Below are 71859 nucleotides of genomic sequence, written 5' to 3' on the forward strand. Positions count from 1 at the left end.
TTGCTTCCACAAAATCCTGAGTGCCTTTTCTGTATAGATAATTTGCCCTCAATCTTTATTAGTGCCAACAAAAATTCAGCAAGGTAGCCACAATCAGAAACTGGCTTGCTGAGCCACATGTTGGTTACAATTATCATGAATTATGACTTCATATATTATACTATATAATTTGTACTTTGTGAATTCGCTTAAACTCAGCAATATCATTTTACCAACCATGTTTAAAACCCGCTTGATACGGCAATTGTATAATTTCCAACCATGTTTAAGACTTCCATGGCATCCTCTTTAACTTTTATTGAGGAGACTTGAACTTGTTCAGCCGTAGCTAGCACTTAAGTTGGAAACATGCATCACAATAATGCTCACAAGTGGAGACTTGGACTTTTCGAGTCATGTATAACACTTTCCTCAGGATATTCACTACTGTCTGATCTCCAAACTTCTATTCACTACTACATTCTTGGCATTTTCCTTTTAGTTTATTTTTTCACAACAATTTTTTACTATCTGATTTATGTTTACTAACACTTAATTCATCTGCTATACCAAATTCTGATGTCCCAAATCCAAGTGGCATTAAAGCATGCTGATAAGTCATTTTGGAGACTCTCAGGATCGACTATGTTAACTTCAATAGATGGTTTTAAATAGATACAGCTGAAGATGATTTTAACTTAAGGACCCTTAAATTGTATGCAAGTTGTTCAAAGTTGTGATGGTAAATGTCACCTTAATGAGAAATAGTATAGCAAACCTGTTAGTGAAGGTAATTAATATCCTCAGTAGCTCCATACATCGATAGGGGTTGAATGAATGTGTGAGTTTTCTTTGATGCATTTGCAGGTTACTAGTAACACAGCAAAATTAGTTGGATTTTCACAACGACTAATAAAACCTCACATATCATTTACAACCATGCTCTCTTAAAAACCCTGCTCTCCATTAAATAGAAGAAATTAGTTGGAGGTGTGCACAATTAAATACTCATTTTATTCACAATAAAGCTAAAATGGACATGATTCGATATGAAGAAATATGGCTTAATGTGAAGGTAAGTCAGAAAGTTTGAGGATGAATGAAACTCAGCAAGCTCCAAGCAATGAGTATACTCAGATGAAAAAGAAAGAAAAGAGGGAGTAGTGATGAATCTTCTCTTTTTTTGGTCTGATTTAGCATCAGCACATAATTTTTTTTGATTAATCAAAGAATAAGTGGTCAACTATATATGGATGGTGGTCAAGCCATAGAATTTGATATGGCTAAATGCTTATTTGGACTTTGGTTAAGAACTTCGCCCTCCCAATGAGAAAAAGAGAAACAGTCACTAGAAGCTCATGGCATCTGAAGTTCTGAACAGTATAACCAAATTGACAACCAAGAAAAACTATTCACATGTAGAAATCTCAGGCAATCACATGATGTATGAAATTTTTGAATCATCACAAAACAATAATGATTCTTTCACACCTCTAAGAGAGGTGGAAAGATGTGGAATGAGGAGAGAGATAGGAAGAAAAGAAAAAGTAAGAAAAAGTCAATAATTTCCATTTTCCAATCATGTATAAGGCAAGACATCCATGGCAGGCTCTTTAACCTTTGATCAACCATATCATTGTATAATTGTTGGAAACATGTGTCACATTCATTCACAGTAATGTGATGACTTGGACTTTTCAAGTCTATGTAAATGTTGACAGGATAGTGAGACATGCATGACATGCTCTTTCCCCCCAAATAGAAACAGAAGTATAGCCCTTAACAAATTTCCTTATAACGTGTTTGGTTCTGCCGTGTAGAGATTCATAACCTCTTATGCATATTTGTGTTAGAAAAATGGAGAGTTTGGTATACGTAGTACCGTAGCAATCCACTGCCTAGACGCAAAAATGTCGGTGAACTCCGGCGCAAAAACTAAGAGCCGGTTTCAGCCCCCAAAGTTAACACAGCTATGATCTGACCCGTGCACTTAAGTTAGAACGTGATGAAGCCGTCACAAAATATTTTCAACTTCAGGTCTATTCCCTCCAACTCACGCTGCCCCCCTCCTTTTCATATAGGCTATGTGCAATGAGAACAAGCAACTCAATAAAAACCTTTATTGACCAATTAATTACATTCAAATGTATTGAATCTGAAATAAGGCTATTAGAAGCCATGTTATTGAATCTGCATTATTTTCAGAAAGAATGCAATTGGCCACAAGAGAGTGCAGTCTTAATTTCTCTGAAGCTTAACAAGCTCTACATTATTCATGTAGCAAATTTCACAAGATTTGATTTTGAAACCAAAGGTCTTTATCAAGAAGCTATCAGATCATTAAGAAAAGCTTTAGACATTGAGACTTTTGACAAATTTCTTAGGATCCTATAATACAAGGTGTCTTATAACGTGTTTGGTTCTGCAGGGTCAATTTTCATTATCTCTTATGTTGTAACATTAGAAGTTATTGATTTTGGATAATGTGCCACTGCTCATCGGAACGTGCTATTAGGTTTTTTTTTTTTTAACTTGAGCCAAAAACCAAAATGTCGTAGTTCTGTGTGCTTGCATAAATTAAATTTATTCTGGAAATTTACTAGTTGGTTAGTAGAGATGTCTTTTAACATCTTTTGTTTTGTTAAAAAATGATAAGGAGATAATACCTCTTAATACTATGTGATAAAAACACTTACCTAACTGAAAAAAAAAGTGTCTAACTCTAACTGTTAATTTATAGGATTGACAGTACTTAGTGTCTAATTCTATTCTTTTTGCAAAGTTACAACCCAAATCCATTTGACATGAAAACATGTGGATCAAAAATGTTAGCTTCGATATCTGTTTCTAAACCAGATACATTTGAAGGTGTTTTAAGTTTTAACCCAAGTACTTAATTTGGATGCCAATTCTCCATAGTTTATTAGTCAAATGTTATCTTGAGCCTGTTTGCATGTGGACCAAACTACTACCAAAGCCCTTATTGGATGCCAATTTTCTATAGTTAAATTCTGGTTTACTGCCAGTAGAATTTGCTGTGAATTACATTGAAGAGAAAAGTAAAGAAATTGATCACAGAATTTTCTATTGCTTGTCCTTTTAACCCTTATGTGAAATAGACATTCAACTAGTCTTGCAAGCCGATGGGGCTTACCAGTCAAGAATGCATTATATCCCAAGAGCACCCCAAATCCATATATTGACATTAAATTACTTTAGGAGTTTTAGTTACTCTTCCTTTATTCTACATCAGTTTGACTGTCATTCTCATTCCTCCTAAGATGCAGGGATCATAACAAATTTAAAAAAGTTGTATCATATGAATGAACACGACATAAATATAAGTTTGTGCGGGCATGGCAAAAGGAAATGAAATTTATACCTGCAGTGTTGTAGACATACCATAATTCATTCAACAGAGAAGAAATGTTTACAGCAAACTACCAACACACTAAAACACAAGTAAAGAACCATAAGAACTAACTCCTTCCTCTACGGCTTGCACGGGATCTATTGTTTGCTCTTTTCACCGTGATACCAAACAGACCTTCAACAAGTGTCGCAAGCCATTGGGGTTTCTCAGTCAAGAATAAATTATATCCCAAGAGCATCCCAAATACAGCCCCAAATGCATATCCCACTACCACAGCTTTCCAGCCAAATCCTGATTCCTCTTCATGGTTAAATGTTGAATGTGGTGGCTTTTCTTCATTCTTATTGCAGGATTTTTGCAAAGGGAATCCACATAGCATTGGATTTCCTCCATAGGAATCATTTTCAAATGTGTCAAATTGTCCACCTTTAGGTATGATCCCCTCAAGCCGGTTTTGTGAAAGGTTCAAGAAAGAGAGAAAGTTTAAATTTGTCAAAGCCATAGGAATCTCACCCGTCAACTGGTTCCATGAGAGGTCCAACCATTCCAAATTTCTCAAATTACTTAAAGAATGTGGAATGCTAGCAGTGATTCCATTGTGTGAAAGGTTAAGCCCTTTGAGAGACTTTAGTTCTCCAATGAATTTTGGAACTTCCCCTTCAAACATGTTATTTGACAAATCAATAGTTGTGAAAATAGTTAATATCCTCTTGAGCTCCACTTCTTGACCTTTCATTATGATCACAACAGAATCATTATACAAGTAGTTGTTACCCATGTATTGTAAACCAATTTGGCTATCATTCATATTCACATTCATCATTCCTTGGAAGTTTTTGATGCATGATGCTGGCAAAGGGCCACTGAAATGGTTACTTTAGACATAAAAAATTCTCAACTTGAAAAATGGATTCTTGGAGCTGAAACAAGTGATGACACCATGAAGTTTATTTGACCTTAAACTGAGTACCTGTAACTCTTGCAAAGTTTCTAGCCAAACGGGAAATGTATCCTCTATTTCATTGTCTCCAAGGTCCAAAACTTGAAGTTTTGAGCACTGAGCCAAAGACGGTGGTAATGGCCCCTCCAATCGGTTCCCATTCAACTTTTTAGTCTCAAATACATTTCCCTTAGAAAAGTTACCAGGCACGCTTCCATACAGGTTGTTCATTTGCAAATCCAACACCGTAAGAGAAGGAAATGTTCCTAAGCATTGAGGAATCATGCCTATCAAGATGTTGTAAGCCAAGTTGAGCATAATCAAGGAGCTTGCATTGCACATTGTTGAAGAAATACCCCCACTAAAGTTGTTATTTGAGACAAAAAAATATCTAGTGCCATAGGGTGGAATTAGAAGATCTCCTTGCAACTTGTTGAAACTAAGATTAATAAGTTCAATGTTGTTCCACGACTGTGAGAGCTTCTCATGAAACCAATTGGGAACTTTTCCGTGAATTTTGTTATGAGAAAGATCTAACTCTTGCAAGTTTTCAAGTTGTGCTAGGAATTTTGGAAAACTGCCGTCAACATTACAAGAGGATAAATATAAGTATTGAAGGTTGGGTAAGACGTAGTCAACACTACTATCAAAGTTAATTGACAGAAAACTACTATGAGAAAGACTGAGGAAACCTAGTCTTTTAAGGTTTGAAAATTTGTGGAAGTCCAGAGGACCACTCAAGTGAGTTGATGACAAGTCTAATTCAGTGAGATTTTCAAATTCAAATATTGATTCTGGAAACTTGCCTTGTATTTGGTTGTTATAGAGATGCAAAACTTCCAAAGAATAAGTTAACAATTCACTAATTGATCCTGTGAGTTGGTTGTCACCGAGATCCAACAATAACAGTGATGGCAAGGAATAACACCAATGAGGAATGGTTCCATTTAACATGTTACTAGCCAAACTTAGAGAGTTTAACTTTGAAAGTCCAGCGGTTTTACTTGGAATCGGGCCTACTAATTTGTTACCCGATAAAGAGAGATAAGAAAGTTGAGTTAGGTGAAACAATGATGATGGAATTTGGCCTCTAAGGTTGTTAAGGGAAAGTGAGAGAGATTCTAACTTGATAAACTTGTCAAACACATCCGGGATAGGACCACTAAACTTATTACCTAAAAGAGTAAGGGTTGTGAGATGTTTAAGGTTTGAAAATAATGATGGAATCTCACCTTTAAGTTTGTTACCTGCAAGGTTCAAAACTTCTAGTTGAGTGAGATTCCAAAAAGATGGAGGAATCAATCCATTCAATTTGCACATTGAAAAACTTAGAAAGTTAAGTGACTTCAAATGGCCAATTGAATTTGGAATTCCTCCTGACAAAGTGACAATAGAGAGATCCAAGTACCTTAGAGGATTGCTCCAGTTGGACTTTGGAAGCTGACCTCTGAGCTTGTCATTCCATGACAAATCCAGTTCTTGAAGATTAGGTAAAAAGAGGATGTCACTTGGAAAATTCCCTTGCAATTTAGTACCATGTAGATGAAGAGAGACCAAAGAGGATGACAAATTCATCAGCAGTAACAAAGAGCTCTCTCTGATTGAAGACATGTCTACAACTTCCACATGAAGCTCCCTTAAATTAGTTGAGTTAAGAATGAGTTTTTTCCATGTTGTTGGATCAAATCTCATCGTCAAGTAGCTGAGATCAAGTGATACTAGTTTTGACAAGTGAGAAATCCTGGAGGGAACATCCCCGGTTATTGCAGAATTCGATAAATTTAGATGCGTGAGATTGATGAGATCACCCATTTCAGAATATAATGGAGACCCAGAAAAGTCATTGTAGGCAAGGTTGAGTTTTTGAAGGTGCCTCAGCTGGAAGATGGTGCTATTTGGATGGATTTCACCTCGAAGATGACTGCATGTAAGGTCTAGACCAACCACATGGCCGGACATGGTGTCACACGTGACTCCATCCCACTCGCAACAATCTGTGTTGTTTGTCCATGATTCTGTCTTTGGAGAATAAGTGGAACAACTAAACGAGTCCTCAATTGGAGGGTTAACAACAAATGAGTTCTTGAATAGTAGCAAGGCAGAGTTGTCATGGTGATTGCACAATGCAAAAGTGTAGGAAGGAAAATGAAGCAGCAACAACAAGAAGTGGAAGGAGAAACATGGCAAAGGAACACACCTCATTAAAGCTTCCCTCTTGAAATTCTGGTTTTAACCAAAGTTGGAATCAGAATAGAGGATTTTGGCTTTAACTAATAAACGTCCATTTATAGATTTGAGATGTTTAGTTTTGCTGAGATGGTTTATGAAATAATAAATAAAATCACACACTCACATCAAGATTTTAATTAAAAATTAGATTTTAATAAGCTTGCTCACTAGTTATTATGCTCAATATAAAAAAGCTTAAGCTCCACTCGTTCGACAGATAGGTAGAGTTTTTGCTCATACTCAACAGTCAACATATTTAAGTTATATATTCAACTTCTAGCCGTCATTGGTGACTTTGGAAAAAATAGGGCACTAAGAATTAATATCCATTCATTAGCATCCATAGAAAAATGTGGAAAACATTTATATATACTAATCTAAAGGGAGGACTTGGACTTCTTCAACTTTATGTAGCATTCAAGATGGAGACTTCTAATAATAGTAATCAGAAGAGGAGACTTGGACTTCTTCATCTAGATGTATTACATGCTTAAAAGTTTCAAGACAGTGCTATGGCCTAGTATGTAAGAACCACACAAAATTCACACCATGCAATTTAGTGATATGACAGCATTTCCTCATTTGCTTCCGCAAACTTTTGAGTGCCTTTACTGTATTGTAATGTGCTGCAGAGTTGAAAATTTGGCACAACAAATTAAGGATAGAAAAGTGATAGATATGCTATAAAGAAATTCATAAACCTTCACCTCACAGTTGAAAAATGACACGTGAAATACAGGGAGTGTTCTTCACGAGTTCTTTTTAATAAGCAATGGCTACGAACACATCACAATTACACTTTTCGATGAAAAATAATCCAGTGTATGACTTAAAAACTATTTCAGTATGGATTCAGATTGCTTGATTATGTATTTCTTTTTACTGAATAAGAAATTCATTTCATACTGACTAGAGATCAAATTAAGCACCAAAAACTAGGCCATGTTTGATAGTCATAATACAAAAACATAGATGGTGATTATTTATGTAAATTTAAAACAAAATGAAAAACTATATTTCCGTCTCGGGGTTGTGTAAATGACCCATGATAAAGTTTGGGTTAAATAACCCATCATCCAATCACATTGGAGATAAATGAGTTGGAATTTCTATTTTTTATTTATTAATTTATTTCAAACTCATTTATCTCCAATGTGATTGGATGATGGGTTATTTAACCCAAACTTTATCATGGGTCATTTAGACAACCCCTTCTGTCTCACCCTCATATTAGGAAATGAGCATATTTAAACCTTTATAGGATTCGTACTGCAATGGAAGTGCGCAGATGTAGTGAAATTATGTATCTAACTAGATTCAAACACGCGCAACGCGCGGTGGAATATCAAATTGATTTCATTTTATTTAAATAAATTATAAAATTAAAATTAATAATAATGTAAATATTATATGTAATTATTTAAAAAAAATAGTTTTTGTATTGAAAAGATGGAAAAGAATATGTGGGATGATATTGGTTAATAAAAATGTGAGTAAAATATGTTCATACACAATACTTTTTTCGGGGGATAGACATTTTGATGTCATTATTGTTTTTATGTTTGTTCACCTTCCAGCATAATTTAGTGAACTTGTATTTTAGTTGATACGGTTCTCCTTAAGGTTGATATATTACTTTAAAGAAGACATATATGTCATTTTTCTTACTGGATAATTCTCTAGCTTGCTTCTATAAGATTAACATGATTAGAAAATTCTTCCATATGATACTATAATCAACATACAACTATAGTTAGAAATTATTGGAAGCCTAATTTGTGAATAAGTAACTACCTGTCAACTTTCATGTGTGGTATAGAGCAAAAGGATAGTAAAAGACGACATAGGTGGTGCCATGCACCCAGAAGAAACAGGGACCGGAAAGGTTGAGGTAAAACTTAAACATATTTTCTAACTTGAAAGTAATATAAAATTTAGCACGCATCAGTTATGCTTAAGCACCCAAAAGAACCACCTGCTCTAGTTTTGAGATTATTGCCGTTGTTAGATATTGCATCAAGCCATCAACCACAATAGAGAGGTTAAAAATAAGCATTAAAACTGGTCGTGCTCACAATGTGAGGCTCACATGCCTTACCATGATGGTATCTCCACTATGTGGCTGCAATTGTGCTGATCTTGTATCTCATTGAATTTCATCCCTCCCATGCAAAACTTCTTGAAATATTTGTAAAAACAACTTTGCTATGCAATTCATTTCTTTGTTCCTCTACTGCCGTTTTGTGAGATTGACTGAAAATAAATATTGCTTTGGTGATGTTGGGGGTTATATAGCATTTAAGAGGGAGGGAGAGAGGATGCTCATTGTAAATGAGTATGAAGGGTTGAGAAAATAACTGTTCTGTGAAATGAATGAGTGTTGAAGGTTTTAATGCCTAATGGAATAATGGCTTTAAAATTGTAGCGTAAAGGAATAAAGGAATGATAGTGGCACAATATTAACGGTATAATTAAGTTAAGTTGATAGGTGTGTTGAAAAAATGGAAGATGGAGGGAGTGTGTGGGATTGTACGTAACGTTTTTGAATGCTAGAATGGAGAACCAGAGGATGGTGTTGCAGAGATACAAATTGATTTCAGAGAATAGAAAGTGACACCTAAGATAAAAAGCTGATGTGGCGAATTTTAGAAATAGAAGGAAAGATGAGCTGGCAGTGTCATATTGTGCGCTTCACAATTCCTATATTATAATAGATAGATAGATAGATTCTAACTGTTTTTATAGGATTGACAATACTTAGTGCCTAATTCTGTTCTTATTTTTTTCAGGGCACATTATGTGCTCTTAATCGGGGCCCCTTCATATATTGTCAAAATTCCTGACATCCTAAATTCATTTGGCATGAAAACATGCGGATCAACAATGCTAACTTCAATATCTGTTTTCAAATCATTTACATTTGAAGGTGATTGCAACTGAAGACCATTAGTTTGGATAATGTTATCTAATGTTATCTTGTCTTCACTGTATAATGTACGTGAAAATATTATGATTTTATGATGATTAAGGCTAGCTGCACGAGTTTTCCTTGAATCCTTGGCAGGTTACAACTATGACAATTTCTGGAAAACTAAATGAAATTAGAACAAACTAAATTGATGATTAATTTTCCTTATGTACAACAACTTGAAATATATCACTCAAAGTATTAAAAGATATAACCTTCCCCGAAGGGAGAAGTAAAAATTACAGCATACTACCAACACACATTAAAATAGAAGTACAAAACCATATGAACTAACTAATTCCTCTATGGTTTGAATGAGTTTTATTGTTTGACTTTTTCACCCTTATACCAAACAGACCTTCAACAAGTGTTGTAAGCCATTGGGGCTTTGCAGTCAAGAACAAATTGTATCCCAAGAGCATCCCAAATACAGCCCCACATGCATATCCCACTACCACAGATTTCCAACCAAATCCTGATTCTTCATTTTGAAATGATGCATATGGTAGTTGTTCTTCATCCTTATTGCATGATTTTGATAAAGGGATTCCACATAGCATTGGATTTCCTTTATAGGAATAATTTCCAAATGTGTCAAACTGTCTACCTGTAGGTATGATTCCCTCAAGATGGTTTTGTGAAAGGTTCAAGGTAGAGAGAAAATTCAAACTTGTCAAAGCCATAGGAATGTCACCCGTCAACTGGTTCCATGAGAGGTCCAAACATTCCAAATTTCTCAAATTACTCAATGAATGTGGAATGGAACCCTTGATTCCATTGTGTGAAAGGTTAAGCCCTATGAGAGACTTTAATTCTCCAATAACTTTTGGAATGCCACCTTCAAACATGTTGTTTGATAAATCAATAGTTGTGAAAGCAGTTAATATCCTCTTGACTCCATTTCTTGATCTTTCATTACTACCACCACAAAATCATTATAGTACATAGTGTCATCCATATATAGGGAACGAGATTGATCGTCACTCACATTCATCATTCCCTGAAAGTTCATGAAGCATGATGCTGGCAAAGGGCCACTAAAATTGTTGTTGGAGACATCCAAAATTCTTAACTTAGGAAATGGATACTTATTTCTGGAACAAGTGATGACACCATGAAGTCTATTTGACCGAACACTGAGTACCTTTAACTCATGCAGAGTTTCTAGCCAACTGGGAAATGGATCCTCTATGTTATTGTCTCCAATGTCCAACACCTCAAGTTTCATGCAATGAGCCAAAGACCGTGGTAATGGTCCTTCCAATCGGTTTCCATTCAACTTTATAGTCTCAAATGCATTGTTCTCAAAAAAGTTTATGGGCATGCATCCATGAAGGTTGTTCATATGCAAATCCAACACTGAAAGAGAAGGAAATGTTCCCAAGCATGCTGGAATCGTGCCTATCAAGTTGTTGTGAGCCAAGTTGAGTATATTGAGAGAGCTTGCATTGCAAATTGTTGAAGCAATGTCTCCACTGAAGTTGTTATTTGAGACTAAAAAGTATTCAGTTCCATAGGGTGGAATTGGAAGTTCTCCTCGCAACTTGTTGAAACTGAGATCAATAAGTTTCATGTTCAGCCACGAGTGTAAGAGCCTCTCATGAAACCATTTAGGGATTTTTCCATGAATTTTGTTATTAGAAAGATCTAAAACTTGCGGATTCTGAAGTCGTGCTAAGAATTTAGGAAAACTGCTGTCAATATTACAGGAGGACAGGTATAAGTACTCAAGGTTGGGTAAGATTTCTCAACACTACTATCAATATTAATTGAGAGGAAACTAGTGTGAGAAAGATTGAGGAGAGCTAGATTTTGAAGCTTAGAAAATTGGTGGAAGTTCACAAAAACACTCAAGTGAGTTGATGACAAGTCTAATTCAGTAATATTTTCAAATTCAAACATTGAATCTGGACACTTTCCATGTAGTTTGTTGTTAGAGAGATACATAAATTCCAAGGAGTAAGTTAAGAATTCACTAATTGACCCTGTGAGTTGGTTGTTACTAAGATCCAAATATGACAAGAATGGCAAAGAATAACACCAATGCGGAATTGTTCCATTTATCATATTATCTGAAAAATCTAAAGATCGTAATCTTGAAAGTCCAACAGTTTTACTTGGAATCTGGCCTCTTAGGTTGTTCATTGAAAGATCAAGAGATTCTAAATTAATAAGCATACCTAGCTGTTCCGGGATGTGACCAGTAAAATTATTGTGATCAAGAATAAAGGTAGTGAGATGTTTGAGGTTTGAAAGTAATGATGGGATCTCACCATGAAGGTTGTTGAATGAAAGGTCCAAATTTGTTAATTGAGTGAGGCTCCATAGAGATAAAGGAACCTGCCCATTCAGTTCACACCCCGAAAGATCAAGTTCCTTAAGAGACTTCAAATTGCCTATGGAATTCGGAATTCCTCCAGACAAAGAGTTCTGAGAGAGATCCAAGTACCTTAGAGGAGTTCTCCAGTTGGACTTTGGAAGCTGACCTCTCAGCTGGTCATTATGTGACAAGTCAAGTTCTTGAAGATTCGGTAGACAGAAGATGTCACTTGGGAAGTTCCCTTGTAATCCATTCATAGAGAGATGAAGAGAGACCAAAGAGGATGATAAATTCGTCAGCAATGACAAAGATGTGTCTCTTATTGATGACATGTCCACAAGATCTAGATGAAGCTCCCTTAAATTAGTTGTGTTAAGGATTAGTTTCTTCCATGTTGATGGATCAAGTCTCATCCTCAAGTAGCTGAGATCAAGTGATACTAGTTTGGACAAGTGGGAGATTGTGGAAGGAATATCACCACTGATTCTAGAGTATGATAAATTCAGATGTGTGAGATAGAAGAGGTTACCAATGTAAGAATATAATGGAGACCCAAAAAAGTCATTATAAGCAAGGTTGAGTTGTTGAAGGTGTCTGAGATGGAATATGGTGCTATTTGCATGCAATTCACCTTGAAGATGGCCGCAACTAAGGTCGAGACCTATCACGTGGCCTGACACGGAGTCACACGTGACACCATCCCACTCGCAGCAATCTGTGCCATTTTTCCACGATTCAGTCATTGGAGAATAAGAGGAACAACCTTTGAGTAGAACTTCAAATATCAACGGCCGACCATCAAAATCAACTGCAGTGTTGACAACAAATGAGTTCTTGAATTGTAGCAAGGCAGAACTGTCATGGTGATTACACAATAAGCAGGTGTAGGAAGGAAAATGAAGAAGTAATAAGAATGGTGGAAGACAAAATATGGCAAAAGAAACCACCCCATTTAGGAACTTAATTGAAATTTGTTCTTCTATTGAAGTAGGAATCAAAATGGACGATTTTATATGTAACTGATATACGTCCATTTATAAGGCAGTGTTAAGCCAAACAGAAACAGTTTGAAATGTTTGTTTTTGCTGAGATGGTGGGGATGGTAAGTCATGGAAGAAGATTATATTTTGATATCAAATCATGTGATGTATGACTTGGATGATATGCTGTTGGACTGTAGTAGAGGACACTTAGACTTGAGCAACATAGGAAGACTTTATTCATTAAACAAGAATATTTATTCATTAGCATCCATAGAAAAACCTGGAAATAAATAGCAGCAACCAAAGAGAATAAAAACATAACCTTGAAAGGGGCACTTGGACTTCTTCAACCGTATGTAACATTGGAGGAGAAAGATTCATTTGGACGAACAATAAAGTTCTAGGAATATTCCTATGTGGATAATATTAAAAATGTGATCCATTTAACATGACTGAGATTGCAGGCCAAAGGTTCCAAGACAAACAGATTGGTCTCATATTTTGAATTGTAAGAAGTTTCAGCTCAAATCAAGAAAGAGGGAATAGGAGAATAGATTTTGTCACTTTCATCAGTGCCCTTTCTCCACTTTCACTTTATACCATATTGACCTGATTTGTGTCTTCATCATTTGACACAAACCACTGGGGTAGGACATCAAAAGGGTGTGTGTTGCTTTATACATCATTCCTTTTGTTAGTAGCATTCAAAACTCTTTGGAAATTTTATTGGTTTCATCTTTTGGCTATACAATTTTAATAGGGTCCACATATTGTGTTAGGATATAGTTGTTTTAAAATTTTTGGACATTGTTTTTGACTCCCGTTATGGGCTAGGAAAATCAAATTTTAATTTCTGACCAAGAATGTATAAAACTACATGTTTCTGCTGTAATCATTCTAGTATTTATCATTACTGTGTCGTTTCATATTTCACATATGAAACTTGCCAAACTAGTATTTATAAACCGGGCCTTTGTTATGATAGGATCTCCCCGTAGGAAACATTGCCATGGGCACACCATTGTGCAAGATTCAGGGTAGGTGTTATCCCAGGTCCCAGCATTGCTTGCTAAATGCTAAGACAAAATGGAAAACGAATAAAAACAGGAGTGAATGCCCAAATTAGTCCACAAAATTCACACCATGCAATTTAGTGATATGACAGCAATACCTCATTTGCTTCTGCAAACTTTTGAATGCCTTTGCTGTATTGTAATATCCTGCAGAGTTGAACATTTGGTAAAAAATAAAGGATAGAAAAATTAACAAGTGAAATACATGGATAGATTGACAAGTGTTCTTGCTTTATTTATCATTTCTCTGTTAGTAGCAATCCTTCACGAGTTCTACTTAATAAGCAATGGCCATGAACACATCACAATTATCCTTTTTGATGAACAATAATCTGGTGGATTTACATGTCCTTAAACATCACTTTAAAACTTTGTCAGTATGAATTCAGATTTCCTGATTAGGTATTTCTTTTTACTGAATAAGACATTCATTTCATATTGACTAGAGATTAAATTAAGCAGAAAAAACTAGACCATGTTTGATAGTCATAATACAAAAGCTTAGATGGTGATTATTTATGTAAACTTAAAACAGATGACAAACTATATTTCTGTCTCACCCTGAGATTGGGAAATGAGCATATTTATCCTTTTCTATTTATATCTCAGTGTTTAAACCTTTATAGGATTCGTACTGCAATGAACGTCGTGCACAGAGGTAGTGAAATTATGTGTCTAATTTTTTTCTGTATTTATTGGATTAACAGTACTTAGTGCCTAAATTTACTGTCTAAATTTTTGACATCCTAAATTCATTTGGCATGAAAACATGCGGATCAACAATGCTAACTTCAATATCTGTTTACAAAACAGATACATTTGAAGGTGATTGTAACTCAAGACCCTTAATTTGGATGCAAATTCAACAGAGTTTAGTATTCTAATGCTATCTTGACTTCACTGTATATTGTACATAAAAATATTATGATTTTATGATGATTAAGGCTAAATGCGTGAGTTTTCCCTAAATCGTTTGGCAGGTTACAACTCTGGCAATTTCCGGAAAACTAGATGAAATTAGAAAAAATAAATTGATGATTAATTTTCCTTGCTGTACAACAACTTGAATTATATCACTCAAGTATTAAAAGATATGAAATTCCACAAACAGAGAAGTAAAAGTTAAAGCAAACTACCAACACACATTAAAACAGAAGTACATAACCATATGAACTAATTCATTCCTCTACGGTTTGCACGAGCTCTGTTGTTTGTCCTTTTCACTCTTATTCCAAACACACCTTCAACAAGTGCCGCAAGCCATTGGGGTTTCTCAGTCAAGAATAAGTTGTATCCCAAGAGCATCCCAAATAAAGCCCCACATGCATATCCCACAACCACAGATTTCCAACCAAATCCTGATTCTTCATCATCTTCAAATGTTGAATGTGGTGGTTGTTCATCATCCTTATTGCATGATTTTGATAAAGGGATTCCACATAGCATTGGATTTCCTTCATAGGAATAATTTCCAAATGTATTGAACTGTCCACCTGTAGGTATGACTCCCTCAAGTTGGTTTTGTGAAAGGTTCAAGACTGATAGAAAATTCAAATTTGTCAAAGCCATAGGAATGTCACTCGTCAACTGGTTCCATGAGAGGTCCAGCCACTCCAAATTTCTCAAATTACTTAAAGAATGTGGAATGGTACCGGTGATCCCATTGTGTGAAAGGTTAAGTCCTTTGAGAAACTTCAATTCTCCAATGACTATGGGAATTCCACCTTCAAACATGTTGTTTGAAAAATCAATAGTTGTGAAAATAGTTAATATCCTCTTGAGCTCCATTTGTTGACCTTTCACTATGACCACCACTGAATCATTATAGTAATTTTTATTACCAATGTACAGGGAACCATTTTGACCATCGCTCACATTCATCATTCCTTGAAAGTTCATGATGCAGGTTGCTGGCAAAGGGCCACTGAAATTGTTATTGGAGACATCAAAAATTCTCAGCTTAGAAAATGAATGATTGGTTGTGGAACAAGTAATGGCACCATGAAATTTGTTTGACCGTAAACGGAGTACTTGTAATACTTGCAGAGTCTCTAGCCAACTGGGAAATACATCCTTTATGTTATTGTCTCCAATGTCTAAAACTTCAAGTTTTGTGCAATGGACCAAAGACTGGGGTAATGGTCCCTCTAAATGGTTACCATTCAACTTTATTGTCTCAAATGCATTTGTCTCAGAAAAACTACCAGGCATGCTTCCATGAAGGTTGTTCATTTGCAAATCCAACACTGAAAGAGAAGTAAATGTTCCTAGGCATTGTGGAACCATGCCGGTCAAGTTGTTGTGAGCCATGTTGAGTATTATGAGAGAGCTTGCATCACATATTGTTGAAGAAATGTCACCAACAAAGTGGTTATTTGAGACAATAAAGTACACAATGCCATAAGGTGGAATTGGAAGATCTCCTTGCAGCTTGTTGAAACTAAGATCAATATGGAGAATTTTCTTCCATGCGTGTAAGAGCTTCTCATGAAACCATTTAGGAATGATTCCATGAATTTTGTTATGAGAAAGATCTAAGGCTCGCAGATCTTGAATTCGTTCTAGGAATTCAGGAAAATTGTTGTGAATGTTACATGAAGCTAACCCTAAGTTTCCAAGGCTGGGTAAGAGATAGTCCACACTGCTATCAAAGTTAATTAACAGAAAACTACTCTGAGAAAGATCGAGGAGATACAGAAATTTAAGCTTTGAAAATTTGTGGAACTCCACAAGGCCACTCAAGTTATTTGATGACAAATCTAGGTAAGTAAGATTTTCAAATTCAAATATTGAATCTGGAAACTTACCTTGTAGTTTGTTGTTAGAGAGATACAGAGACTCCATAGAATAAGTTGAGAATTCACTAATTGACCCTGTGAGCTGGTTGTCCGCAAGACACAACGTTGACATCAATGGCAAAGAGTAACACCATTGTGGTATTGTTCCATTTAACATGTTAAAACCCAAATTTAGGGAATTTAACTTTGAAAGTCCAGCAATTATACTTGGAATTGGACCTACTAGTTTATTATAGTATAAAGATAGATAAGAAAGCTGAGGTAGATGAAACAATGATGAAGGAACTTCTCCTGATAGATTGTTGAAAGAGAGGTCCAAGTACCTCAGAGAAGTGCTCCAGTTGGACTTTGGAAGTGGACCTGTAAGCTGGAAATTGAATGACATATCAAGTTGTTGAAGATTAGGTAAACTGACGACTTCACTTGCCAAATTACCTTGCAATATACTACCTTGTAGATGAAGACTAGTTAAAGAGGAAGAAAAATTCATCAGCAGTGACAAAGAGCTCTCTCTTATTAAAGACATATCCACACCACCTAGAAGAAGAACCCTTAAACTAGTTGTGTTAAAAATTAGTTTTTCCCACGTGGATGGATTAAGTCTGACTCCCGCTATCCAGGAACTTCTGAGATCAAGTGATACTAGTTTTGACAAGTGAGAGATTGTGGAAGGAATATCACCACTGATTCCAGAGTATGATAAATTTAGATGTGCAAGACTGAAGAGATCACCAATTTTAGAGTACAATGGAGACCCGGAAAAATAATTATAAGCAAGGTTGAGTTGTTGAAGGTGCCTCAGCTGGAATATGGTGCTATTGGGATGGAACTCACCTCGAAGATGACTGCAACTAAGGTCGAGACCAATCACGTGGCCTAACATGGCATCGCATGTGACACCATCCCACCCACAACAATTTGTGCCATTTTTCCAAGATTCTGTCTTTGGAGAAAACGAGGAACATTGAAACCAGCCGCCAGCTGAAGGATTGTCGACAACAAATGAGTTCTTGAATAGCAGCAAGGCAGAGCTGTCATGATGGTTGCACAATGAGAAAGTCCATGAAGAACAAAGAAGAGGCAGCAAGAACAGGTGAAGGATAAAATATGGCAAAACAAACCACCCCATTTAGGAACTTAAGCTTCCCACTTGAAATTTGTTCTTGTTTTAAAGAAGGAATCAGAATGGGGGATTTTGAATGTAACTGATAAGCTCCTTTAATAGGTAAATATTTTGAATGTAACCACAAAGGTTTTGAAATTCTTGTTTTTGCAGAGATGGTGAGGACTGAGGATGGTTCCTCTACATATTTTCACACCTGGAGTCTAAGTAAGTAGTGGAAGAAGATATAAAACACCTACATTATATTTAGACATCAAATCATGTGATGTAAAACTTGGATGATACTATTGGACTGTAGTACAGGACATATGGACTTCTTCAACGTTGCACTAATTAAGAAGGCTTTTTTGGATTGTAGCTTTACTGATATGACAGGAACATTCATTCATTAACCTCCATAGAAAAATCTGGGAAAATATTTGGCAAAAACCAAAGGGAGACTTTAAACAAGAATGAGATTGCAGGCCAAAGGTCCCAAGACAAACAGATTGGTCACATATTTTGAACTCTAATACATTTCAGCTGAAATCAAGAAAGAGGGAATAAGAGAATAGCTTGTGTCACTTTCATCAATACCATTTTTCTACTTTCAGTATATATATACACACACACACCATATTGACTTGATTTGTGCCTTCACCATTTGATACAAGCCACTTGAGTCCAGAATATTATTGAGAACAGGTTCAAGACTGTAATTATAAGTGTCAATTAAGAGAAGTGTACAAAAAACTAAAGTAATTCAGACATGTTTCCTTGGATCATCAAAAACAAGCTGTCTAATTTGCTTACCATTTCATATATCCAAAGCTGATCGCCATAGTAATTTACATATTTCTGCTCCACAATCTGTCTCCCTGTTTCTTCCAATTTCTTCTTATTACCCTGATGCATGACACTACTATATGTAGGAAACTCAGAAAATACACAGCATGCAAGTGTCTGACAGCATTGACAACACTTGTCATTTGAATTATAATGAGTCATGATGAGATTTTGTACTAAATCATTCCCTTAACTCCAGCGTTTTTGTCCTTTTTGGTCGCTAAAAAAGAAAATCGGTCTTATCAAAATATGGTGTTTAGACTTATCAAAATTTTGCTTATATAAAGGAAGAAAAAATGGCATAATAGTTTTGCTTCTTCAATCACTGGTTTAATTATTTGCACAACAATGAACAAACCCACTTGCAGATGGTTCAATAATTCTATTAACCAAATCTTACAGAAGAATTGTGATGTAAAAAGGTATCTGAAATACACATTTACCATAGAGAAGTGGAAGAACATGTCAAATCATAGTTTTGTACATGTGGAATGACAAGATCAACAACAATTTCATATATATGGTTACCACAGTACAACATTCAGCTCCACAATCTATCTTCCTGTTTCTTTTAATTTATATGTATTACACCTTAATGCAATATTTCACAAGTTCCTCTCCAGAAACAACAACAACAACAAGGATCTTAATACATCCGAATTTTTTATTCACAAGTTCCTCTCCAGCAACAATAAGGGTCTTAACACATGAGAATTAACTTTTTTGATGAACAGCAACCTGGTGTATATCCATATCCTTCAGCATCACTGAACGTCCACAAGAATCACAGGGGGCTGTCCTAGACCCACAAACGCTCTCATGCTCAGACAATCCTCTCATTCTGTCACGGATCTCCATGGCAGAACTTCCAGCTTGAACCATGTCACCACAAAACCTGCATGAAATTAGCCGCAAGGGGCAAACTGAAGCTTGGTGTTCCACCTGCAAAATGGTGTCAAAATCCCCTTTTCAGAAAACCAGATTCTTAGTAATTTGCACTTCTTTCATGTGAATTCAGATTGCTAAATTGTGCATTTCTTTTTATTGGCTTTGGCATTAATTGCATTCTCAATGGAAGATTAAATTAACCAACAATAGCAAGACCACATTTGTTAATACAGATTTGTTAATATAGATCATAAACTTAAATTAAATGGTATGTCAATTCAAAACAAAAGGCATATTAAAATTTTTCAGGTCCCTTGCATTCGGTATATTAGGAAATAAAAGACACATTTCAGGATTCTCCATTTGTCCCTCAATAGTTTCAAGGAACACATGGTGATGGTTTGAAAGAAATCTTTTTGCTTTGAAGTTCAAAGAATCACTAACTACTACCCAGTCACTAAATTATTAATCAATGAAACTGCGGAATATTTAGAAAAGGCTTCCAACTAGGAGGAGGGTCCATCATGTCTGTTGGCTAACTTTGAAAAGAAAAAAAAGAACAAACTTACATATGTCTTGTATAAATCCCCAAAAGAATTTTTTCTATCAAAGCTATGTACAACATTTTCAATTGGAAACTGCAAGTAACTGTTTATTGCCTGCTCAAAATCAAATTACGCTTGCATGTCTTGGCCAAATGTAAATCAGGAGAAACATAATGGCAACCTAAAGAAGTTTAGTGAACTAAGAGTACATTCTCCTTTCGTTAAAACCACGACATCTAACATGTATGGTTATTTTTTCACTGTTTTAATTTCTTTTTTTAAAAAGAGAAACCTGTCAAATTAATAGCACTAAATGTCAAAGAACTACGTATTGCACGACTACCAAAAATTAGCGCAAATCACATAGAAAGACAGAAAACTAACAGGGCAATACAAAAGTAACAGGGGACGCGCTACTTACCATTTGCTCTTTCTCAAGGATTATTCCACAAGGGCAGCGTAGTGGCTCATGAAAAACTTTCATGTGCTTTTCCAATTCTACCTGCTGGAAAGCTTGTCCACACCTGTCACAGTGGATGTGGTTCTTCGACTCCTCAATCCTTAGAACAACTCCACATCCTACATGCTGACAGACAATATTATGCCTGACACAGTAAGCTTCATGCAGTGCAATCGTCCTGGTGGGTATGTAATGCTTGCAATTCCTACATTTTTCTGTATCCGTTTCCGTAGATGAAATGGAAGATGATGTTTGCTGACCCAATTTTTGGTCGAGATTATCCTGGATCATGACTGATAGTTTGTACTTAGCAATTCCCCTAAAGCCAAATATACCTACGCTGTACGTCTCAGCACTTAAGTTTTTATCTTTGGAACTAAGAATCAAAGTCTTTGATCCAATATCATGTGAAGACCACTCATGCTGGTGTCGTGTAGGAAATATGAGAGGATGTCTAGAAATGAAAAGATCAGTATCTCCCCCATCTGTCTCTGATTCTAATTTTAGCTCAATACTAGAACTTCCAGTAGAGATTTTCTCCCAAGTGCCATTGTCTATTGAAAATTTGTAATACACAAACTTCCCTTCCTCTACTGTTCCAATTTGTGGCATACCAAATACAATTGGAATTAAAACATGCTGATCTGTCTTTTCTAAGGATGTATCAGAATCAACTATGTCAACTTCAATATCTGTTTCTAACACAGATACACTTGTAGAAGGTTTTAAATCAAGCACCCTTAATTTGTAGGCAAGTTCTCCATAATTTACTGTTAATATGTCACCTTGAGAAAGAGTAGCATGCTGTCGAAGACTTGTTTCGAGAATAGCCTTATGATTTGGCAAATCAGAAAATCCTGCTCTTTCAGGTTGAAGTTTTGCATATGTTCCTTTGGGAAGCCAAACATAACGAACTTCCACTAACGGAGAGTTCACAGAGACTTCAGAAAATAAGTTGTTCCATACATGAGGAGGAAGACCCACTGAACCTTCATCTGCAGTGAATTCCAAAACTCCTGAATGGGTGGTCCCCTGTTTCTCTTTGTGAGCTCCTTCAATGCCTGAAGCGCCTTCAACATGAACCAACGACAGCTGAAAGTACATGGGTCCCTTATCAAGAGCACCGTTATCAGACAAGTCTGTGAAGCAAGAAGGAGGCAGTTTGATCTTATCTCCACTGCCTTGAAAAGGTACAGCTTCTAGTAAACGATAAAACACAATTCCTCTCCCCGCAATTAGGCTTTCTTGCATCTGTTGTTCAGCCTGAATTAAGCAGGTAAATGAAGGGAACCATACATTTAGTATTGTAACAATAAAAGCCTAGGCATAAAAAGTTGTGTGGAAGGTATGGTAAACAATTGCATATGTAGATTGGCAAGTTTATCTTCATCAGTAGAGTGATTTAATAATACAATACTAAATTCCAAATTCAATATCATAAAAGGTAAAAAAAAATGGAAAATAAAAAGCAGGTTGGAAATATTGCAATTGATTGTTACGGATAAAAACCATTCATGAACCTACATTTAAAAGTTCAGGCTATGTTTGGTTAACTGATGGCAACATTGCAAACAGAAGTTGCCAGAAAAGTAAATGAAAGTTCAAGCTATACACTCAACTGGTATTCAAACACCCCTTCTTTTTGGGTGATGGTTAATTGACATATGGTATTCAATACTCTTAAGAGAAATCACCAATCATTCAAAAGTTCAATGCTTGAACCACTGCCCTATTATTCCAGCTAAATTACATCGTGGCACACACGTCCCCGAGGGTTAGCTCAAGTGGTAAGAGCGACATAAGGGTCGGGTGAGATGAAGGGTGAAGGGTCCCGGAAACCCTGAGAAGCGACTAATTTACTAACATTACTAACAACTAACATTTACCTATAAAAAAAACATCATGGCACACGAAAAGGGTTAGAAAAATTCAACATAATCAATTTCACGTTTCAGATTTTCCAAGCCTACCCCATTAATGTTTTTCTACAAAGTTGGAATCTTTACAAGTTAAACATCTTTTACCCTCAACAAATTTCTATAGGGCAATCATCAATGCGAAGAAACCCAATGATCCAGTAAGAAGAAAACGAAATAACATAATGAAAAAGAGGGGAAAGGGGGTTGGTACCTTGAGTTGGGCTTCAGCGGCATCAATACGACGAGATCTTTGAGCAGCTTCGATGGCTTCCCTTTGCTTCCGAGCGTCTTCTTTGGCTTTTCTTTCCTTCTGCTGTATCAATCTTGCTTTCTCTTTCCTCTCTTTCTGCTCTTTCTCTAGCTTCTCTCTCGCTCTTCTCAGTTCAAAATCCATCTCTCTGAATCTGTGTCTCTCTGGATTGGTGGTGAGTTCGTGTGGATTAAGAAAAGGAGGAGTTATGATCTGTGAATGAAGAAAACTATGAAACGATTTCGAATGAAGAGGTGTTTCTTTCTACTTTCCTTATAATGTTGTTGTTGTTTTTTGGTCAAAATTGTTGGCTTTTTTGTTCTAGATAGTTCTGGGCCTTTCTTCTGGGGCCCACTAGCCCAATGGAGGCCCAATGGGATCTGGATTTTTTAAACCACAAAATGGGTATTGTTTCAGGTTCTAAAATTTGTGATGTATGATGATAGGGTTTACCCCAATAGAGATAAGGTAAGCCCTAAATTCTATCCCAAGGTTGAAGAATTTGTGATGTTTTAATGAACAATATTACAACAAGATCTTATTCTAGGAAGGGGGGATTAGATGTTGTTGGCAGCGATGTAGGTGTAAGAAGATTTTTCCAACCATTTGATGTGAATCATCACTTTAAAAGATTGAGTTTAAACTTTGATCAATTTTGAGTGATCATGGTGGAGATTATTTATGTTTTTTTATTTTATTTTATTTACACATTTATGTATAAACTAGTACTTTTATTTTTATTTTTGTTTTTTGTGTGTTTTTTTTAAGAAATTTTATGGATTAAAATAACTAAATTTGTTTAGATCCAAGAATTCCTAAATTTCCTTTAAGAAAAGAATTCATAAATTTTTTTTTTTTGGTAGTGATTCGTTTTTATTAGGTAAAATAGTTGATCGAAAACACAAATATGATAGTATTAATAATATTAAATTTTTTATTTAGTGATTAACTAATATCAACTAAACACTAACTAATATGATGAATGTAAAATTTTGCAAATGACATATTAATAATTTAAAATTAGTAATATGAAAATTTAAATATTATTTAGAAAATTAATATGAAAATAAAAAAACTAATTCACTAAATTTTAACAGATGACATATCATAAAAACAAATTTTGAATGAGCAGAGGATTGAAATCGTCAAATAGAATTTGAAGGGGAAGGGACAGTGAGAAGATTATTTTTTACATCGATATTGTATTTAATATCAAAACCACCACCATCAACTTTTTTGGATTAATATTAATACTAATAATTATTTAATTATTCATTCTAGAAATCAACACTAATTACGTGTGTCCATTTAAATCTGTAACTGATATGTATTTGATATTAACTATGATCCTATGAACAAATTTTTTTGAAAGTGAAAGGTTAGTCTGATGTTTATTTGACATTCATATCAAATTGAATGTTCAAACTCCTACCTCTAATTGTTAAAGATTATTTTGGCGAGTAATTTTTGAATCTATAAAAATTTAATGTTAAAACATCCACCTCTAATTGATCATGTCTTATAGAATTTAATAACTGAAAATTTTATTTTATTTCAAACATGAAAGACAAATAGTTGTAGGTGAAAGGGTTAATGATTTTTTTTTTAGCATTGATATTATAGAGTGCAAAGGCTCAAACACTATATTAATTTATAATAAGAACATATGGAGTACTATAAAGTCATACTTAAATACCATGTTAAAGGATTTAAATTTGTAACTGTTATATAATTATTGATGCTTATGCGCCTTTATTATCATTAGTATGACTCACTCAAGTCCCACAAAAATCATGTGCTTTTTTAATTCCCTAATTAATATTAATTCATAATAAGTAACTACTACTAAATTATATATAAACACATTTAAATGACACAATTGGAGAGGAAAAAGTTTTTTTTGCAGTTGAGCCAATTAATTTAGTATTAAGACCGGTAATATCGATGTGCAATTTAAAAAATACAATTGTAAAGATTGTAAAGGTAGCTCTAGGAGCATAAGCATGAATTTCAACCCACATTTAAGTGAATAAGTCTCACATCGCTTTTACCTCCCAACTTTCATCCTCCCTTAGCATTTGTATATGTTTTTCCATCCCGCACACATCAAATGACAGACTTGGTCCTATCTATCCAACTAATGGAGACACATACTCACCAATCTCATTAGGCAGCATGGATGTTCTCATAACAATAAGATACAACATGTACTCTAATAACAATTTTCTTCCTTCTCTAAAACTTAAACCCCTTTCGCTATATGTTTCCTCTTCACATGAGACAGGGTTATAACATAGATATGTTGCAATATGCCATAGAAGAATGCTTTTCAGAACTTTGTCACCCCTACGAACACAAAATCTCTTCTTCCGTGATGACCTTTATCTTATTTATAAAGTGCTGAAAGATAATTCCCTCCAGATCAGGAGTAACAATCTTGCGGTTACTGCCATTGTGCTTATACTTCTCATAAGACTGCCAAACACCTTTAATAAATGGAGAAAGACAATAGTACTTGCATGCTTTCCTTTCAAATCCCTTTATGTAGCTGAGGCCAACCTCGAATCATTGTTTTCTAGCTTTCAATAAGTGTACTTATACTGGTGTAGCCGTGTAGGTCATACAAACATTTTCTAATATACACTAAGATGTCAAAAACTCAAAATAGCAATAAAAATGTTGTTTTCTGCAACATTTCAATAATAATGCCTCTTTTATTTAATACTAATTCAGTAGTTAGAGATAGTGTTGCTGACCTCCAAGTGATTGATCAGATGAGAACAATCTCAACCTAAAGGCCCCACATATATTTCCCCGCTTGAAGAAAAGTACCTGTGATATCAAAATATAGAAGCATAGCCTTGAGATATGAATTAAAATGCTACAATAGCAGCAAAAGAGAAACAAAATTACAGTTGCAAATGGCTAAACGAAGAAATCAAAATGATTCAGTTCACAAAATAGGCATAAGAGCAACTAATGGAAGAGTTCCAAGGATGCTGCAAAAGTTTTTGAGCTTGCTCAACTTCGCTCTTGGAATTGGCTGAAAGCTAGCTCCAAAAACTTTCACTTTTTCTTTTTATGAATGGATTGCTGAACCTGAATACTGTCTGAAAATCTATAGCTGTGCTTTTGTGCTGTTTTGTTAATTCAGGGGATCATTTTGCTGCACCTATAAGCTTGCGTGCTGCAGCAGATTTTGTGAGATGGTGGACCTTCTTGCTAAGCTGAAGTAGGCGCTGTTTGAGCTTGGAAGGGGCTGTCTTTTCTGAATTAGACAGAGGCATTGGCTTTGTCTTTTGGCTGTTTTATTATGTTTCTTTTTTCTTTTTTCTTTTTTCCTAGCAGTAGTAACAGATTGTTATGTTCTTCTCTTATTTTTTCCTTTTTTTCTTCCCTTTCCCCTGTATTTTCTCCACTCTTTGTACAGGGTTGGGGTACTCCTAGTACCCCCATATATTCAATTTTACTTATAAAAAAAAACTAATGGAAGAGTTGCACATGCTCACTTAAAGTAGAAGAATTGCGCAGCTCTCCAAATGCCTATTCAACATACAGAAGGGAAAACAAAAGACAATCAATGGTGGTGAAACTAAGGGAAAAAAACCAAAGAACGAAAGGAGTAGAAATGAAACGGTAAGAACAATCTATGGTAGTAAAAAAACAAAACCAAAGAAAGGAAGGGAGTAGAAACGAAACGATAAGAACAAACCATGGAAGACTTGCACATGATCACCGAAAGTAGAAGAATTTTGTACGGGTGCCACCAATCATTCAAACACAAATAAACTAATAAACCAATCTATATACAAATTTTAAAAAATAGGATACTGATCAGAAACATATATACCCAAACAAATAGGAGTTTGCTTTGCGATATTCCACATGCATAGTCTAAGTCAGCATTCACATTATGGCTGTAGTTTCCATAGTAAGAAGAGTATCATCATAACAAAACATTAATTCAATCAGATTGAACATATAGAAAGAATTCAACTACATCAATGAAGATAGTTGTAGGGGCATTCTCGTTCCCATCTGCAACAAATTCGTTTCCAGTTTTGTTTCCTTTTAGAATCCGGTCACTTAATATATGATCAACCCATGTTAAATATGATGAATGAATCAAACTATGAAAGGGAAAATTGAACAAAAAGTAAGGAAGAAAGCTCAATAAAAATAGAAATAAAAATAAAGAACAGAAAATGGGTACAGAACCTATATATCCTGATGGAGAGATCCACACATGGATCTTGTCCATGGACTGCCAGGAGATGAAAGCTCTCAATCCCAACCTAAGAAGAACTGGGAATGGGAAAGGAAATGGAGTGCTTTCCATACCTTCTTTAACAATGAACTCTTTCAAACACTTGGAATAATGAAGGATAAGAACGCGTGCATCACTTGGAATGGAGATGGGAAAAAGGAAGCGGTAGCAGCGATGGTTCGACTGAGGAAGAAGTAATGGTGGTATATGGAAGAAAGAAAATCAAACTGAGGAAAACGTTACACAGGAGGAAGTAATTCACCGACGAACAGACAAAATGAACGAACGCTAACGGAAAAATGAGGATAAAACGTTTCACAGGTCGTTCGTTTCAGAAGGGCAAAAGCCAACCCATGGTAGATGCAATCAACGGCCTGACCCAATCTAACAGAAATAAATAGCATTTTTACACAAATGTCCATGCTAAAAATTAGATGGTAGTGCATTGAATTGTTGAATTCTAAATTTGCCCTCTAGGCGGCAGAAACTCTGCTTTTATATATATTATAGATAGATTATAGATAGATAGATTATAGATAGATAGATAGATTATAGATAGATAGATAGATATAGATAGATAGATTTATTACTTATCATTTTATATTATTAATTATGAGGAGGACTCCATTTACTCCAGCAGTAAGTTAAAAAACCTAGTCCAAATCTCGACCCTTATTTTTTACTATGAATTAACGGCTGGGATTTATGCTTGGAAACTGTCACGTGAGGTCGTGACTCACCCACTTCCTTGCTCGTTCTTCTTCTGCTTCTTCCTAAGCTGCAACAGACAACTTGTCGGCGCATACGCGAGCTTCAAACACGGATCCATCGATGCCAGCGGCGAGACGTGGTACGATGAGGTGGTGCCCGTGGAAGAGATCTCTAGCGCTGGATTCGGTTCTCTAGGCCGTGGCCAGAATTTGAATTTTGGGTGGGTTGACCTGGGAAGGAAGCAGCAATCTGTTAAAAGATGGAACATTTATTCTGCAAAATTATTGAAGGACATGGAATTGAATAGAGATGTATCAATTTGGTTTCTCTTAATTTTTTTTTTTTCTATTTCAGGGCCCTGTAATTCAACAAAATCGAGGGATTGAATTGTTGATTTTCTCAAAGCAATGGTTTAATTCAACAACCAGCCCATGATTGAAATTCAACTGTTTTTGTATGATTTTAAGGGATAAAGATATAGTTGAGATGTAGGTGTCGTTGCCCTTGTTACTGCTCTGAAGGATGTTTGTGTCAGTTCCTAGTTTATGTTTTCAGATTTGCTTCAGAGAAGAAGAACGAAGAACAACGAAGTACAAGAGGGTCACGTGACAGTTTCCAAGTATAAATCCCAGCCATTAATTCATAGTAAAAGTAAGGGCTAAGAGCATCTCTAATGGTAGTATCTAATGTTAAATACATACTCATATGAGTACCTATTACCATTGGAGTATAAATTCACTTCCAACATGACAAAGATGAGTATGTGAGAATAGATACTCTACACTAGACTTGAAAAGTGAGCTTGTATTTATTACAAGCAATTACAATTAATATAATTAGAGATAAATAATAAAATATACAAATATGATTTTGATGGTGGGATCCATTATAACAACTTTTAAGAGTTATTGGGTTGAAGTAAAAAGTTAGTAAAATGGTGTAGATAATGTGGCACTATGAGGAATTGTAAAAATAAAATGTAGATATTTTAGTGAGTATGATGAATGTATATGCTCTAAGATTTGGAGTAGATTTTTTAATTTACTCCTGGAGTAAATGGAGTCCTCCTCATTAATTATATTTTATATTTTAGTTTATTTTTTATATTGTTCATTTTGTTTTCTGATTTTCATTTTATTCTGCAAAAGAAAACTAAGTTACCAATGGCTATGATCGTCCCCATGATCGTTAATGACATTACAGACTGTCATGATTGTTCGCAACATTATTGATGACCAAACCAGTCGGCAAGTAATCGATTTTTTTTAAAAGCAGTCGTTAATTGTTAGACCATTTACAATGGTTTGTTTAAATTAAACACTCTTAACACCACTTTTTTTCTTCCCAACACTACACATCATCTTCTCTCTCCAATTCAACACTCTCTCAACAATTACTCACTCCAATGGTTTTCATTCAACACCCTACCCCACCAGTCCACCACTCACCCTATCTCACCACATTTTTATTTCATATTTTTATTTAATTTTATATTTTTGTTTTTATTATTTACATAAAATTACAATTATTGTTTTAAATTGAATTAAAACAATAAACACTTAACAATTTAATTTTTTTTAAATATAGACAATAATTTATTTTATTTCCCTAACTTAAAAATGGAAGACAACAAACTAAGCACACAATAATTTATAGAGGAAAGATAATAAGATGGTGAAAACATTGGGTTTTTTTTTTTCTGTATCCAAATCAAACGAACCAAGTATCTATTTATAGAGGAAAAAAAGTTATGAATTTTGGTTAAAAAAAAATTTCAATTTTTTTTTTCAACAACATAATTCAGTTTAAAATTTTTAAAAACAAAAAATCCGACGGACGAATCAGAAGTCGCCACGCGTCCCAACCCAATCCTCACTCAGATTCTCTCTCCTGCTTTCTCTCTCCTCACGCGCCCTGTCTGCGCGTGTCTCTCACGCGCCTGGCCTCCACCATTCAGAAGCCGCCACGTGGCACTGAGCACCCCTCTCAACTTTGTTGAACACTCTCAACATCTCACTCCTCCACTTCATCCTCAACAAACCTTCAACAACCACTGCAAACCCTCAACAACTCTCAACATCTCTCTCAACTCACCATTGCATATGGTCTTATCGACAAAAGCAATGCTTAAAAAATCGGGCTGATCATTGAACCGGTGTAAGTGCAATGAAATCAAACTAAAATTGATCATAGTTTAGTGTTCAACCGTAAACTAGTCGGCATTGAACCGGTAATAATTACATATGATTTATATAATCAAAATAAAATTGATCACACACAATTATGATATATTAATGACTTTATAAATTTTAACATATTTTTCTTTTATAAATAATATAATATAAAATACACATTAACGTGCATAAATTATTATTATATTTAAATAATATGCATATAGCCATATACTATTAAAAATGGATACTTACGTTACGTATGTGACATGATGGAAAAATTAATTTCCTCAATCATTGTGTACCAATAATAAATATAAAAGTATACCTACGACTTTTTAATGTAACTGACTTATGAGTGAAGGGTAGCGAAACTGTGAAAATATATGTGGTGGTGGTAACCAGTAAGACTGTTTTTAATGATAGTATCTAATATTAAATATATACTCATATGGGTGGTGAGTTTATCTCTGTGGAGGATCTTAGACGTTGTTATGTTTAACTACTATTTGTACCTTTCTCTCCTTTCTTCTCTTACACTATTTGTATTGGGTTGATGCACCCATTGTGCTTCACTTCAATATATTCATTATTGTTTATAAAAAAAAAACATACTCATATGGGTATCTATTATCATTGGAGTACATATTCAATTCCAACATGATAAAGATGAGTATGTAGGAATAAAAACTCTACACTAGACTTGAAAAGTAAGCTTGTATTTATTACAAGCACTTACAATTAATATAATTAGATTGTATAATTAATTAAAATAGAGATGAATAATAAAATATACAAATGTGATGTTTATGGTGAGATTCACTATTGAAACTTTTAAGAGTTGTTGGGTTTGACCGTTGAAGTAAAAAGTTAGTAAAATGGTGTAGATAATATGACATTATGGAGAATTATAAAAAATAAAGTAAATATTTTAGTGAGTATGATGAATGTAAATGCTCTAAGAGCATCTCTAATGCAATGATCTTAGTTCTTATTTTTGAGACTGAAGGGGATGACGTTGAGTTCTTAGTTCTTAAAAATAAGAACTAGGATCTTATATAAGAAGTTTTACTTTTTGAGTTCTTAGCATAAAAAATTATTATTTTTTCTCTCATTCATTTAATTTAAGTATTGAATTAAAAGTTAAATTTAAATCAAAATTATATAGAAATAAAAAATATTAATATAATGGTATTGTGGGACCGGATGATTAGTGTTAAGAACTAAGAATTAAGAATTCATGGTTGGAACAAAATCTGCAAAGAGTTGCTTAAGCACGTGTGGCAGTATAGGCCCACATGAATAATGTTTTGTGGGACCGGATGATTAGTGTTAAGAACTAAGAATTAAGAATTCATGGTTGGAGCAAAATATGTAAAGAGTTGCTTAACATGTGTGGCAGTATGGGCCACATGAATAATGCTAAGAACTAAGAACTAGCATTGGAGATGCTCTAAGGTGATTAAACTGTGAAAGGAAGAATATCAACCTTGGAATATTTAGGAAATCTTGACCATTAGTACATCATTAAGACTAATTTATGTTACTTTATAAGAAAATGTGACCATTAAATATTTTGTAATTTGAATCATTCAAGTATGGTTGTACTCATACAGATTTAATGCTCTCATGTCTTATAATATCAACTTCTTCCTTGAATTACTTAAGGGATTAACCATCATAAAATTGAGCAATAGTGTATACAGTCTGCAGTGTAGTAAGAGCGAAAAGGAAGATGGCGACAACAAGAGAGATGGTAGCCCAAGGATTCCTAAAGTAAGTCTGAATAAGATTAGCGCGCCAGTTGTTCCATGGTTTCTTGCAGTAGTCACTGATATCCTCCAACACCAAATGAATCCAGACTACACGAGAATCCACCCTATCTACGATGATTTCCTTGGATATCGAGTTGAACATTCTTGCAAGAGCTTTATCGCTCCCAAGCCTGTTTATCAGGATCCCTTTTTGCTCGAGGATTGCAATGTCCTTCTCAGTATCGATGATGAAGTCCATGAAGTACACGTACGAGGTTATCTTGTTTCCTGCACCGGGGTGAAGACGCTCAAATGCCATGAGGTTTAGCAGTTTGGACTCCATGGTGTCATCCACCCGCAAGGTTGGGAGAGTAAGAACCCCCCTATGAGAATCAAAGTAAATGTCGTTGAGACTCCCTGTTTGGTTTTTCTCGAATAAGATTCCAGCTTCTCTCAGCTCTACTACCGGTCGTCCGGTCTCACTGAAATAAGGAACATAGGATGAATCCATATTCTCTCCCCCCTCTGCTCCATCTACAACTAATAAATCATAATAAACACTTAATTAAGTTAGTAGGATATTTGTTGGTAGAAGCTAGATCCAATATTTACGCGGGACTCTTTCTCCTTACCCGGCTCTATATTACCGATTTCTGGCACGCCCATATCTACTGCAGCTAATGGAATAGCCATACTCATCTCAAATGTGAGTACTTTTTAAAGGACATCCAGCACATGCATGCATTTACCAAATGATGGGATTGGTTCTTTTCCAAAAGCCAAGGGATAGATGAACCTGGCGATTTTCTCGTTCAACCACTCATCTTCCTGAATGTCATCATCAAGCAAGATGGTAATAATGAAAATTATTTTATAATTTTAATTTGAATATGGAATATAGTTTCTAAATATATTTTTTAAATTTTAGGTTTAAAAAATACAAAATACAAGTTTAATTTGCACTTTTGTTCCCTTCAATATGTGTGATTTTGATTCCCATATTTCTTTTAACTAATTAAATTCATGTACTTTTAAGAATAAGAAAAAATATTTAAAAAAAGAGAATTTGATCTCTTCTTAGTAGTTAACTTTTATATATTATCTTTTTCGATGTATAAAAAAACTTTTATATATTATATATCTTCAAATCTTTTCTATATTCAAATATTTTGGGCTTGGTGATGCATTAACATATAACATAGTTTTGGATGTAGAAACGAAAAAAATGTTGTAAAAAATTACAAATTTGAATCTTATTTCAAGATTTTACTTAGGAAATTAGAGATTGTAGAGTAAAACTTATTTCGAAATTTAATTGAAATAAGAGGTTGTCTAAATGACACATGAGAAAGTTTGAGTTAAATAACCCATCGATGAATTAAGTTTGCTTAAAAATTATAACGATACCAAAATCACACATCTTCTATAGTAATATTTGATAATGATCAAATAAAATATATTAATTTCCAATAAATGACATTTCCTAGTATTCATTTTTTTATCTCAATAAAAAAACAGAATTCTTTTTTTTTTTGAAAATACAAGTATTTATATAGTTAATTGGTTGAAAAAGAGTTGTGAAAATGATACTTATGAATCATGATATAACTCGTGCTGGTTCAAATGACTTTACGTAAAATTTGAGTTAAATCACCTTATTCCTAGGTATGTTGGTTAGAAATTTCATATTTTATCACTTATTTATAAATATTATTGATCCATCTAGAACTATTGTAATAACTACAATATAGCTACATTTTTGACATTTCATTTTGTGGCGTTTTATGACTACCACAAAATGTGTAAAAAAATTAGTTACTTTTCAAAATCGCTAGAAATTGCGGTGTCAAAAAGTATCACTACATCAGTTTAGAGATGACGGGAATATATCTGCACTTGAATTTAGTTACTATTACGACATATGCTTTGGACATAAAAAATTGACAATTATATACCTGGGTTTGGCCAGTCTCAAACTCCAATAGTGTATGAAGAACCTTCATGGGCAGCTGATTCTCAAGCAAGGACATGTCACATTTTAAATTTAACCTGACATAAATGTTGCCAAAGACAGGATCATTATCGGCATAGTCATTGATGTTGTGATTGACTCTAAAAATCTCCAACATGAAACAACCATCAAGAATCATCAGTTGCAAAAACTTGGGCGTGTCCTCCACCCAAATTGGATCAAGTGGCTTGTACGAATTTCTCAACTCTTGCACCACTTGGTCCATGCGTTGGAGAACTGACCCAATGGGCTTTTGGCACCTCTTCAGAAAATAGAGGAGAGCACGGTGCTTGTGCTCTTCCATGGCCTTCAAATGCTCCTCCCCGTGGTGGTAAGGACCAAACGACGCCATTTTGGGTGTGTAGGCCCTTTTGTTCAGCTCCTTGACACATGAGGGTACTTTGTAGATACAATGCCTATCCCAAAGTTCCTTCTCAATTGAAGGATCATGGCTCTTGAGCTCCTCATCTATTTGAATCGCCCACTCCATGTAAAAAATGCTTATTAATTAGCTACGGTAAATGACTACTAGGCTAAGCATTCTGAATCTTATATAGTAATCATATGTGCTTATCCAAAAAACAATTATAGTGATCATGTGTACCTGAAAAGCAAAAGTGAAGTATTCACGAAATCAAGCTGTCAAAAATAAAAATATAAAGTTTTCACGAATCACAATCGAAAGCTAAAAAGGTATGAATGTTTAATTGGAATCTTCTTTTTGTTTTACCAAAGTAATATACATTTATTCCTTCCTTGCGAACTTCTACTTGGTAGCCTGAGCTCTCAAGTCTCACCCCGAGTAATCTCTATCAGAGCATCTTTAATCATGATATTCACTAAAGTATTTACATTTTACTTTTTACAACTCTCAATAATGTCACATCATCTACATCATTTTATTAATTTTTACTCTAACCCAACAACTCTTAAAAGTTTATATAAAAATTTATTTTATTAATTGCAAGTTTTATTTAAACATTTTACATTAAGAAATAATAAATGTAAACACTTTTCATGACTAAATTGAGTATCTACTCTCACATACCCTCACTAGCCATGTTGGTATTAAAAATATGCTCCAATGGTAATAGATATTGGTGGGAGTATGTATTTGACATTGCATACTTCCATTGGAGATGCTCTCAAGCCGGTCCATTTAAAACTCAATTATATAGAAGGGATTATCTTGGTCTTAACACAAGTATTATTTAGGCTTAATTCCACTTTGAGCCCCTGATGTTTCAAAAAGGTGCGGTCTACACTCCCCGTGTATAAAACTTGCGGTCAAGGTCCCTCATGTTTCAAAAACGTGATAACGGTACCCTTCTGTTAGCTTCCGTTAGTTGACCAAACGGAAGTTGCTTCATTAATCCTACGTGGCATTTATTTTTAATTAAGAATTTTTTTCCCCCAAATATTCCCCCCCCCCCCCAATTCGACAAACCCGACTCCCCCCAAATCTAACCCTAATTTCACCCAATTATTAAATTCATTAATTCTGAAAAGCAAATTAGTGACGGAAATAATCCGTCACAAACGAAAATGATGATTACCACTGTTCTTCTTCCTTGTCGTCCTCTACCTGAGCCGCAACCACCCATAAACTCAACCCCAACCCCACCCCAGTAAGTACAACAACCAGAGATGAAGGAGGAAATGTGTGAGAGAAACAGATCGGGAGTCAGGATGAAGAGGAAAGGTGTGAGAGAAACCCACAACGAGATAACCCTAGAGACCAGATCGAGATCCAGAATGAAGGAGGAAAGGTGCGAGCTTTGAAGCATTCGGGTTCTGGACTCTCGCTCTCTGATAATCTTCATGGCGGTTGAGAAAGGACTAGGTCAATCCTCAATTTCGTGCTTCCTTCATGTTCGACAGATAACTGTTCATTGTCCTCGTTCGATGCAGATGAAAAAAGAGCAAAAAATTGCTTCTGGGTTTCTCTAAATTGCAGCTATGTTTCTCTCATTTTTGGATTCTCCATCTTCTGATTCTGGTTCTGGAATTTTGTTATGGATTCTGGGTGGGAAGAAGATGGTGGGATTGAAGATTTTTTTTGGTTACATCTCGTTCTTTTGGTTTGATTCTGTAAATAACAGAGATGATTTTTGTTTTCAGTAAAAGAAGAAAGTTGAAGATGAAGAACAGAGAGGTAGAGGGAAGGTTCTGGAAAAAGAAGAAGCTTGAAGATGGAGAACATAGACTCTTTAGAGAGAATTTTTGCTTTTACTACTCCCATGGCATTCCTCTGTTTCCTTTGTGACGGATTATTTCCGTCATTGATGAATTTAATAATTCTGTTTTTATTAGAAAATGAATGTTTTTATTAATTAAAGGGTGCCTCGTCAGCATTTCCGTTTGGTCAACTAATGGAAGTGGACGGAAGGGCCCAAAGTTAACGTTTCTGTAACGTTAGGGGCCCTGACCGCACATTTTAAATACGGGGGATGTCAATCGCACATTTTAAAAACATCAGGGGCTCAAAGTGGAATTAAGCCTATTATTTATGCGAGTTTTTTTAGTTAGAGAACATTCACATTATGATAAAACTAGTTTTCACAATGAAGATCTTTTCAATCCACAATATTCGAAGCCAAAACATTTGGTTAAAAGTAGAGGAAGGGAGAGGAGGACTTATGAAGGGGCTGGAAGGGAAATGGAGGAGAATTCTTTTAATACTTATCATGTTTGATTAGAGCACGAAAGGGAGGGGAAAACGAGGAAAATTAACTCCTTCCTAATTTGGTTAAGGGAGGGAGGTGCTTTTTCCTGGACCCACTTGTAAAAGACACTATGATGCTCAAGTCATACCAAAGAATATCTAAGTGTAGGAAGAGCAATATAAGAACAAAATGAGTATACTTGATTTACATTAAGAAAACTATATTTATACATGTGGTCGTCCTCATTTGTTCAAATGTTAGGCGTTAACTACTTTGCCTACATGTCATAACCGATTGACCACGTGAGTAATAATTTAACCTTGGTTCGTACTGCTTGATCATAGTTCCAACTAAGGTACTTTAGTCAGTTGATTAGAGAAATGAAAATTTGATCTTCTTTTCAACTGTGATCTGAAGTCATGTCGTGTCTAAGCCAATTGGTCGGATCGTGGCCCGGAACCCGATGGAAGTAATTTTAAAATAAATTTGCTTTTATGGTCCTAACTTTTAAAATACAACCTTGCGTTTCAAAATATTAGGAATGACATGTCGTGTAAACTAATTTCCCTTCAAATCCTAGTTTTCAAAATAATGTAATTTTTAAAAATTTAAGTCAAAATGTGAGTTTAATTTCTAACATGAACTAATCATATATATTATTGGTTCACCTAAGATAATATTAAGGCTTAAATAATCTTTTGGTACTTGAAATTGTAAAGGGAATCAAATCTGGTCGTTGTAAAATTTTCGCATCAAATTGGGTCCCTAAAATTGTTTTTTTAATCTAATTAACTCATTTTACTCCATTTTGACCGGTCAACAGTCTAGTGGCAAGTCTAGTCAGCTAAGGACGGCCACGTGGATTTTTTCACATCAATTTTAGTCCCTTGAAAAGTATTTTAATCAATTTTAGTTTCTGTTCTTCCACCTTCATGTTCTTCCACTTTCACCTTCTTCCTCTTCCTCCATAACTCAAATCACATAAATTCAAAAGGAAGACCAAGGTGAATGTGATAAACATATAGTTTTTTTTTAGGGTTTTGAATTTCTAGGTTTAAGGATTTGAGTTATGGAGAAAGAGGAAGAAGGTGGAAGAGGAAGGTGGAAGAACAAGGACTAAAATTGATTAAAATATTTTTTAATGGACTAAAATTGATGTGAAAAAAGTGCATGTGACCATCCTTAGCTGACTAGGCTTTCCACTGGACCGTTGACTAGTCAAAATTGAGCAAAAGTACTTAATTAGATTAAAAAAACAATTTCAGGGACCCAATTTGATGCGAAAATTTTACAGGGATCAGATTTGATTCCCTTTACAATATCAAGGATCAAAAGAGTATTTAAGCCTAATATTAATTTATATTTGAAATACATTAAATAATCTCATATTGTATACTTCAAACTTAACATAAGTAGTGGCAAAAGTGGGGGCACACTTTTTCGAAGGGGCTAATCATAGCTCGGAAGAAGAGGAACTATTTCCTTACGTAAAGAGAATTACAAGAATCAAACATTAAACATACTAAACTAAAAGAAGGAAGAGTATCATAGATGAGAACTGGATTTCCCACTCCTAGATTTAGATTTGCCACCCCACTTAAAGTGGGGAATTACTAAAATATCCCTCAGTGTTATTTTATGGGAGATAAATATTCGAAAGGTTTCGGTAGTTTAAGTTCCGAAACTAATCGATTTTATAATTCCCAGTTCCAAACCATTCAATTTCATTTCAATTCCAAACCAGTTCCCCCCCATCGTCTCCCTCTTCGACATCCTCTCCCTCTTCGACTTTCCGACCTTGATATTCTGGTACAACATCAGTTTTTAGACATTATAGTTTCACTTTCCGAAAGGTTTCGGAATATAAAGTTCCAAAACCTTTCGGAACATAAAGTTCCAAAACCTTTCGGTACATAAAGTTCCAAAATCTTACAAATAAGGGGTGGCAAATCTAATTTTTACTGTTTCGGAATATAAATCACCGGAATCATTCAGAACATAAAGTTCCGAATTGAGGTGTTTCTGGTGTTTCTGCTACTGTGTGTGCATCTGTTAAACAGGTTCGGAAGTTTATCTACCGAAACTGATTTTGATTGGTTTCGGATCTTAATGATCCGAATCTTAAAAAACCAATGTTTGCTGTGAATAATAGTTTCGGGAGTTAATCTTCTGAAATATTGTAGGTTTCAGAACTTTATCTTTTGAACATAACATATTTCGGAAGATTATGTTCCGAATGGTACTCCTGACATTTTTTTTAAAATGCTGGGTGGCAAATCTAATCCTTGGGGTGGGAAATCCAAATCTCATCATAGATGTGTATGGACATTTGCAAGAATAGCTCATTCTTAGCAAAAGAATAATTTCCCTCCCATGTAAACATACACATTGAGCTGTTCAAAAAAAAAAAAACACATTGAGAACATTGATTAATAAACTTGTCCATATCCCTAATCAAATGTGCACAAGGGTTTGGGGTCTAGGTATCCTTTATCCAGAAATCTAATTGCCAATTCAAAATCAGATTCAATTAGGATTGTAGAAAATCCCCTTCATAAAGGAATCTTCACGCCATGTATAATTCCCCATACCTCAGCTTGGAGAATAGGACAGTTGCTTGATTTGACAGAAAATCCCACAGCAAACTACCTTCATGATCTCTAATAACACCCCCACAAGCAGCAAGGTTATCGAAGGATTCATCCGTGTTTAATTTAACTCATGGCTGTGAGGGAGGACAACATCTCAACCAGACTTCTTTTCTCACTCAACTAATTTGATAAAAACCAGCAAAACCATCAACATATTGGTGCCATGGTCCTCCAAGGTTTTCATTTTTGTTTTCTTAAATGTGATGCATATGTATGAGTTATAAAAGTTACTCCAACCAGCTCAAAGTTTACGCGGGATGTTTGGCGGATGCTGTTTTAATGTTACTTTCCAAACATATAACACAATGCATGCTTTGATACATAGTAGATTTTCACAGTGGATGAAGAATTGATTCTGGAAGACACTTCTATTAGCTTCTGTGGTAGGAGAAGTGATTCTGAAAGATTTGAAGATGAATGCAAATATGTTTATATTGTAACAAGTTAAAAAATTTATAAAATAATATATATAAAAAATACTGAAACCTATATATAAAAAAACTGAACTTAGAATCTGCAACTTTGCTAAATATAATTACAGGAAGTCTGGCCTAGGACTTTTTGATGGTTTTGGCAATTAAACATTGGAGTAATAAAATGTAAACACCCTGACTCGATTTACATTCAAAGTACAAAACTTTTTGTCTGCTTAGTTGTACTACAAGATATATATAACAAACATGCATTTGCATGGAGAACCTTTATCTCACAGACAGTAAATTTATGAGAGTTTGACTTTCGTAGGAAGATTCATCATCACAATCCTCAGTAAGTGATGAAAGGGTCATAAGAGCAACAACTAAAGATCTCATACTTGGTCTTAGCAGTGGATTATCTCTTGTACAAGCTCTCCCTAGTTGTGCAATCTGCAACTCAAACAACAATAAAGCATTAAGGTTTAGTAAAATGAGAAAATTTTACACTAAGATAACTTTAAGTCCTAAACCCACCAAAAGAAAACTAGACACAACCTGCTTATGTTCTGATAAAAAAAGTCATTCAAGTGACTAAATGATAGTAATTCATTTCAAATTAATTTTAGTGAGAATTGCTCCCACCTTGAGAACAGAATCAATTGGATAGTTTTCTCCAAGCCTAGGATCCACCAGTTTGCGAAGAGCATCACAAGGATCACTCTTATTAAGTGCTTCTTCAAACTGCAATGCAAAGCAAGTTAAGGGCAAATGCATTTGTGCTGAGTAGCTTTGAAATATACATGTAAAATTTTCGAAATTGTGAGTAATTGGTTTGTAAATAAGGTTAGAGAAGGGGCATGTAGACTCACCAAAGCTACAAGGCCCTTTGATTCAGCAACTAATTCACCTGTCTTCAGAACAGCATTCTTTGCAGAAATAAGTTCAAAAAGAACAACTCCAAATGCATATACATCTATTTTTGGAGAAATATCACCATATTGAGCATATCTGCATAAAAGCCAGGTAAAACAAGTTCACTCAATGATATGTTTTGAAAACTGAACTTGACTTTACTAATTGAACACGTTTATGGGTAAACAGCGTAATTAAGCACTTGTAGCAATAAGCGCTTGTCGCACAAGCACTTATTCATAAGCAAATTTGATGAACTTATTGAAATAAGCTGAAAATAAATTATATATAAGCATAATCTCTTATTCATAAGCTAATATGAACAACTTGTGAAAATAAGCTCAAATCAGCTTCTAGGTAGCGCATAAGCTACACAAGCTCTCTCAAACACTTGTACGAGCATTTATTGTGAAAGATAAGCTCAAATGTGTGTATCTAAGTGCTTGTTAGAGCTTATGTATTGTAAATACCTTATACCCTACTTATAAGTTGTTGAGAGCTTACTTTCATAAGTCACTAAACTCATTAGATATTTTAACTTTATCTCAATAAACATCTCAAAATAGTTTATGAATAAACACTTATGCGATAGGTGTTTATTACCATCAACTTTTGATTAAACTGTTTATCCAAAAACACCATTAATACAACATCAAAAGAAAATCATACTCTGGGGGCATGTATCCAAATGTTCCCACCAGACGAGTTTGTAGTGTGGAGTTCCCAACTTCAATAAGCTTGGTCAAGCCAAAATCTGCAACCTGAACATAAAAACTTTCACAGTTTGATTAAAGTCTCAAAGAAGAAATGAAAGAATTTGGATCATGAAGATTGGTAATAAATGCAACCTTTCCACGCAAGTTCTTATCTATCAATATGTTTGCAGATTTCACATCGCGATGGATATACACAGGCACAGTGTGCTCATGAATGTATTCAAGGCCTCTTGCTGCATCTAGAGCTATTTGTACTCGGCTAGACCATGGCAATGGTTCTTTACCTGAAATCATGTCATCATCATTATTAATTGTTTGACTATAATGCCGTGCATGTTTCGAAATAATTCTACTATTGACTCTGAAGTCAGAATCAATTCTGTGGAGAAGCTACTTCTCTGTTTCAGAATTAATTCTGGTGAAAGAGAAATTGATCCAAACATGCTGATAATGTCACAGCAAAAAAATATCACTGCATCCTGTTCTCACCTGAACCATGCAAATATTGGCCTAAGTTTCCATTGTCAATATGTTCATAAACAAGGAATAGAGATCCCTCAACGCAGTATCCAATCAAGCGCACCTATGTTGTTCATAGAAAGTAGGTACATACAGAATAAGAATTATAACTTACTTAGAGCTGTTTATGCTAAACAAAGATTCCAAAATTAGAAAAATTAAATGAAAAGTGTATGATATAGTTATATTGAAATCCCAGAAAGAATTTAGCACTTTCTTCTTTAAGTAATCATAGATAGAAATTAATACTAATTTTTTTTCTGAACCTGTTTGTTAGGAGAAACTGTTTGAAAAATCCAAATAACATATCAACAGTGGCAATTGGAAATAAAGGAGTTTCTAATAATGCCTTTAATCATTAACTAATAGCATATTTGGCTTTATGATTAGCACAAAATCCAAGACACGTTTGCTCAGAAGCTTAGACTTGTAGCTTCTAATCACAAGTGATTTTCAAATATTTCACAGTGGAACCACACATGCGGGAAGAGGGCTGATTTTCTTCTTTATTTGGTATTAATGTTGGGGAGTGTGCTCTAAATGGTCTGTTACTTTCAAGGACAGAAAATTGAAGTTACAAATGTTTTACAAGTTCTTTCACTAGTAATGCAGATCCCATGTTGGACTATCATGTGGATCTGCAGAAATTTTGCTGGATAACTATAGGACTATTCAGTTCACAGAACCATGAAGGATATTTGTTTTGTAAGAACCTAATGATTCTTCAAACTAAACATAAAAATATTAATCTTTCCTTCCCAAAGATATAATAATGCTTTAAGTTGTTTGAAGGATGTTGTACCAGATTCAAGTGGTGAACATGTGTTAAGACCTTCAACTCACAAAGAAATTCTGTTGATGCTTGTACATCCATCTTCTTAATTGCTGTTTTCTGCATTGAATAAATTGCATTAGAGGAAATCCAGGAAGAGTTAAAAGTTAAAGGGATAACCTAAAGTGGCACAAAAAGCAGAAACTTTCCCATCCACCTCTTTAAGAACAATATCCATTTAAGTAAAATCATTACTCTTATCTTTCTTTTCAATGAAACAATTTTTTGCCCTAAACTGATTTGAGTTGTTTTATATAGCTTCCTCACAATGAACACAAAGCCTTAAAATTTAAACTTTTCACTACTACTCTAATGTAAGAAACTTCTATCCTCTTTTGTGCAAGTTTGGATACACAATTGAAAATCATGGTGACAACTTCCTTTAGCTTTTGTGTCTGTCCACCGCAAATTTGGCTTCACCGTGGTTTTCCTCTTTGTATCCAAACATGCACTATGTTATAGAACTGAAGAGACACACGGTCACTACCTTGCCTCTCAATTCTGCATAATAGACAGCTCCAAATCCACCTTGACCAATTTTATTATCCAAGCTAAAGTTATTTGTAGCCTTCGCTAGTTCCTGATATGAGAACTCCATTGATTTCGCCACCATAATGCTAGTAAGACCTGTAGCACTAGCAGTCCCTGGCCCACTGGATCCAGAAGTTTCATATTCTGCACTACTAGAGGCTTCAAGAAAGAGGAAGAAAAGTTAGCTAGTGTTGTCATATCCTCTCAAATTATATCAATGTGCCAGATTGAATGGAACTCAAACATTTGGATCAGGTAAATTTTCTGCCTTTAACATCAGGTAAAATGTAGCCTGAAATTAGATCAGGTAATAAGTTTATAAATGATAAACAGGAAAAGGTAAAAATTAGGACTTGTTTGATTCTCTTCTCAGTCCTCTAAATTTAAAAACTATTTTCAGAAATAATTTTATGACATGTTTTTCAAAAGAAGAAAAGAAAATCTATATTTGAACAAGATGCTTACAAAACTGAAAGACCTGTGAATTGAAAACTAAAAACAAGAAGAAAAATCCTCCGAGATGTTTTGAAATTTTAGTTTTAGAAAATGAGAACAGGAACACTTAATAAGAATTTTCCGATATATCAAAAAAATAAGAATTTCCTTAAAACTTTTCATATCAAACAAATTTTCGGCTTTTTCTGTTTTAAAAACAAAAACCTGTTGTCCAACAGACTCTTAGTATAAAACTGATTTAAACACATGAAAAATTAGAGCACCAACATTCACCCATTTCCAGGGGGACTAAAGAGGGTTAGAACTTAGAAGGAATATGAATTTGGAAATATACCATTACCATCTTGTGTTGAAAGGGCCATAGAAATATCTGTTGGCAATTTAGCTTTCTCTTCTTCCTTCTTCTGGTATCTAACATACATACAAAATGCTAGTAACAGAAGCACGAAGGTTCCTGCAATAGATATACCAACAGCTGCACCACTAGCTAGACCTGCTTACATAGAAGTAAAGCTAAGCTCAGAGGCATCCTCTTTTTTTGTGTTCTCATATTTTTGTGAACATCAAGGTAAAAATAATCATCCCTAGAACCAATTTAGAGGGCCAAACCTGCGGTTCTGCAAAATGAAAAAGGAAAAATAAATGAAAGTTAAAAAGATAGAACCAAGCACGAAACAATATTTAGAGCATGTTTGGAAATCTTTCAGTGTAATTGCTTCTGAAGCCAGAATTAATTCCGGGAAAAAGCTTATGTGAGTAGCTTCTTAGTTCTGAATTTAAGGATTAATTCTGGTGAAAGAGAAGTTGATCCAAACATGCTATCATTCATCATAAAAAGATGAGTAGGCAATTGAAGTTACCCACCTGTGGTACAAGGGAACATAGACTCCATTTTTATCTGAAAAGTTCAAAGAAAAGTAAAACTTCAGGTAAATTCATAAAAGTTTATATCAAATGTATTGAACAAATGATATAACAATAACCACCAACCATTTTTCAATTAGGTGGGGTAAGTTACATGCCTTGTCATGTATTATTGTAGAAACAATGGAAGAGTAATTTCACCATGAATAGTTTTAAGCACACACACTAGCAGAGTGCATGTTTGTAAACCCTTTTACAATTGATTCTAAAAACAGAATCAATTCTAAGGAGAAGCTTATGTGAGTAGTTTCTGAGTTACGTAATTGATTTTGATAAAAGAGCATGTTTGGAAACCCTACTACAATTGATTCTGAAACCAGGAAGCTTGTGTGAGTAGCTTCTGAGTTTCAGAAATGATTTTGATGAAAGAGAAGTTGATCCAATCATGCTAATAATAATAAACTTTAATCAAAGCGGAAAAATTTAAAACAAAAAGGATAACATACATCTTCCAGGAATGAAAGCTATCCCACTATCTTTGCTGAAATTGACACTTGGGTTGAAACTCTGTATCAACCCTGCATCAAGACTACTCTGGTTTGCAATATCCTGCAGTGTATCCCCAGGCCTAATGGGATAGGTAATAAACAAGCCATAATCTTTTGAAACCTGGCTGTTCCCACAAGAACAATTAACAGTGACATTAACCTTGGCATTAACAGGTATGTTTTTTGGATCATAGCTGTTGAACCTTTTCAAAAGATCAACTGTTGTCAAATTTGCATAGTAGAGGTTGGCAATAGTTTCATAAGTGTCTCCTTTTGAAGCTGAGTACTCAAATACATGCCCTAGAAACTCACCACCAATACAGTCACATGGAAATGGAATGTTGAGTCTTTGAAAGGATTGGATGTTGATATCATTGAGAATTTTGTCTTTGTTGTAGCTGGTTATGGCATCATTACTTGAGACAATCTCTGATTGCATAAAGGTTGTTATGTTTTGTAAGATGAAAACACCAGGCAAGATATAATAGGAAGCTAAAGCTAGATCACACCCCTTCAGACAGTTTGATTCCACATGGAAACAAACATGCCCCAGCAAAAGAATGAAAAACAAAAGTAGACCAGTTTTTAGCTTCATTGTGCAAATCAAAATGGCAGCAGAGATGAATGAAAGAAATCAGAACATTGAATTTCTAGGACTCTCTACCAGGTTTTGATCATTTATTTTTCTCTTGAAACTAATGTCACACTTACTCTGATAATTAATAGACTATGGGATTTTATATGGAAAGTGACTCAAACATATGTGATAAGTATAGAGGTGTAACTTTTGATTTTTGGTGAATGTAAACATGTAAATTCATAAGCACACGTTTTCGATCTTTTCATCACAAACAAGGATGTTTGGGTGCAGTTGACACTTGACAGTTTCAAGGAGAATGTATTGTGGAGGGAACATAGTAACGGTTGGCTAGCTAGAACAAAAGTTGACTTGGGAATCATTAGTTCACTTACTGATAGTAAGTTTGGTTACACATTTGCAAGTGTTAGAATTGATTGTCAAAATTAACTAGTGTATTTGGATGTCTCCTTTAATAATTGCTCCTTTAATAATTGATTTTAACTCCAAAATCAATTCTAAGGTGAAGCTATAAATTCTAGTTTCTGTGGTACTTAATTAATTGTTAGATTTTACAATATTACATCAGACAATTCATTTTTCTCATAAATATAATCAAACATAAATCACTTTCAACTCATTTTTAACTTAATTTCTAACATGATCAACTTCTCTATTCTAAAAAACACCCAGGAACTACTTTTATGAGCTTCTTCCCATAAACTTTGATTTTAGAATAAATTGTAAAGCATATAAAATATGTTTGTCAATCATATGACTTGTTAATTGTTAAGGTGTACCATCAAAAATGTACTTGTTAAGGTAATAGAAGTGTAGAGTTTTTGCTAAAAATGGTTTACTTATGTTAACAATTATTAATTAATTTCAAAATTTTAAAAAATTAAATAAATATAATACACTTACCTACTGCTTTTATGCCTAATAATGTCAACAATACCATTGTTTATATATTTGGGCAATAACTTGGATGCTATATTTAATTTTATTCTTATTTTAGGGTATTCGCCCACAACAATGACTTATTATCTCACCGCGAGTATTTGCATTAAACGGTAAACATCTAACAACGAAATGTCTTCCATTCACATGAGCGGGGATCGAACTCCTGACATCATAGTTAATAGACGAGACGAGCAACTATCATGTTGTGATTTCTTGGATGTTATATATTGATGCTTTACTTGGTGTGCTTTTGATTAATACGATTAAAGGAAGCAAAACGACGATGGAATCTTGTTGATTGCAAACCTTGGCTTTGTTTATTTAATCCTTTGCATCTGAAGTGGCAACCCTGTCTGCAGCTTGTGAAACATCCTCCCATTGTGTCCTCTCATAATCCTAACAAACATCAAATTTCCAATTTTTTTATTTTTAAGCACGCCTGTGAAACTGTTGCTTCATTGACTTCATTCCCATAAAAATCAAAAAGGAATCTGCGCGACAACACCAGCAGCATATAGTTGCAAATTTCAGTTTGATTTGATACTAATTGCAATTTTTTTATTGCATTATGACCAATAAGAGCCAAGTGATAACTTTGTTAATTTGAAGATATTGATCCTCCAATAAGATCATCATCGTGGACAAACGATATGTTAATTGATAGGCATGTATCCTGCTATATATATTATTTATTAATTTTTGAATCTATGCTCATTTTAAACTAAACATAATTTTAGTTTCTCATAATTGAAAGTAGGCAATTTTTCTGAAATACATATAAAATGAAGTTTTGTATTTTTTTGCCTTTAATTTGTTATGTTATTCAATGAAATAAACTTTTATAATTTACAACTAATTAATTCCTAATTTTTTTAAGAGTTGAGTAAAATACACTCACCCCCCTCAAGATTTGCAAGAATGACACTCCACCCCATTCTTTTTAAAAATCTACACTCCACCCCATTTTTTATAAAGGCAAAATTTAGTGACAAAAACAAATTCGTCACTACTAAAAACAAATTACTAATTAGTAAAAATTTAAATAAATTTAATGCATATACACTATCATACATTAATTTATAAAAATAATTTTACTGAATTAAATTTAAAAAAAAACCATCCACTCTGTCTGTTAAGTCCACGTCCCATCTATCTCCAAATCATATTTTTCACCACAAACGGCCACCACCAAGCCTTTACTCCCTTTAACACGGCTCCACTGTCCCACAATGTGAAACCACATGGCACCACCATGCCTCAAAGTTTTGTTGCGACCTGAACCCCAGAACGTGAATCGCACATTCCTAAAGTCACTTGTTCAACTACTTCTTGTGAATTTCACCCCTTTAAACTACTTCTTGTGAATTTCACCCCTTTAAGTTGTGAGCGAACGCTCGGTTGGTGGATTTCACCCCTAAAGATATTGTTGGATTTTGTTAAAAACGATGCTCCACCGCCTCGTTGGGCTCTAATAACCTCAGATCCACTTCATATTTTCATAATTTTGTTTCTCTATTTTCTTCACCCATTTGTGTTGCTTTTTTGGCCTACAACCCAATTTTGAAAATTGGAGGTATAAAGAGATTATTTTGATTAAAATTGAATTATCACCAAATATGAAAACACAAGCATGTTTCACTATGTTCGAAATATGGTTTGTAAATCGGGCAGGTGTGCTATTGCATAATTTGCATTGTAAATTTACGGAGGTAAAACGCGATTGAGAGAATGAGGAGGATTGTGATGTTTTCATTTTTAAATTTATTGGATTATATTGAATTTTTTTTTGAAATTATTGATTAACAATTTAAATAATAACTAATTATTAATGAAGAATATTTTTCGTCACTAAATTTGCCTCTATATAAAATGGGGTGGGATGTAGATTTTAGATAAAAATGGGGTGGAGTGTAATTCTAACAAACCTTAATGGATATGCATTGTCTGTGTAAAAAAAATTTACATTGACATTCAATCATATTCTTTTTAATTTTAATAAAAACAAAATTAAGATATGGCGGAAAAAATTTAGATGCATGTATAAAAAAAACTTGGCATGGATGAAATGGGTAACATGAGCGTTGAATGAGAGACAGGAACAAAGAAGAATCCAAAAGAAGAAGGATTCTACAATAACCCATGGCCATATCTCAACACATACAAAGGCCACACAAAATGGCAAGGAGCTCCACCCGCGACACATCCGACAAACCATAGGTATGTTTTAAGTTATTTTCATTAGCTTTACCAAACACTTGTTTTGTATTTATAATATAAGATAAACTAAAATAAACAGTTCCAAACATATTTATACTGATTTTTTATAAGAGAAATGCTTGCAACACACTATTTTAAACACAATATTTAACACACTCCATTTGATTTGTCTATTCTTAACAAGGGAAAACCTGTTTTTGAAAGTTGCTAACTTATAAGTTTTTGGTTAAGTTATTGTAAAAATAGACCATGTCAAGTTTCATCATTTTAGGATTGATTATTTGTGTGTTTAATAATTGAAAAGATAAATGATAATTAAATTAATAGCTAGTGAGATAATAAAACTTAGCGTGGTCAAATTCTTTTACCATTGAGAGGATCTTGATCGTTTCAACTATATATTTCGATCATTGCACATTTGTTAACCCATTTAGGAGGAAATTGGTGGTGTGAAGAAAGTTTCAACGAATGGATATCTTCTACTTAAAACTGCAAAAGTTTGGAAATGGCGAATTAATTTATTGCTTGATGAGCCAGTTGTTGGCAAATGAGGGCACAAAGGATACTTCTGTCCATTGCACTAATGTTTGAACAATTTTAACTGAAATATATATCAGTTTTATTCATCAATTTCCTATAAAAGGATCTTTTTATTGAGTTGTCTTCATTTTGTATTGATATTAATAGATGGTTGTGACTTGTGGGGAAAAGACTTTCCTAAAGTGAAGATTACTAAGTTGAGATCCTATGTCCATAATTGGAAGTCTTTAATATATATACCAAAAAATTGTAATTGTCTTAAATTTCTTTTCGGGGGGGGGGGGTGAATGTCTTAATTTATTTTTGGTTATTCATATTGTTATATTTTAATAATGAAATTAAGTTGACATTTTTAAATTTGATTAGAAATTGTTTATTTAATTTTAATCTGTATATGTATTATGTCTTCTATTATTATGCACATCGTGCAGGTGTAACATTACTAAAGAAATAGAGCTATATGCATGCTACAAATAGCTATGATTAATATTTGACATCCTTTCAAAAATATATATATATATATTTGACATCATAATAGTTTTTTTTTTTTTGAAACATCATCATAATAGTTGGATCCAACAATAACAATACATTTTTTTAATGAATGGCCAACCTAAAAAAAACACAATCAGAGAGGGGAAATCCCTCTCAAAACACTGAAAAATCATCAGCGACGGATTACGCAACCGGATAAAAAACAAAGCAAAAATTGACGTCGCTAAATAAGGATTATTTTTTCCGTCACAATTTGTGACATATACTTTCTGTCTCAAATTACGATGTATACTTTCCGTCGCAAATAGAGACGGAAGTGAAAGTCAAATTCCGTCGCTAATAGAGACTGAATATTTTCCCTCTGAATCTTAGAGAGGGATTTGTTTCCGTCGCAATCTCTGTGGGATATATTTCTGTCGCAAAACTGCGAGGGATATATTTCCGTCGCAAAATACCTGCTTCCCTCATATCAGTGACAGATTTTACTTATTCACTATGCAGAGTCAAATTTTTCCCTCTTTATATACTGACATTCATTTCACCTTTTTTTTTCATAAGAAATTTAGGTCCACCATTTCACCATGTTGGTCCCTAACATTAAAAGAGGAATCTATAATTGGTTTCTTAAAAATCCTTAGCAATCGATCCCTGACAAAAAAAATTGTTTGCAACAGCTCCAATTGCTAATTTCGTGCCTATGTGGAATCAATTTAATTTGATTTAGTCAACTTATCCATGCACATCATATCATTAATGTTACATGTCACTTTCCATACTAGATTTAGTCCCTCTAGCAATTTTTTTATCATTTTTGACCCCTCCTCTTCCACCTTCTGCTTCTTCCTCTTCCCCCTTTTTCCTCTTTCTCCATAACTCAAACCTAACAACCCAGAAAATGTGTATTAAGAAAAATTGATGAACAAGATATCACACACTCCAAAAAGGGTATTTCTTTAGGATGTCCAGTACACCAGAAAAAAAAACTGAGGCTGATGAAACTTGCACATTATCTTTTTTATAATAAGAAAAATAACAATTCTAACCAACCTCCCTTGGATTTTGTTCCTTCACTTTAGGTTCTCACAAGATAATTTCATTGTCCACACTCTGAAAAGGTTCATAATATCCATCACTTACACTTGGTTTGTTTGTGTAATTCTTGTTTTCATCTTTCCTTTTCACAGTATGCATTTGGTATCAGGAAGATTATGTTACAAATAGAATCACATGGCTTGTAAATGGGGGTGGGGGATGAACAAAAATCAAGGGGAAGAAAAGACAACTAAAGGCTACACAATGGTATGAAATTTGCTTGGTAAGATTCAGCATTTTCCAAATTCTAGTCTGAGACACAACAGTGTAATCAAGCACTAGGTAGATATATCGATCTCACAAAAGAAAGCAAATTGAAATTGTAAACGACTACAGGTAATGATTGAAGTAGAAAACAATTAATGCATTGTTAATCCACAATCAACTCTTGTTCATATTTTTCCTCGCAAATCTCTTCCTTCTCTCACCTCCATTTCCTCTTTCTGCCCTCTCCAACCTTTCCTTTGGCTTTGAGTGGATCTGTGGCTGTTGGTTTTTATTAGTGTTGGGGGTAAGAAGAAGAAGAACACACTAATTAGCCCTGAATTGGTCGCATTAGCTTTGAATTAACTGTGAACAGCTGCGCATTAGCTGTGAATCTAGCTATAAATTAGCTATGAAAGTTTCGCTATGGATTCAGCTGCTAAATTGCTTGGCTTTGTAATTAACTGAAATTAGCTATGAAACTATGCTTTGGAATAAGAGAATTAGCTGGGGATTCACTGAGGTTGAGCTACAAAGGAATTAACTGCCAAATTAACTACGAAAGTATATTACCGAATAAGCGAATTAGCTAGGGAATTAACTGAAAACTAGACTATGACCCGCGCGATGCGCGGGCTGACTTTTTTTTGCATTAATATATATATACTTCAGTAAGGTTTGAAAATGCAAGAAGATTTGATTGTTTAACAAAAAATGGGTTTCATGACTTTTGGTATCAATGTAAATTGATAAATGGTAGTAAAAAAAACTGATAAATAGTTGGCCCATTTAAAATTAAAATTTTATTATAATTAAATTTTTGCTATTGAAATAGAGTAATTTTATACTTATTCATGGGTTGAGTTACGTTTAGCTTAAAGTATAGACTATTGGTAGAAACTTGCGCAATATAGACTTATTTCCTCATTTTCAATGCAAAAAGAAACATCTATTTTGTCTATATATCTATCTCACAAAAAAAAAAAGTTGTGGTAATAACTTGTGATGAAAGTATAAAAACTATGATATGCAGGCAAATTATTCAAATCAACTAAGAATGTTATTATAACGGGTAGATTATTGCCTTTTAAGAATGACATTGGAATGATACTGATCATGTTATCATTTAGTTTTCTTACAACCACAACAACAGTTGATACATCATTCCCGTCAAAAAAAAAAAAAAACAGTTGATACATCATTAAAAGATTGTGACGCTAAACAGGCGCTTTCAACTTATTTTGCTAAAAGCCTTTGCTATGGATGCTTTCTTTTCCTGCATTACAATTACTAAAAGCTTATAGGAAAGATGTATAAGTATTGATCTTACTGATTCAACAAAAATAACGTAGTATTCAAAATGCTGAAAAGTAGTTTATCACAAAGTAATTAGCCAATATTCATGAAAGAATTGCTATAAAACTTTTTTTGGGTGAAAGGAAATAGATTTTTCAATGGAAGCAATGTATGTGCAGCATAATGATATTCTTGCACTTGTGGTGGAAGAAGAGCTACAAAACTCTACTGACATGACTTGCAGTTGCAGTTCAGAGCATCTATGTTAAGAGTTAACACGGTCATTGTGTTGGAATAAAATACAATTTTACAGCTATATGAATGATCAAGACAAAATGGCAATTATGTAAAGTCTCATAACCTTTGTATCCAAATGAAAGCAAGAAATAGAAATCAGTAAAACAAAAACGGTAGGATGAAATGTCAACAGTTAAAGACTACACACACTAATATATTAGCGAGCTCTATAGTTTTTCTAGACTTCGCTCAATACAGAGTCCAGGGTCAAAAGCAAACCAACTTTAGGAAAGGACTTGTAATAACACATAGTAACAAAAAAGTATCAGATCTAAATTGTAAAGGACTAAACACACCACTATATCAGCTAGCTCTACAGATCTTCAAGACTTAGGTCAATATAGAGTCTAGAGTCCAAAGTAGACCCACTTCGTGCAAGGACCTGCAATAATGCACACTAACAACAACAAAAATTGTGAAGGGCTAAATAGCAGACGACCACTAATCACCAAAGACTCTCTTTAGACAACTACTTTTCACTTTTTGAGCACAACAAAATATTTCTACATAATCTAAGCATGTGTCATAAAGTTATGCTATATGCAAGTTGCAAATATGTGTCTAGAGCTCTCTTCATTAATTAGAAATAGTCATATATCAAATTTAAATTGTAAAGGAATAAATATTAGACAACCACCAATCACCACGACTCTTATATTTCTAGCCCGCTCCTGTGTGTCTAATTGTCTTCATGGAAGCACAAATGTAGTGTGCACAAAAAAAGAAGATTTTGCACAACACGAATTATATTATACAATCTAAACTAATAGCAAATGAAACTCAGAAGTAAAACATTTCTATATGCTTTAAACACGTGTCATTGAGTTATCCTCGAATGATAACTCAAGTGGTAAGAGTTGAAGAATATTTAGAATGTGTCATTACTCATTAAGTTATATAATGTAAGCTGTAAATGTGTGATTAGAGCTGCCTTCATTGGCTCGAAATAGTCATATATAGAATTTAAATTATATAAGAATATAGTAGACAACCACTAATCACCTAGGCTCTTTTATTTCTAGCCTGCAATTGTGTCTCTAATAGACTTCACGGAAACATACATTGTGTACACAAAAATACAGATTTTGGAACAACACAAACTAATAGCATGAAACTGGACATCAACCAAAACAAATTAAAAGACAAATTATAGAAGAAATGTAAGAGATTGAGATGCAAACCTGTATGAGAGGTGAATGGAGCATTAATCTCATAATGTAAGATAACTCACACTGTACTGCTCCTTAGCAAGTAAGTAGAAGAACAACTATCATTCCAGATTCCAAGAAGAACGGTGGCCCTAAAAGAAACTCATCATAGCAGAAACTATCATTGATTAACCAATGTTTTTATTTGTGTGTGTGTGTGTGTAGAAATATGGAGAAAAGGGCATTCTTGAGCACATCTTCTTCTCAGAAGCTTTCATGTTGCAAAAGGGGTAATGGTACATGTGGCTTCTTCCTATTTGATAAGAAACATATCTTTCCCTATCGATCTTCTTGCTAAAGATTATTAGTTAACATCATTTTTCAAAGGATTACAAATGATCACATAAGTTCCCAAAAATGACTAAACTAAAACTTTGTCATAGAGCATAAATCCAAAATAGCCATGATGGAAAAAGTTATAAGCTTGGGAAGCTGTGTGTATAAGAAGATAGCTGAGACTTAAAGAGAAGAAGAAGATATTTATGGTTGTTACCTTTATCTGAACATTAAAGCATGCCCTGTGAGTGTGAAGTAGTACTTAGGGGTCACTTTTGGAGAGAATAGAAATAGAAATAGATTCTGGAGAGTCCAGAAGGAAACAATATTAGTAATAATAAAAAATATTGATAAAAACTCACATTTGCAGCTTTAACAAAATTTAAACAGACATTTACTTAGCAGTGTAAAAGATAAAAGAATAAAAAAAATTGAGAACGGATCAAATGATTAGAACTAAAAAGGACAAAAGGTTGTACCTGATAAGAAAGTGTTCATCCTAATAATAAGACATGTTTTCCCTTTTCTTCCGGTTTATCGAGCAATCGAAAAGACTCTGAAAATTTGAAAAATCACACTATCATAAGCCTATTCTTTTTAAAAAAAAAATTACATTCGAGTACCCAGTAATAAGTTAGATGAAATTTGGAGTGGAGATTTCGAAGGATGCAAAATGGAAATAAGATAATGGAGGAATAAGGAAAAGGGTTGGGAATTGAAGGGGAAGCTCTTGTGGGTAATAGATGGATGAGTCTTTTAGAATTGGGAATTGGATGGGTAGTAGATGTACACATGGAAACGCAAGGCCCATATGCACAAAATAAAATGAAACGATCTAACCGGAATGAAACGGCGCACGAGAAGAAGGAAGGAATAGAAACGTAGTAAAATGGTGAGAATAAAATGGGGTTTATGCTGTAGAACTTCAAACAAAGGCAAAGAGAAATTAGGACACATCACTCTTAAATCTGACGTGGCAAGTTTGGCTTAGAATAAAGAAAATGAGTTGGCGGCGTTAGATTGCGCGCTTCTCAATTCCTATATATAAATAGATTAGCTGTGACACTTGCTGAGGATTAGCTATGACATTTGCCGAGATTTAGCTAGGCATTAGCTGCGATATGAGTCAGAACTAATATTGGCTCCTAAATCGTTTGGAACCGTATAAAATTAAGGGATGCTTTTCCGAATCTGATCCTCTGCAGCAGTAATTAAATCAATCTCTTGGCTGCAGGAATAATGGCAATTAGATCTATCTACCGGTCTCCGCAAAGAACGTCTTTATCGATAAACTGAACGCCGCCATTGTCGTCTGAGCGCGAGTGCAGTTCAGAGGACAATCAAGTGCAGAGCGATTGAAGGTGGAGATGGGACCCGAAGTGGAAGAACGTTGGATTTATGCTAGCACCTCATGTGAGCATGCAAAAAGTTGCACAATATTCATGACATAATCAATAATCAAACAACAAAAAGGTATACCATGAAGATTATTTTATATATCTAAAGTAGGAAAGAGGATTCTGATACTTCCTGCCAAGGGGAGCTAAAGGAAAGGTACAACATGTACAAGAGGAGCATAAGTGAGTCAACTGTACAAGAGTGTTTCCTTCCTTTTGCTCAAGAAGGGCACAAGAGGAGCATAAGAAGAAGGGAACACTCTTTTACTCACTTATGCTTCTCTTGTCAATGGAGTCGCAGGCGACGGCGAAACCAACGCCAGGCCATCCGGATGGTATGGTCGGAGTTGAGAGACATGGTGGAAGGCTGTGATACTAATTGATAAGAACCGGAAGATGAAATAAAATTTTATAAATTACAAACTCAGGTTTTTGAGAGCCTATCTCTCCTCTCAGGATTTCGAGAGCCTGTCTCTCCACAATAACAATTCCCTGAATTTTTCTGAATGCCTTCCATAATCAGATTTTCCCCCTATTTATAACAATTGAATATACCAATTTCTAACAGTCACAACTATTCCCAAGAGTCGCATCTGTTCAGACATGACTACCCCTAACAGTCACATCTGCTCAGGCCTAATAACTGTTCATAAGACACAACAGACACATCTGTTGGGTCGCACCCGTTGAGTCGCAACTGTTGGGTCATGCGCCTTATCACTTCCCTATTTAGGTGTTTGGGTTGCCTAATAACCATAAATAAAAGATATCTAACACATACAATTTTACAACTAGTGTAGAATCGAATGGAATTAACTTTCACAATGACTCCACAGTGGGACTCAATGCGCCTGCTCTGCTTGAATTAACCTCAGCATGACTCATCCTATCATCAGTAGCAGAATTTAAAGCCATTAGAACAACCACAACAGATCTCATTGGTGGACGTTGTTTTGGATCTCGGTCTGTGCAAGCTTTGGCAAGTTGAGCCATCTGCCAGTGGAAAAATAGACAAAACTTGACTGCGATGGTAAAATTAATTATATATATTTGATTGAAGTCTAACTCTATCCCAAAAACCATCTCAAGAGTGAGGATTGCTCTACGAATTATTTAATCATATCTCTAGTTAATGTGAAACTTAACAATATACACTTTACAATAACCAATACCTCACGAATGGAATCAATTGAGTAGTTCTCTCCAAGCCTCGGATCCACCAGTTTTCTAAGACCTTCAATGGGATTCCCCTCATGGTCAATAACTTCATCAAACTGCCACACATACCCACAGAAAGTTGAAAAATAATATATGAAAATATAGCTCCTAGTTATTTTATCTACAATCACTATGCTGTCATTTAAATTTCAAAAATTGTTTAGGGACATGAAAATTACCAAAGCTACAAGGCTCTTAAACTCAACACTAGGTTCATCAGTCTTAATTTCAAGGCTTTTGAGCTCTGTAGATGACTCCTTTATCTCGACCACAGCTTCTTTGGCAGAAATTAATTCATAAAGAACAACTCCAAATGCATAAACATCTATCTTGCGAGAAACACGTCCAAGTGCATTTCTGCATATAGAATAACTTAATTAAACTTAGGAAGTGGACTAATAGTTACACATACTTCTCAATATTCATAAATAAATACAATTTAAATTTAGAAATAAAAGGGAAAATAAAAGAGCAATTGCTGAGGTATATCCCTCCACACTGGACAGAGCATGGAATCCACTAAGTCAACAAGATTCGCATATGATTATTAAAGAAGAATTCACAATTTTGAGTGCATCATATTTTATTTACATATCTGAATGCCCCTTATTGGTGTTTTTGTGCATTTACTTGTGTGCATCAATCAATCTCAAGATAGAGAGATCAGTAACAAACATATATCAGAGTTTATATCTATTAGCTCGACATGAACAGGGTACTTGGCTCCTTGGTATCAAGACTCCAAAATCAAATTCTATATCCTATAGCTAAGGCCTAAGATAGCAGCTACCACATAAAAAGACAAACAGAGTTCATCATACTCTGGCGGCATGTAACCAAATGTGCCTGCCATATGATCAGTGTTAATTGCAGAACTTTCTATGTCAGTCAGCTTGGTTAGCCCAAAATCTGCAACCTGTAAAAGGAATAATATAGGATCTTCCAGAATTATTCCAAGAAAAAAGAGATAGTAAGAAGCTTTCACAAATATTCAGACATATTGTACCTTGGCATTGAAGTTTTTATTTAATAAAATATTATCTGGTTTAATGTCCCGGTGGATATACACAGGCACTGTATAGTCATGAATGTATTCAAGGCCTCTCGCTACATCCAGTGCAATTTGCAACCTGGTAGACCATGTCATCAGTTCTCTCTCTGCAATCCGTTTTACTAGATCATTAAGTCATTTTACATAAAATAAATGCACCACACCATATAACGGAAGTAGATATTTGTCACGTGCGTATCCCACCTGACTCGCGTAAATGTTGGCTTAAATTTCCATTGTCCATGTATTCGTAGACAAGAAAGAGAGATCTCTCAACGCAATATCCAATCAAGCGTACCTTCACGGTCATCAATTTATGACACTAAGTTTCAGCAATAGAATATATGGAAGAAAAAAACTCAATTTATGGAAATGAGACTACAAATGCAAAAACAGGAGAAAAGACTGATTGGATGATAAAATAACATTTGGTTCAAATTTGTTCGACTTTGCAAATAGAGGAATGTAACTGGGTTTGGAGCAATTTAAACTATAGGGAAAAAACCACACATTCCTGGAATTATGAGGATAAAATATGTAATTAAGCCTAACAGCTAAAGATATTGGCACATTTTAAACAATTTCTTAATTTACTTGGTCAAAAAATTATGAAAAAAACAAAGAATTTATGTTGCATTTTCAGTATCCCTACCCTAGGTGTGATTGGGAAGGGTGGGGAGTAACGTCCTCCATTGATAAAGTAATCAACAATCTTTCAAAGAATAAACCTCCGTCATTTGCCAACGACAGACCCACAATGAGTCCAACTATCTCCATGGCGAGAGTTTCATTATGCACTAGGTTTCCCTTCTCATATTTTAATCTACTCAGTTAGAATGAATCCTAAGTTCATCCCAACATTTATGATGATCATCAAATCAGTCCTCAGACTAATAAGAGTGGCAATAGAGTTCACTTCATATTTGCCCTCCTTCATCCGCAAACATGAACTAGCAACTAATTTGACGACCCTATTACTATTTTGTTTAGCAACTAATTTGACGACCCTTAAAAACATTGGGGACGAGAATTTAAGGATTCACTCGTTCTGGTCAAAAAGCAACAATTACATATATATATATATATATATATGTGTGTATGTATGTATATATATATGTATTTATGGGAAAATAAAAGCTAAAACAAATTATGCTTTGAGTTTGAATCTTACCAAGTTCAGGTGATGAACACTTGTTAAGACTTTCAATTCAGCAAGAAATTCCCGTGATGCTTGGATCTTCATCTTCTTGATAGCAACTTTCTGTTTAATTGACGAGAGCTCACTTAATAAGTGAACAAAAAATTAAAATGGGCACATGGAAAGGTTACAAACAAGAAACAATGGCTGATATATCCCAAGTGTCTAATAATTAACGTATATGTGCTGCTGGAAGAATCTATTCAGAGAAATTTTTTTATTCATATGTAGTTTGAGGTTAAAAGGAACATAGTTAAACAATGTACTGTAATAATTAGGTCAATTTTGTAAGCAAAATAAAGTGTTAGTGAATGTGGACTTCGACCTTCATAAATCTCCAGTTCATCTCCTCTCATCCTATTTGGCCTTTCTACACATTGGAAGTGGCCCTTAATCCTTTCTCACTAGTTCTTTCTAGACTGAGTAATATTTTGTTACCAAGAAAGTATTGGCTAAACATGCAACAGACTGAAAACAAATTCTACCGACTTATCTGGTCTTCACATTTATCTTTAGATTACATATTATAGTTAAATTCTCAATTATAATGCCAGTATTGTAAGATAAATATATTCACGCAACTGTGCTTGGTAGAACAACTTAAAAAAAAAATCACTTCAAATTCTAGTTCATAAAACCTCTACCGTATTTGGTACAATGGCATATATCATCCAGAAAGAGTTATTGTTATCTTCCTGTTTGAACCTTTTACGGGTACTTAGGCCAAAAGTCAGCATTTTCAAACCTCCTCATCAAATCTAAAATATGCAACTTTTCTTTCAAATACATGTAACTAAACTAACACTAACAACGCATGAGAATACAAACCTCGCCTCTCAGCTCAGCATAGTAGACCTCTCCGAAACCACCTTGACCAATTTTATTAGCCAAATTGAAGTCATTTGTGGCATTGGCAAGTTCTTCATATGAAAACTCTGATGATCTATCCATCATAATATATTTAAAGCCAGCACTTCCATTGGCAGCAGGATGAACTGTGAAAAGTTTCAAGTACACATGACTGTTCAGAGCAGTTATGTTCACCCATATCTAGAAGTTATGGGGTTTACTTGAGCATGAAAAACATACTTTTACTATCATCTTGAATTGAAGGCTCCATAGATTCTTTTGGTGGAAATTTAGCCTCTTCTCCTTCCTTCTTCCGAAAGTATCTCATATATATACAAAGTGCAAATAACAGAAGCCCACATGTACCTCCTATGGATACTCCTGCAACTACCCTAGCTAGACCTGCTTATATGGAAAGAAATTTAAGAATTTAAGCTCAGAGACGCACTGGTTTTCTTTCAATTCTTGTACTTATGCAACATGCTGAAAACAGTGACCACAAAACCAATTCTCTGTTAAATTAGAAGGCGAACCTGCTTTTCTGCAAGAGGGAAAGGAAAAATTAATTTATAAAGTAAGAACCAATTAACAAAACATAAATCAATATCGACTGTTGTAAGCATTCAGCATGAAAGACAACACCACAAAATTTACCTAATGTGCAAGGGAACATAAACTCCATTTTCATCTGCAAAGTTAAAAAAAGAAAAAGTTATTCTTATGTGATTCTGTAGTTGTTGAGTTGCTGTAGATGTATTTTGTCAATAATCACCACTCAAATTTTGTTACAGAATTTTGACAATGAAATATAACTAGCATATATATTTGAAATATAATTGGTTGACAGTGATTTGATCTTAAGAACTTATGCAACATCAACGTGCTTAATCAAGTTGTTTACCCAAATCCTAAATTAAGTGCCCTTTCAATTTTCAAATAAATAGAAAACCAATTTTAGAGTAAGCAAAATCTTTATCATCAAAGGACCAAGCAACGGCTGCAAATGAAGAATTTAGTAATTTACCCTTCCCCGGAATAAAAACCAGACCATTTCCGCGGCTGAAATCCACACCCGGGTTGTACCTCTGCAGCAAGTGCGGTTGAAGCTTCGCCTCTTCTGCAATGGACTCCAAAGTATCCTCAGCTCTAAGTGGGTATGTGATGAACAACCCATAATCCTTGGAAACCTTGATGTCCCCACAGGAACAGTTAACCGTGACATCAACCTTCGCTAAAACAGGAATCGAGGTTGGTCCATAAATGTTCGTGCTTTGCAACCACGCATCGGTGGTCAAATTGGAAAAGACCGTGCCTGCAACGGATGGATAGGTGTCCCCTTCATGAAACTCATGCAGAAATATATGACCTAAAAACTCGCCATTGATACAATCACAAGGGAATGGAACGTTAACCCTGGTGTGAACCTGTAATACATCTGGGTTCCTAACATGGTCTTGGTTGTAGTTGATAATATCTTCAGGTTCTGAAAGAACCCTAGATTCCATAATATTTGAAATATATGTCAGATTGGAACCAATCCAAATGTAGTAGGAAGCTAGAGCTAAGTCACAACCACTTATACACATTGACTCAACAACACTGAATGATATACAGGCCCATGACAACAAGAAGAAAAATGTTAATCTGGATTTGAGATCCATTTGATAGAGGAGAAAAGCTTCTTGTGAAATTGAAAGTGTTTAGAGGATCACAGAGCAAAAATGAAAAAGACCATAGTTTTCATTTTGGAAAATGAGAACAAAATTGAACTAGCTCTCTCAAGTTCCTAATTTGAGGATGTCTGAGAGTGGGTTCAACACACTTCAATTTGAAAGAGCCAACGGCAATGATGTCAGTAACCAATGAAATGATTTGAACCAATGAAATGCTTTGAAGAAAAATTGAAAAATGAGAGGAAAAATGAATTATTTCCTAACTTGACCATAGTTTCCTCTCCCTGTCACTGTTCTCTTGTCATGGGTGAAGTGCAGACAGCTGAAAGCATCTCCAATAGGGTTGATTAGAGTGACTTCTTATTTTAAGAACAGTTGCTTAATTTTGGTGGCCATTGGAGGATGCCTACATGGGTTTCTAGTTGGCTAGTTGCTTAAGCAACAGAAGCAACCATTCTTAACCTGGTTCATTAAATTTATGAGATATCATAGAATTCAACCAAATGTAAAATATGAACTCATGGTTTGAGTGAAATTTGCATGAGTTGCTCATGAGTTACTTATATTGTATGTGACATTTTGAGCCCACAAAATTGTGATAAGCAATTCATATATATTGTGCATTGGAGATAGTCAAATGAAAATAATTTTCTATGTAAAACCAAACATGTAAATACAAAATTTGAAGAATATAATATTTTTCACATTTTTATACTAATTTAACCTTAGACTTATTTATCTAGACTGTATTATTAAAATTAGGAGAAAGAAAATCAACATTATTCAAATTAAGATATGCGTGGACAAAAAAAGATATGCGTGGACAAAAATGGCAGTTTGTAAAGGGTAAATGTGGACTTAAATTTTTTATTTTCGTTACAAGAGGAAAATGTGACTTTGACTGTTATTTTAAATAAGAACAGGTGATAATTGACTTTGACTTTGACTGTTGGTTTTAAATAAGAACAGGTGATAATTGGAAAAATAATAATATGTATACAACGGTGATATTCAACAAGATAAGGTTTACCATGCATCAACTATACTACAAGAAAAATAAAATCAGGTAGTTAAAGTTATGTCAGAAGATGATATTCTCTTTAACTGAAGCAGTTGTATTGAAAAATAAGAAAATACTTTTGACACAATTTCAGCAATTTCGGTGATGGATTAATTATCGACGCGTAATTTTGACACAACCATGTTTGGCTTTCAGTTGAAAACCACATTCAGTACATTGGAAGTCGAGAATTCGCGTTATGAGGCACCAAATTTGAAAGCAACTCAAGACATCCGTTAGCTTTCAGTCGGGTTCAACTGAAAACCAAACTGCATTAGATAATTGTTGGAATGCTGCAGTGTTTTCCCAAACTTACATTGCAAGAAAACACTTCATGTGACCTTTCCAGACTATATTCCTACTCCAATCTTCCCGACATTCGATTTACAAGAGCTGGATTTTCATAGAAGGATGCAATGTCCCAACTTTGAGTTGTAGAACTAAGTGTCATTAGAGCAACCATAACAGATCTCATACTTGGACGTCCCGTTGGATCACGCTCTGTGCACACTTTGGCAAGTTGTGCCATCTGCAAGTTGAAAAATGACCAAATCTTTATTACTGTTGGAATCAGAAGCACAAAAATCTTAAATGCTTACCTTGCAAACTGAGTCAATTGAGTAGTTATCTTGAAGCCTAGGATCCACCAAACTTACAAGACTTTCCCTAGGATCTAGCTGATTACCCAAAACTTCATCAAACTGGCAGACATATTAGCAAAAAGTTAATAAAATACAAATGAAGGAAAATATAATAGACTGATTGCCATTGGTTATTGATCAAAAAGAATAAAAACGGGAAGTAACACATCGTGAGACATTTTTTCTTCACAAAAAGTAACAAAAACACACTTCAGAAGAAAAGAATGCTATCTCTTCAGTCGACCATAATACTATCTCTTTCTTTTTAAGCATCATTTTTAGAAGAAAAGAATGTTTCTATTTATTTATCATTTCAGAAATCCTAGATAATGTAACTTAATATTTTATCAATTATCACTTACTTTTACTTAATTATACACATAATTTACAAAGTAATATGATATTAATTACATTCTTAATCTGTTAGAAAAGTAATGAATATTCTGTATAGTAGTCATTACTTATGTCAAATAACTAGGATGAGATCTAAAAATAACAAATAAATGAGGGAGCAAAGAGAATCACCAATGCTACGAGGCCCTTAGATTGAGCACCATCCCTGATTACAGCTTCTTTAGCAGAAATAAGTTCATAAAGAACAACTCCAAAGGCATAAACATCTATTTTGGGAGAAGGAGAGACAACACCACGTGCATATCTGTAGATAAGAGAATGGAATCACTAAATCTTGTGCTTTTGGAAAAGCGAACTCACTTTTTTTATGTCTAAGGCTATGTTTGGATATACATTGACACTGGTGGAAACTAGCATTATCACGCACTTTAAGACAAAGTTAATGGAACTCTTTTTATGGTTTGGGATGAAAGTCTGTTCACATTGCACTCAGCTAGAATCCAAAACATTCTAAATGATGAATATAGATGTGTGCAGCTAACAATGAAAAGCAGCTCCCTCAAACACTTTCAAAGAGAAACAAGGAGCTGAGAACAAAGAAGCACTAATATCATCATAGGAACTGATTGGCCTTAAAAAAGGCTCTCCAATCTTTACTTCCCAAAAAATCTCAACTCCTATCTCCTATGGCAGAGTTAGCTATCACTTTAAGAATGTAAAAAGATTTCATCATACTCTGGTGGCATGTAACCAAATGTACCCTTCATCATATTAACAGAAGAACCAATCGAATTTCCAACTTGAACCAGCTTGGACAATCCAAAATCTGCAACCTGCAACAAGTTCGATCATTATCATAATAACAGATACAGTAATAAGAATCCAAAATACAATTTCTACCTTTGCATGGAAGCTATTGTCTAGTAAAATATTTTCCGACTTTATGTCACGATGAATATACACATGCACTGTATGCTCGTGAATGTATTCAAGAGCTCTGGCTGAATCCAAAGCAATTTGCACCCTAGTAGACCATGGCAAAGGCTCTCTTTCTGCAACATTTTGACTTGATCCGTAACTAAGCCATTACAATCACATATTCAAACCATCACTAGAAATATTTGCTTTGGGTTTATCTCACCTAAATCATGCAAACTTTGTTTTAAGTTTCCATTGTCAATGTATTCATATACAAGGAAGAGAGAACCCTCAATGCAGTATCCAATCAACCGTACCTACACGGTCACCAACAGGACAATAAAAGAAATTAAATAGAAGATATTATAAACAACAATTTAAATATTTAATGCAAATCACGAAATATAGGACACGTGAATCTAATTTTATATGTGCAGGAAAGCAAGGAAACACTGAAAAGCGACAAGAGTAATGACAGAGGCAGCAGAGCACAAACTCTCCATAAAACATACAGAAGCAGATTACTTAAAGATGTTTGCTATAAACAAACATAAAAGAAAAATCTTAAATATACACCTACTTTCTCATATAAGTAGGAAAAAGGTTTTTTATTGTTCCAATTCAGATTCTTAAGACAATTTTTATTTATTATTAGGCACATAAATTAAAATCAAAACATGCTGTAAGTTCAAAAGATTACCAGGTTCAAGTGATGAACATTAGCTAAGACTTTCACTTCAGCAAGAAATTCTCTCGATGCGAGCATGTTCATCTTCTTGATGGCAGTTTTCTGTGTAATTGGAGAGGGCTTACTTAGTACAAGAACATAAATGTTACGATGGGCATAATATGTGGTGCTGCAGGAATTATCTATTCAATGAAAAATCTGCATTTGTATTTAAAGGAACATTGATAATGAATATACATTGTAGTAATTACATTTATTTTGTATGTACAGAATATTGTAGGCAAGTGTTGACTACACCTGCCTATATCTCTAGTTCATCTCCTCTCATCAACTCTGCATTGGAAATACATTGTCAGTGGCTCTTGATTGTTTCGCATTATTGCCTTCTGGTATTGTCTAACACATCAGAGCAATGAAATTCTATTAACTTATCTAACATCTCCACAATGCATATTTCTTAATGAATACCACTGCATTATTCTGTTACTTCATTACATATTACCAAGATTATCAGCCTTTTAAATCTGAAAAAATCCTTTGGTTAGTTTTTCTCCAAACTCATGCATAGCACCACTCCTAATATTTGGTAGAACCCCAAATATCATCTACAATGGGATTATGAAATCTTCCAGTTTAATTATTTCATTGACACTATTAGCTAAGAAGAAAATGTGAAACGGCAAGATAGATGAATCATTAATTGAAAACTCCTCATAAAATTAAAAGAACATTCAAACTTTCTTTTTAAGTACATATACATGTAATTGAAACTTAATATGAGATTACGAACCTCGCCACTCAGATCTGCATAGTAAACTGTTCCAAAACCACCTTCACCAATTCTATTAGCCACGCTAAAGTTATTTGTGGCATCGGCTAGTTCTTTATATGAGAACTCGCGTGATTTGTCCATCATAATGCCACCAGAATCTGAAGTTCAATAAATTCATCATTACCAAAAAGACCTTTGTAAAGGGAAGTAGGAAAGAACACCTTAGATGAATTATAAGTAGAATTTATGTACCATTACTAACTTGAGCAGAGTTAACTGTGGAATCATCCAAGATCAATTTTTTCTCCAATGCTTTTTTCTTTTGCAGATGTTTAGTATACACACAAAATGCAACTAACAAAAGCCCAACTAGTACTCCAACAGATATTCCAGCAATAACCCCGCCTGAAAAGCCTGCTCATCCAGAAACTATATATGAGCTGAAAATACCGTTGACGTTATATTACCTTTGGTTTGATGATGATATCAAACTTCAGTGAAGACAATAATTAAGTAACTCTCTGAGACATTGAGAAGAACAAACCTACTGTGCTGCAGAGGAAATGAAATCAAAGTTCTTTCAGAGAATGAAAATATAATGGAACTTTATGTAAAATAACATGGACAATAGAGTTAGAATATTTAATTATTTACCTCTGCTGAAAGGGCACATAGCTACCATTTTGGTCTGGAAAGTGTAAGAGAAACAAATTGTGAGCCATGCATTTCAAAATTCACAGTTTGTTGAAACAAATTGAGTGCAAATGTTTGGAAATCTTTCTTAAATTAATTCTAAAGTCAAAATCAATTCTAGGGAGCATGTCTCAAAATATCCAAATTGAAAACCACGTTCAGAGCATGTCTCAAAATATTTCTATAATTGACTTTACAACCAGAACCAATTTTAGGAAGAAGCTTATGTGGGTAGCTTCTGTGTTACAGAATTGATTCTGAAGAAAGATAAACTCGTCTAAACACGCACTCAGAGCAAGAACAGAATCCCCACAATGAATTGATAGCAGAATTTACCTTTTCCAGGAATGAAAACCAGGCCACTTCCTTGGCTGAAATTCACACCAGGATTGTACCTCTGCAGCAACTCAGCCTCAAGCTTCATCTCTTCCGCAATGGACTGCAAACTATCCTCAATTCTAAGCGGATACGTGATAAACAACCCATAATCCTTAGAAACCTCACTATTCCCACAAGAACAATTAACAGTAACATTCAACACAGCAAAATCAGGAATATTGGTCGGTGGATAAATGTTAAACCCTTGCATCCACACATCAACAGTCAAATTGGAAAACGTTTCACTTGCAACTGTTGTGTATGTCTCCTCTGGCTGAAGCTGGTACTCAAACGTGTGACCCAAAAACTCACCATTGATGCAATCACAAGGAAATGGAACGTTAACCCTTGTGGAGAAAACACCAAAGTTTCTTTTGCCTTTGTTGTAGGTGACAATGTCTTGTGGTTTTGAAAGAATCTGAGACTCCATGATCTTTGAGATATAGGTGAGGTTTGAACCACTCCATTGGTAGTATGAAGCTAGAGCTAAATCACAACCTTTGATGCACTTTGATTCTGCAAATGGGGACAACAACGTTAACAAGAACGAAAGTGAAAACGTTAATTTTGGTTCCATTTGTGGGGGGTGAAACTTGAAATTCGAGGAAGATAAGGAAGAACAAAAATCTGGGTATTGTTGTATGTGGGTTTGTTGAGTGTTGGATGGAGAAAAGGAAGAAACTTGATGTGAGAGTGCAATGGTGTTAGTGGTTGTAGCTTAGTGTTAATCATGGAAGATAAACCGCTATTTTCCCGCGTTTTGTTCTGTCATTAACTGATTAACATGTCCATATGTTGAAGAAAGGGGCCCACATAGAATTTGACTTTTGTAATTGACCAAATACAATGTGGAAGCATGCATCTTTCTTTAATTCAATCACATTTCTTATTTATTTATTGGCTAAGGTATTCTTATGGTCGATCAGCTAGCTTCGAGATTAATCCTTTGAGACTCGTAGATCACCTTAAATATGCAGATATCTCTTAACAAATTCCTTTCCATATACATTATCTATAGATCGATTTCTGGATTAGATGCTTAAAGACTAGTTATTAGTTGGTCATTTCTTCACATCTTTTATAATACATTTTTATCTCAAATATTAATTTTAAATTAAAATATAAATCTTAGTTTCTTCCTCGTGGAATTTTACAATATTCAATGTGCTTGAATTAACAATTAAAGAAAATTTCAAAAAGAAAACAATTTTTTTTTTGAAAGTTCAAAAAGAAAACAATTAAAGAAACTAATAGCACGTAAAATAACAATGCAGGAAGGCTAAAAGGGGAACACATTTGATTCAATATTAAAAAAATGGTTGACTTTTTTGAAATTAAATTAATTACATAAAATGTGCAAATAAATATATACTAATATACAGTATAATGGTACGACCGTTCACACTAAATTATATAATGATATCACCAAGCGTGTAAATTAACTGCGCGCCCGAAATTGTTCTGACTTAAGCGTAAATTTCTAATTCAAGTTCTTTGAAGGTAGCTATGTTAAATATTATTCACTTGTTTTTCATAGAATTTTGAAAGAAACTTCGGGAAATATGCATTGTAATGTATGCAAGTGGTGAAGCCCATGATATACTTAGTATGTGGAATATAACCATATTACAAGTCAATGACACTTTTTTTTCCAGTTTTTAGTGATATAGCTGTCTTTGGTGATACAAATCTGGAGCTGCCTTTACTCCTGTCCAATCGTTCTGCAATTGAAATCCACTTACAAGTTGACCTAAATATATTGCTACTTGAGTTTCAAAAAAAAAATATTGCTACTTGCTAGAACCAATTAATACCAACATAGAGCTTTCATTACATGCACGATATCATCAAGTAAGGCTATTAATTATCTCATAATGCTAGTCTTCATCTAAGGTTGCCCTTTGTATTTATTTCAATCTAAAAATAAAGACAGTATGCTAATTAAAAGTATCTTTTGAAGGCATTATCACCATATGATATTGCTTCAACTAATTAAAAAACAACATGATGCTATGCAGCATTGCTAGGAGTGACTCAATTCCTTAATATTAATCCCTCCTCTTTTGCCGCCTCTGAATGAAATTAAATGGGAAAAGATGGAAAATTGCAATTGGTTCTTCAAATTGAAAAAAGATGATGCTACTAATGCTCTGTTCGAAGCTGGCATTCTTTGGAGAATACGTTCGGGAAGAATGGCACATGCTGATCTTGTTTCTGCTGCTACATTTATTGCAGCCTTATTTTATTATCCACTCTTGTAATTGTTTTCACCTCATTTCGATTTTTTATAGCAGGCTAAGTAAAGATTTCAAGCAATCTTAAGGTTTTCTAGATGAAGCCAAGTTTTCTACAATGATGACTCTTAATAATATTCTGCTTTCTAATATAGGAGTAAACTAATTTTTTTTCTTAATTCCTTAATTTATTCAGTCTATTATTAAATTTGAAGTAGGGGTCACTTCATATTGAAAAATTCCTTATTATACCATGCTCAAACTCCATAAATCTTCAAAGTAGTGTTGGATCTAGCACAATCTAGAAAAGTGATGAAGGAAAGAAAAACCACAAATGAAAGAGGTGGATGATCAGGAGGTTGAGGCGCCACAAACACTCAAAGAAGAAAGGTTTGATAAGCCAAAAGTGAAGAAGAGCACCCGCAAAGAAAATCAGGTGTATCTTAAATAATTCTCAAGAAAATTATCTAGAAAGAATTTGGAAAGAGTCTTTTTTTTTTTTGAAAGTAGAAAGAGTCTAACTCACAAACTCAAAATTTGAGTTATGATGGGCCAAGCCCAAGGCCTAAGCCTAGCTCCCTACATTTATAACTATTCACTTTTCCTAACCTAGTTAACCATAGATAAAAAGGTTCAACCCTAAATGCTAAATGAGCCACAAACCTAGCTACCCACACTCATAACTATCCACTCCTTCTATCCTAGGGGACCATTATGAAAAGGTCCAACCCTAAAACTAAATTAGCCGAAATACAAGCTCAATAACCCTCATAAAACCCAAAATGAAAAACATACTAAGCATATTAAGAACTTCTAATACTCAATAATCCGATGGATGCACTATCATATAGGTGGAAAATAGAACAAATTAATATCAAGTATGATTGAAGTGGATATGTGGCCTTCTTCACCTTGGACTTAATTTGTAGTTGGACCAGCAAGAGCCTCCAAGCTCTCTATTGTAAGTAAGGATGTATCATTAACTCCTTTTTGGAGGAAAGAAATTTATGATAAAAAAAGACCATAAGGCATAAGCTATATTATTTGCGTGAGGAAATGAAGAAATATTGGAATATGTATTTGCAAATTTCTCAAGGAGTTTTTTTAGGAATAATATCAATAATTTAACCAAAAATTATAAAAAGGATGAACATGCATAAATTAAAAACATCTAAGTAGAATGCAACCATGAAAAAAAAAACACACACTCAGTTCCCAGCTATAGGATGATTGATGGTCCTCCGGGCGGGTCAGGCGGCGTTATATCCGGCGGAATGGTTGGCGGTGGCACAATATCCGGTCCAGGAGGCCGCGGCGGTGGAGTATCCTGCCCCGGCGGTGACAGCGGTGGTTTTGGCCCATCAGGCTTCGGGTTCGGATTAGGAATCGGGTCGAACGGAGGAGGCTCCGTCACTATTTCCGGTGGCACACCCGGGTCGGATTCCGGATCCCGGGTCGGATCCATAGGGACTTCCTTTGGAAACTGAGGCGGTTCGGTTTTGGGTACGGATGGTATCTCGGGTGGGCCCTTACCCGGGTAATCGGGTATGCTGTTTAATATGAAACGGTTTTTGTTTGTTTTGTTTGAAAGGGAGATAGAGAGGGATGGAGTGAAATTTGCAGTGTAAAGAGGAATGGTTTTCTTCATGATGGAAGATGAAATCAATGCTGAGATTGATGATGATGACATTATTTTGATTATGAGTAATTAAGTTAGTTGTATGTGGTGATGGATGTTATGATTTATATGTATGAATTGTGATGCTTATGATTGATGAGGATGAGCATGAAAGAATGAATGAGGTTGCATGGTTGATAGATAGAAACTACACTTGTAAGCTAAAGCGCAATCCAACACATTGTGAACTTGTTTCTGCTCAACACGTAGCATAACATAAAATTGTGGAAGAGGACAAAGGGTACTTTGGGTGAAAGTGCATTATTGGCCTAGTGTGGCATTAAGAAAATTCATAGTAACACTCTTCTTGATGAATTAAACTTCCAATGAGTTTGACATTTTTTTTTAAAAATGGTATAATGGAGAGAAAATACTCCAGACTACCGGACAAGGCGCCAGTGACATGTTGGGGATGCTAGCAGAGACTCACTCTTAGAAGGAGCGTCGAGGGATCTCCCCGAGGTCAGTTGAACCAACCCATGTTGACGAGTTTGACTTTGATTACAATTATTGAACATCACATGTTTTTGAATCGCTTTAGAGATTACCTAACAACACAATCTTCATATTAATAACGGGAATTGAATACATAATTTTATTAACATTATTTTCTCAATACTCTTTCATTAATTAGTTAAAATTCATGTGAATCTCACATTTCTAATGGACTCCACACATATTTTAACCAATTACCGATAAATGTTGAAGAAATAGGGTTGTGAACCCTCTCCATAATAATGATTCCTTAATTTTTACCTAAACCAACAATTCTTGAACAGGAAAGCAACTCTTGACCAAAAAAATAAAGCCAAACTAAGAACTAGCAACATAGCAACTTACAATATGAATGGCTCTTATATTCTGGGTGGGTTGACTTTCCTGCATTTTAGCATCATATAGACTATAAATGGATTGAAATTTTGTCCAATAACCACTTGAGTGACTTATGAGGAGAAAAAGAAAAGCAGCACAAAAGTAAAAGATGCCTATCAGGTCTAATGGACTTGATGTGCTTCCTCTACCAACAATTTGACAATTTCCATCCATCCACCCGACAAATCTTTGTTCTCCGACACTTGTAGTTCAATGACTCAATGATTCTCTCATAGAAATGAATCAAATTGTAAAAATAACTTGAACATAACAAATTTCACCATTTCACTATTGTTTTTTTAATAATAATAATAATAGTAA

General features: G+C 34.5%; 5 protein-coding genes, 2 long non-coding RNA genes and 2 pseudogenes across 7 annotated transcripts; all 9 read right to left on the reverse strand.

Moving 5' to 3' along the window:
- Positions 1 to 3336: 3336 nt before the first annotated feature.
- On the reverse strand, positions 3337 to 6580 carry LOC130733439 (receptor-like protein 43; annotated as a pseudogene).
- Positions 6581 to 9608: 3028 nt separating this feature from the next.
- LOC130716886 (uncharacterized) lies at positions 9609 to 18313 on the reverse strand (annotated as a pseudogene).
- A 790-nt stretch (positions 18314 to 19103) lies between these two features.
- Positions 19104 to 22927, reverse strand: LOC130733442 (uncharacterized). Its single transcript, XM_057585616.1, has 3 exons — positions 22635 to 22927; positions 20466 to 21767; positions 19104 to 19553 (listed from the first exon to the last, which is right to left on the reverse strand). Exons 1-3 carry the CDS (start codon positions 22815 to 22817, stop codon positions 19326 to 19328), a joined length of 1713 nt encoding a protein of 570 aa, XP_057441599.1. The 5' UTR covers positions 22818 to 22927; the 3' UTR covers positions 19104 to 19325.
- A 1876-nt stretch (positions 22928 to 24803) lies between these two features.
- On the reverse strand, positions 24804 to 27398 carry LOC130733443 (uncharacterized). The gene is made up of 2 exons (XR_009017470.1): positions 26892 to 27398; positions 24804 to 25505 (listed from the first exon to the last, which is right to left on the reverse strand). It is a non-coding gene; the product is annotated as an uncharacterized LOC130733443 (long non-coding RNA).
- Positions 27399 to 31366: 3968 nt separating this feature from the next.
- On the reverse strand, positions 31367 to 34097 carry LOC130716960 (UPF0481 protein At3g47200-like). The gene is made up of 3 exons (XM_057567063.1): positions 33532 to 34097; positions 32303 to 32404; positions 31367 to 32138 (listed from the first exon to the last, which is right to left on the reverse strand). Exons 1-3 carry the CDS (start codon positions 34075 to 34077, stop codon positions 31494 to 31496), a joined length of 1293 nt encoding a protein of 430 aa, XP_057423046.1. The 5' UTR covers positions 34078 to 34097; the 3' UTR covers positions 31367 to 31493.
- A 5300-nt stretch (positions 34098 to 39397) lies between these two features.
- LOC130733444 (lysM domain receptor-like kinase 3) lies at positions 39398 to 45583 on the reverse strand. Its single transcript, XM_057585617.1, has 12 exons — positions 44657 to 45583; positions 44151 to 44184; positions 43896 to 43903; positions 43621 to 43779; positions 42787 to 42989; positions 42270 to 42359; positions 41438 to 41531; positions 41081 to 41232; positions 40902 to 40993; positions 40190 to 40328; positions 39963 to 40061; positions 39398 to 39770 (listed from the first exon to the last, which is right to left on the reverse strand). Exons 1-12 carry the CDS (start codon positions 45291 to 45293, stop codon positions 39606 to 39608), a joined length of 1872 nt encoding a protein of 623 aa, XP_057441600.1. The 5' UTR covers positions 45294 to 45583; the 3' UTR covers positions 39398 to 39605.
- Positions 45584 to 52400: 6817 nt separating this feature from the next.
- On the reverse strand, positions 52401 to 54074 carry LOC130733453 (uncharacterized). The gene is made up of 2 exons (XR_009017473.1): positions 53561 to 54074; positions 52401 to 52761 (listed from the first exon to the last, which is right to left on the reverse strand). It is a non-coding gene; the product is annotated as an uncharacterized LOC130733453 (long non-coding RNA).
- A 1543-nt stretch (positions 54075 to 55617) lies between these two features.
- On the reverse strand, positions 55618 to 61592 carry LOC130733451 (lysM domain receptor-like kinase 3). The gene is made up of 12 exons (XM_057585623.1): positions 60601 to 61592; positions 60231 to 60264; positions 60110 to 60117; positions 59817 to 59978; positions 59556 to 59722; positions 58701 to 58790; positions 57734 to 57827; positions 57485 to 57636; positions 57300 to 57394; positions 56658 to 56835; positions 56433 to 56534; positions 55618 to 56253 (listed from the first exon to the last, which is right to left on the reverse strand). The coding sequence occupies exons 1-12, from the start codon at positions 61235 to 61237 to the stop codon at positions 56080 to 56082; spliced, it is 1893 nt and encodes a 630-aa protein (XP_057441606.1). The 5' UTR covers positions 61238 to 61592; the 3' UTR covers positions 55618 to 56079.
- Positions 61593 to 61847: 255 nt separating this feature from the next.
- On the reverse strand, positions 61848 to 67489 carry LOC130733452 (lysM domain receptor-like kinase 3). Its single transcript, XM_057585624.1, has 12 exons — positions 66712 to 67489; positions 66337 to 66370; positions 66227 to 66234; positions 65935 to 66096; positions 65701 to 65840; positions 64923 to 65012; positions 64446 to 64539; positions 64205 to 64356; positions 64040 to 64137; positions 63476 to 63608; positions 62909 to 63010; positions 61848 to 62838 (listed from the first exon to the last, which is right to left on the reverse strand). The coding sequence occupies exons 1-12, from the start codon at positions 67328 to 67330 to the stop codon at positions 62668 to 62670; spliced, it is 1803 nt and encodes a 600-aa protein (XP_057441607.1). The 5' UTR covers positions 67331 to 67489; the 3' UTR covers positions 61848 to 62667.
- Positions 67490 to 71859: the final 4370 nt, after the last annotated feature.

This window comes from Lotus japonicus, chromosome 1, assembly GCF_012489685.1.
Source record: "Lotus japonicus ecotype B-129 chromosome 1, LjGifu_v1.2".
NCBI classification, from domain to species: Eukaryota; Viridiplantae; Streptophyta; class Magnoliopsida; order Fabales; family Fabaceae; genus Lotus; species Lotus japonicus.

Coding starts and splice junctions, on each gene's coding strand:
- LOC130733442 (XM_057585616.1), bottom strand. CDS start 22,817: ATGGATTTTGAACTGAGAAGAGCGAGAGAGAAGCTAGAGAAAGAGCAG. Junction 21,768..22,634: donor CCGCTGAAGCCCAACTCAAG/GTACCAACCCCC, acceptor TGCTTAATTCAG/GCTGAACAACAGATGCAAGA. Junction 19,554..20,465: donor TCCTTGAGAAAGAGCAAATG/GTAAGTAGCGCG, acceptor ACCATTTTGCAG/GTGGAACACCAAGCTTCAGT.
- LOC130716960 (XM_057567063.1), bottom strand. CDS start 34,077: ATGGAGTGGGCGATTCAAATAGATGAGGAGCTCAAGAGCCATGATCCT. Junction 32,405..33,531: donor TTGAGACTGGCCAAACCCAG/GTATATAATTGT, acceptor GATGACATTCAG/GAAGATGAGTGGTTGAACGA. Junction 32,139..32,302: donor AATGCATGCATGTGCTGGAT/GTCCTTTAAAAA, acceptor CTAACTTAATTA/AGTGTTTATTATGATTTATT.
- LOC130733444 (XM_057585617.1), bottom strand. CDS start 45,293: ATGAAGCTAAAAACTGGTCTACTTTTGTTTTTCATTCTTTTGCTGGGG. Junction 42,360..42,786: donor ATGCAGAATTGAGAGGCAAG/GTAGTGACCGTG, acceptor TATTCAATGCAG/AAAACAGCAATTAAGAAGAT. Junction 40,062..40,189: donor CAAAGGGCCTTGTAGCTTTG/GTGAGTCTACAT, acceptor TTTGCATTGCAG/TTTGAAGAAGCACTTAATAA.
- LOC130733451 (XM_057585623.1), bottom strand. CDS start 61,237: ATGGATCTCAAATCCAGATTAACATTTTTCTTCTTGTTGTCATGGGCC. Junction 56,836..57,299: donor TTTGGTTACATGCCGCCAGA/GTATGATGAACT, acceptor TTCTATATGCAG/AAATGCACTTGGACGTGTTT. Junction 56,535..56,657: donor TTAAGAGCCTTGTAGCTTTG/GTAATTTTCATG, acceptor TATGTGTGGCAG/TTTGATGAAGTTATTGACCA.
- LOC130733452 (XM_057585624.1), bottom strand. CDS start 67,330: ATGGAACCAAAATTAACGTTTTCACTTTCGTTCTTGTTAACGTTGTTG. Junction 64,357..64,445: donor ACAAAGTTTGCATGATTTAG/GTGAGATAAACC, acceptor AAAATGTTGCAG/AAAGAGAGCCTTTGCCATGG. Junction 63,609..64,039: donor TTTGGTTACATGCCACCAGA/GTATGATGAAAT, acceptor TCTTATCTACAG/ATATGCACGTGGTGTTGTCT.